The sequence below is a fragment of the Amblyomma americanum genome, chromosome 2 (genome assembly GCF_052857255.1).
Source record: "Amblyomma americanum isolate KBUSLIRL-KWMA chromosome 2, ASM5285725v1, whole genome shotgun sequence".
Taxonomy (NCBI): domain Eukaryota; kingdom Metazoa; phylum Arthropoda; class Arachnida; order Ixodida; family Ixodidae; genus Amblyomma; species Amblyomma americanum.
The window spans coordinates 149,899,975-149,972,063 of record NC_135498.1 but is presented as its reverse complement, the minus strand read 5'-3'; the positions used below and the strand labels follow the sequence as shown (position 1 = coordinate 149,972,063).

Genomic DNA, 72,089 nt, shown 5'->3' with positions numbered 1-72,089 from the left:
CAGATACTGCGCCATTTCCTTTCCCAAAACAATTATTATTATTATTATTATTATTAATATTATTATTACTACTATTATTATTATTATTATTATTATTATTATTATTATTATTATTATTATTATTATTATTATTATTATTATTATTATTATTATTATTATTATTATTATTATTATTATTATACTTGCCGGTGGTGTACACCTGCAAAAAAATTATCCCTCACAATAGCCTATTCCTAGCAACGCTAAATCACCGGCCTATCGCTAATTCGCACTTTTGAGCTAACAATATTGCGCTTTGAAAGAACTGAAATGTAAGGAGCGCTACTTACTGTCGTTGTATATTACACAGGTGAATCGAGTGGACAGGAATAGCAAACTTAGCCGGACCTCTGACACTCGTTTTTATACATCACCAGTGAGTAATACAATATATGACGGCAGTGAGTAATGCAGTGTATGACACTTTGCATTTGGCGTTACCAGAACAGCAAGCACAGTCTAGGAAACTTACCTCCCGCTATGTGTATCCTGGCGAAGTGGAGTAAAGCTACTGCCAATTTTTCTGGTGTGGAAATCTACAAGAAATCTAATGGTGTATACAGCCATCGGGGTTGATTCGTGTTCAGTCTGTGGAGCCTCTCTGCCTTTGACGACCGAAGCTACTGCCGCTCCCGTCCAGCAACCCGCCGCATCAGCATACGCTACGTCCGCTTTCTCCATATTACGGAACCTCGGCTTTAGAGCCTCTGTTTTCTTCGGCCTGCGTTCTACGTTGAACTCCGGATGCATATGTTTTGGGAAGTGGAAGACTAGCAAGGGGTTCCTTCGTTCCCTGTCGATTTCAGTATTCATTTTGATCCCTCTTTCAGGATTTACTCCAACATTTGCTATGATTACCGTGACTGTTACTGCTGGGCTGAGTCTCTAAACTAGGAAGGCGCGCACGGCTCCCACTAGTTATATCCACTTGTTATGTACCCCTTAACCCAAGCAGTCGCTCCGTCGAGGTCTCCATGGGTCGCCCTAGTGCCTTTTAAATACATTTCCGAATGAGGGCATCTATTTCCTCTCCCTCTACGGCTTTTATAGGTGCATAGAGCGTCGCGTAACAAATTCTACTTATTACGTATGCCTTTATTGGCGTCAGCAAGTTCCTCTGCTTCAATCCCCTACCTTTAACAGCGATTCTTATGAGGCCTACAGTTTGCATCGCGTATTGCTCCAACTTGGTATGGGCCTCCCCGTTGTGTCCACGGGATTGGAATATTAGAACTCGAGACCCTTATTGAAGCGAAAGCTTCACTACGCTCCCTCATAACGATTTCGTTGTGCTTCCGGTTGTGATGCAAAACCTTCACTACGTTCTCTCATAAAGATTTATAATAAACTGCACTACTATAAGACATTGACTGCACAACTGACAAGATATTGACAATATCAACCGCAGAAAAGGAAACCTGCCCTCAATATATGCCCAGGGACTTCGCTCTTCAACTCAACAGAAAAAAGTCGCGTCACCACCTCCCTGCAGTGCGCCAGCGTGACTAACAGCCTAACCCCCTCCCCCTCCTCCGCGCCTTTCACGTCACAGCTGTCGGTCCTTTGAACCCCCCCCCCTCCTTCCCTCCATACTTAAAGACGCTTAGCTACTGCCCCCTGTCACCCCTGATGAAGGAGCCGAGTCGGCTTCGAAACGTTGGGTTAAAGTTAATATTTTTGGTTGGAGTTGTGCAGTTTATTATAAGTCTTCAAACCCAACCAGACAGGCATAACTGTCAAAATGTTCAGTTTTCTCATAAAGATTTCACGGTGTTTGCGGTTTTGACCTTCAAGTGAGCCAGAGGTCAAACTTCTTATGGCGCGGTTCGGGTGTCCATCGATATATGTTAGATAGTTATTACGCCATTTCCTTTCCTCAAAACCATTTCGGGTTACCATCGATATATGTGAGACAGTTACTGCGCCATTTCCATTCTTCGAAACCAACTTGAAAAACCAATCTTCAATTTTCTTCGAAAGTAAAGGGAAGGCGTACGACTCCCCCCCCCCTCCCCCACCGTACCATGAGATGGTGGACACCTCAGTTGCGCTTTAAGCTACGTTGCGGTAGTGACAGATGTGTACTGTATGCGTTCAGCATTCACATTGTTTTGTTGTAGCGGAAACGTGGCAGTGAAGCTATAGACCATCGGCGTTCTTTGTGTTCGTTGGCATCAGCGTTGACAACGCTCTAAACTCCGACGATCTTGAGGAAAGGAAGGCGCTTAATTGGCTCCCTGGGGCAGGGGACGCCACAATCGCGATTTGAGGTACGTGACAGTGGAGAGAGAGACGTGGGCTGCATGCATTAGCGCTGACAACGTTGTGGGTGACACGCGCCACTGCAGAAATAAGCCGCAGCGTTCACTGGGTGACCAACCTCTCGCGATCAACTATTGACATAACCGCCACCTGGCAAGGTTGGCGCTTTGCCTATGCAGTGTGCGGAATGCACTCAATGTTACAGGTCAAGCCCCCTCTACTTACACGATAAACCAGAGCTTTCGCTCTCTAACTAGGTTCAGCAATAGTTGGCCGCAGCTGATTTTTTTGCACCCACCTTTGGCGCCTGATTGTCCGCAGCATTAATTTCAATATACCCGCGTTCTTTACATGGAGATATTCCGGGTTATATACAGAAAAGGTTTTTGCGGCGAGTGCGCGAGCCCCCTTTAGCTGCATATGCGACAATGATATGTACTGCAGCCATTAATCTCTCTTTCATGTGTGCATCGCTTCCTCGGTTGATTCAGAGATTGATATCGTCCGCGTACATGCTGACATTTACCCCCTCTAGCACATTTAATCTGCCCGGGAGGCCTGTCATTGCCACGTTGAAAAGAGACGGCGACAAGAATGAGTGCTGTGGCATGGCCATGCTTCCCACCTCAATCGGGGGTATTTCTAAGCTTAGGAATCTCATACTGGCTTTCGTGCTTGATAAGAAATCATTGATGTATTGGTTAATTCTCTTTCCCGCTCCCAGCTCGTTCAGCTCGTTGATGATCGCCTCAACTTTGATATTCTCAAACGCTTTGGGGAGGTCTGTGCCTAAAATTACTTTCGCGTCTTTGGAGCGCGAGTCTATGATTCGTGTTTAAGTCAGAGCATCACAAGTGTTGCCGGAAACCGAGCGCCATCCATGAAGCCCATCCGCATTGTTGGCGCGATGTGCACTATCAATTTCCGTACGCGTGACGTAAAGAAAATTGGAGTTAGATTGTTTAGCTGCGGGGATTTTCCCGGCTTCGGTATGAGTATACTGTTGGCTGTCTTCCATTGCTCGGGTAGCTTATTCCTTTGTTCCAAACTTCTCCGATATATTCAGTTAAGAGTCTAACTGTAAATGACTTATCACCTAAATTCCTTAGCATCTTATTCGTGACTCCGTCAGAGCCCGGAGCTCATTTCGTCTTTAGTCTGAGAATTTGTGCCCGTATCTCCGCCCCTGTGATGGGGCGTCTAGAGCCTCATTCGACGCTCCACCATAGTCCGGGAGGGGAAAGGTTTGGTGTCACAAAGTACGTTTTTACCAATTTGTGCACAATCTGCGCCGTCTCCATCGAACGGGAGTCGGAACTTTGCTAATCTGAATCCGGACTGAGTTTGTGAGCTCGTCGGGTCCAGTAGGTGCCGTAGCATGCTCGGCGTGTTGTAGAGATTCGTGCCTCCCTCCATTTCGTCGCATGTGTTGCAGCAACCCTGTTCGCATATTTCAAATGCGTAATCTGGAATTTCCTTGTTCTGTCTTGCGATCTTCCTTCTGAGGTTGCGATTCCACCTTTGCTTTCTTAGCTCCTTTCCATACTATCCTTAGCCTCCCACATATGGAGCAAACGACTGTCTGTTATCGCCGGGGCGTTAGCCGCATCTAGAGCCTTGGTCACCTCTAAAACTCGTCTTTTTACGGCCTCCATTTATTCTGGTAGGCTCCCGATTCTCCCCTATTTCACTGCCCCTCTCAATGCCTTGAAGTGATCCCATTCCTTCAAGGCCGGTTGTCGCCCCTTGCTCACTTTGACGCCTTCTGTGAGGGCCAAAACGATAATAAAATGATCCCTTCCAAAATTTTCCTCCGAGTTGTACCACTCTAGACCTCATAGGTTGTTTGAGGACGTGAGATCAGGGGAATTGTTTGCACAGACGCTATTTTTTACCCTCGTGGGATGTCCAGGGACCGTATGTAGGGTGAGCCGTAGCTGCTCCGCGCCCTCCGAGAGTTGTCTGCCCTCCGGGTTTTCTTTCGCCTAGCCCCAGTCCTGGTGCTGCGCGTTATAATTCGCAACAATTACCAGGGGGCTATTCATTGCTATCTCGATGGCATTTAGTATCAAGGTCCTAATCTAATTTTCTCCTCTCTAGGCTTGATGTACAAATTTAGCAGAAATAAGCTAGGGTGCATGGTTTTTCCCCTCAGTATTTCTAGAAATACTTCTTCAGTATCTCGAGAGCTTAGGCCGTGCTATATGGCTGCAAAGTGGCGTTTAACGAAGGTGGTTACGTTTGATTTCACTCCTCTATCACGATGAAACGTCTGATAACCCGTTAATTTTGCGCACTTTCCACTTTCCTGGAAAAGCAATCACCAGGGCCGTCTCATCTATTAGTGGGAGATACTCTTGCAGTAGCACCATTTTGCGTTGGGACGCGCGACAGTTTCACTGCCAAATTTAGGTTTCATTTGTGCGCCTGGTCGTTTTGAAGTTGCGCAAAAGCCTGTTCAGTATTTTGCTTCCAAGCGTTGACGGCTAGCAATTCGTTTCTTAGTCTTTTAAAACCTTCGCCTTGCTCTTGCACACCACCTAGGATTTCCAGGATTTGCATATTTATATGAATCATGAAATCATTCTTTTTTGAGTTCAATTTATTTAGATTTTCAACTTCCTGCTCTAAGCCCTGAATTAGATCGACATACGTTAATTTTGCGTTTCACCAAAGGTTGGAGACACCTCCATTACTGTTCTATATTCCCTTTGCGTCAGTGGCGGCATCTATGGCCTCAAGGGGGTTTCCGTAATTACCAACAGCTGTCGCGGATGAGGAGGCGCTTGGTTTTCCTCCTGCTGGTATTTCAAATTTTGATTCTCTGATCGTACGTTTCGACAATCGCCGTGACTTCTCTGCGGTTTTCTTTAGATTGTCCATTTCCTCGCCCCTCTTATGTCTGCTCTTAGCCTGGGAGACCCCACCCTTGAAGCTTTCCCCTTTGTGGTCTTGGCTAGCCCTGCTCTTCCACGGGTAAGGTGTGTCCCTCGAATTCGGGCGCCCTCTGTTCCGTGAAGTTGAGCTCCCGCTGGTGTGGGAAATCGAGCGCCTATTTGGCTGCGTCGTCTTCCGCCTGGCGGCGGGCACCAGCTTGGGAAAGTAGTCGTCTGGAACGTGGAAGTCCTCTAGTTTATTCGTCGGGCGCCCCCTGTGGCTTGCAGGTGGTGCTTCTTGATGCCCAGTCTGCCGCTTCTATTGCCGCTTCTTTACTTCCTATGGAGTCCGGTACATCTCTCGGAATTTTCGGTCGCCCAATATGTGGCCTTTCCCAGATAGCTGGCATTTCGCACCGCATTGGTGGTCTCGCGGTGGATTCTGCATTCGGGTGCCTTTTTTTATTTGTAGTCGCGGGGATTAGGGCAGACGTCTTCCCTGTGGCCGAGTCTGTCGCAGGCGTTGCAAACCTCGTACTTTTTACGATATAGATGCCATCTCAGGGACACCCCGTTCAGAATGATGTATACTCGACCTTCTCTCGGCACTCGGCAGCTGACCCGGAAGACGCGGGTTTAACCCCTGCCGCGGCGGTCGAATTTCGATGGAAGGGAAATTCTAGAGGTCCGTGCACTGTGCGATGTAAATGCACGTTAAAGAACCCCCGGTAGTCGACATTTCCGGAGCCATTCACTACGGCGTCCTTCATAGCGTGAGCCTCTTTGGGGCGTTAAACCCCCATAAACCAAGCTCTTCAAAGAGGATAAGCACGGTTCTTCATTATTTTCCGAGTCTGCGAACGCCCAAAATCTGCGCGCTGTCGCGCCGTAGCAGTCTGTACATAATTTCCTTGATGGAATACTCTAGCAGTATGTCGTGGAGACCACACCCTTGCAGCAGTCTTCTGGTGTCGCCACGTACGCTGTCGTTGCTATTTTCTCGCCGTTCAACATTTTGTGCGTAAGGATCGCGCAGCGCAGCTTTCTCTCCGCGCGCGTAGTGACCACGAGAGAAGTGTTGCTTCAAGTTAATGGATACCAAGCGATCCTTCTCCTCAAGTGGGTGGACTCCCGCCGCCGTATTGATTGCGTCAGTCAAATAGGCGGTACCGTACTTGACTAGCCGCGCCAAGCCGTCGCGTGGCCGCAACATGATCTTTTCGGCGCCTTTGGGATCCGCGTTATCCGCTTCTCTACCTAACTCGCCGCTATCTTCCTGCCCACTTACTTTTCAGCAGCACGCTCCTTTGCAATATGCTGTGCGCGCTTCTCGAACAGCACATATTTCCCTTTCCTGCTGGCGTACCAGTTACGAGGCACATTAAATTCCTCCGGTCCGACCGTCGTTCCCTCTACCACATCCATATTTCGAGCTTTGGCTGACTTCACGGGGCTGGGTGTGGTCCCCCGAAGAGGTCGCCGTGATGGCGGTGAAAATATTTTAATGAAATTGTTTAGGAAGTTTTAGCGGCGGTCGGTGCTCTCAGTCCGGAACCCTTTTGAAAGGCTAGACAAAGTTAGGTCCAGTTTCGCCACGTCGGCCGGTGAACAAGAAAAGTCTCAAGATGACAAAAAAAATGAGTCCCAACTCAAACTCTTTATCCCTGTGGCTCTCGATGAGATCTGTGAATTCGACACAGAATTCAAGGCCACGCTCCCCAGGCAACTTTGCCAGATGCCTCCTGACCGCCGATCTGGAAGGTTGCCGGCTAAACTCTCTCGTGTGTCTCCAGCAACCAAGCGTGAGCGCACTAATCAACATCAGCGAAAATGTGAAGCGAACAATTGTTTAGTCTTTAATCAACATATTCACCATACATCAAGGACAAAAGCAGGAACACTGCACTAAAGGCTTTCGCCTCACCCCACTTTAGGTCAAGAATGTGCCCCCCCTCCACTTCTGAATTTTTAAAGGTGTAAGCGTAGTGGCGTAGGCGTAGGCTTGTTGACTGAAGTTTGTGGATGGAAAGAAGAGAAATTATAAAATAAAGATTACAAAAGAAATTATTAAGATTCAAAAATGAAGAGTCAAGCGAGAAAAAGAATGCAGGCAAAGGCTTTCTCATTTCCGTTCTTTAGCCGTCTTAATTGCAATACTGCAATTATTTAAGGCGTAAGCCTCTCTTGGCTCATGACTGGTGTGCACGGAAGTTGCAGATGGAAGTTGTCCAGATGAACTGTCAATCACAAGTTTGGTAATTAAAACGTAATAGTTTATTCACAACAGTTAATAGAAACACATAGATAGCGGATTCGATTGGAATAACATTTTATTTCGTCAAGAACAGCTCGGTTATCGGAGGGCCGTGTTAGGTGGCTGCTAGTCCATGCTAGCTCCTTGACTCGACGGCCCGGACTTGCATCTTCGGCCCTGAACTGTCCAGCACTGCCTCCCATAGCTCAACAGAAGGGATTTATAATAGAAAGAAGAAAGAATAGAAAATAAAAACCAAATATTTAAAAATTGAAGACATCAATCAATAAATATAAACAAAAATAACAAAATAAAATTAAAAACAAAAGGGCGAATAGTAAAACATGAAAAATATAAAGAATGTAAAATAGGGTGAGAAAGAGAAGAAAGGCTTTCGCATATCCGGTCTTGAGCAGCAGGGCAAGTGCATTCCTGTACTTTAGAAGAGAAAACTTCACTATGCTGGGAGAAGCAGATTTCGCCCTGCATTGCCGGTTGACCTTCAAGCGAGCCAGAGGTTAAGTGTGGCTATAGGCCATAACATATGCGGTCCACCATAGTGCCGCACCACCTGACCTCTGACATGTTGATTCGTCGCGTTAGAGGTAGCTAGAATAGGCCGCAGCGTTCATTGGGTGACCAACCTCTTATGATCAACCATTACCAGTCACCTGCCAGGCCGGCAGTGTGGACGGGCTGCCTATCCAGTGTCCGGTCGCACTCACCATTACAGGCGCCAAGCCACGTCTAGTTGCCCGATACGCCACAGCTTTCGCTCTTTGACCAGGATCAGCAGTAGTTTAACAGCAGCTATTCTTTTGCATTTCGTTAAAAACGAACCCTTCTTGCCAGAATTTCTTTACCGTTGCAACCACCTTGTGCAAAATAATTAGCTGCAATTTAACTACGGCCGAACCTGGTTAGAGAGCGAAAGCTGCGGTGTATCGGCATGTAGACGCGGCTTTGAGTCTGTAACGTTGAATGCGTTCCGCTCACTGGACAGGAAGCGCGCCCATTCTGCCACTCTCGCAGGTGGCAGGTAAATGGTTCGTCGCGAGAGGTTCGTCGCCCAATGAACGCGGTAGCTTATTCTACCGTCCTCTACATGCGAATCGAAAGGTCAAAGCTGAGTGGTCCGACACCATGGTGGACCTCAGGTACACTTGAAGGTTAGCCGGCAGCGCACGGCGAAATCAGCTTTACCTAGTGAAGTGAAGCTTTTGCTTAAATAGTGTCGCCAAGGTGGATTGCCACCAAATCGCAGGAAAGAGGGAGTAATAATAATAATTGGTTTTTGGGGGAAAGGAAATGGCGCAGTATCTGTCTCATATATCGTTGGACACCTGAACCGCGCCGTAAGGGAATGGATAAAGGAGGGAGTGAAAGACGAAAGGAAGAAGAGGTGCCGTAGTGGAGGGCTCCGGAATAATTTCGACCACCTGGGGATCTTTAACGTGCGCTGACATCGCACAGCACACGGGCGCCTTAGCGTTTTTCCTCCATAAAAACGCAGCCGCCGTGGTCGGGTTCGAACCCGGGAACTCCGGATCAGTAGTCGAGCGCCCTAACCACTGAGCCACCGCGGCGGGTCGAAAGAGGGAGGATTTCCCTGTTTCATGAATTTGCTGGTAGAGAACGCTGAGCAGCGAACACGTGCTGGGCATTCGAGTAGCAAATCGTGCTTTCCGAGTGATTTGCGCCCGTTCTGTGGCGACGTGTGCACAAAGCCGCGTCGGCGAGCAGAGTGGCAGAGGACGAGAGTAAAGCGCAACGCTGAGCGGGCTATTCACAACGCTGAGCGGACTATAAGCGAAATATTCCCGCGTGTTTCCGATGCGGCACCATCGGTCACTGAGCGGACACTGCGGCCAAACGGTCGCAGTCCTCAAAGACGGCAACATGGCATCCCACGAGTGCACTCTTTCCTGCATCGTCTGCGGTGGCGCCCATCTTACGGCCTCGCAATACCGGAAAGCCAAATTCTGATGGCTCCAATAACCGGGCAACATGACCTGTCATAGAAAACAACCTCAGAGAGCAGTGGCCCCGGGTCCTGGCACCGCTCTGAAAGTCCCCCCGCCTAGCAATTAAAAGTGCAAGGCACAATCGGACAAGCGCCACCGGCAGGCACCTTGCCCGGGCGTGCCCCCAAGCCTCCTCGATCAACTAATCAGAAGGCGTCACATGATCCAGGCGCCTCCGCATTCCAAAACGGGGATTTTCTGCCTCTCGTAGGCCCTCCCTCTGGCGCTCGAAAGGAGACATCACAGCCAAAGCTACGCAGCTGAGATGAGCCTCTTCCGCCTCCCCATACTCTCCTACCTTCTTCTCCACCAATTATTCCTCCTCTTCCTCCTTAACTCTGACGTCGCGGACCTCCGCCGCAAGCTCGAAACTCTCCGGGCGCAAAATTCCAACTCCACGCTAAAATTCACGCGCAAGAAACGGCTCGGTCCTCCCCGCCCACTGCTCAGGTAGCTCCGGAACCAATGGGAGAAGTGCCGGCGGAATCGGTACCCTCTAGCTCTAACATGCGTTTCACCGCCTCGAAAATACCCTCGCCAAATACCCTCAACAATATTCAACTGATCCATTGATCTAACCGAACTCTCGGAGGAGCCGGAACCGCTCCCGCTGCAGGTGACGGAACCTGTTCCGGCTCTCCAAGGTAATCTCTCCAAATCAGCATGGCTGTGTCCCCCTTCCAACCGACCCTAGAGGGCGCCGCCCCCCGCAAAGACAGCAAGCTCTTTCCCTTGTACACTGGAACTGTCGGGGGCGTAAATTGACAACCTCGTTCACCCCGCCGCAGTCCTCGCGTTGCAAGAATCCGGGGATGCGGTCAAACTCTCGAGCTATAGTACTTTTCAACGAGGCCCATTCACCTGTCTCATAGTTCATAACGCCTACACAGCGCAGGACGTTAATCTCCACTTAAATCTGGGATATTCTTACGTGATGGTTTCATTCCTCCCTCTGCGGCGAACCGATAGTCCCGCACACATCCCTAATATCTACTGCCCCCTTAAAATCAAAAACATGAGTTTTCTATCATATTTAGCACAGCGCTAAGGATCGCGGGTTGGACCCCCTTATACTAGTGAGCGAATTTAACGCCCCCTGTCCAATGTGGGGCTATCACAAGGGAAAGCCGCGTGGTCGTAAGTTGGCGGAACTTATATCTACGCTAGACATCACTCTTCTAACCGACCTTGCCCACCCGACACGTGTAGGAAAATTCGTCACTCTGGACACCTGCCCCGACCTTACCCTCTCGAAACATATCCGACACGCAAATTGAATCAACACTGAGGACATCGTAGGTAGCGACCACTGCATACTGAACATTGTAATTTACACTCGGCAGTTGAATCGCCCCCTTGCACAAGCAAAACTTCCCGACTGGAATGCTTTCCGCCAGGCCCTCCTAGTAACTTCTCTCTTGGAGCAAGAATACTCAACTTGGGCTCACAGACTCATGCAAACACTCCGTTCACACGAAAAGCAGATCCAGCTTACGGAGCCGTGCATCGGACGTGGATAACCACCTGATGCACCTCTGGGAAGCTCGCCGCAGCCTCACTCAATGATGCAGCCTCAACGATGGCGGCGGCCGAAACACAATCGTAAGCTCCGCTCTCGCATCTCTGACCTCACCCATCAAGCTGCCGAGTATGCTGCCCAGCTCACTGACAATAGCAGGGTAGATAGATGCAACAAAGCAGTGAGACAGATGTCGAGCCACAACACTCGGCGGCTCTTTAGGAGTCTTATAGAACCTACACAAACACTCTCGGAAGCCCAGACACACCTCACAAGCCCGATAGACAATTTTCAAGGGAACACAGAATGGCTAGCGAACATCTTATGCTCGCAATACCTGTCAGAATCAAGATCTGCGCGGACAGGATTGTTCGTATGCAGGCAGCAATAATCCGGAACTGGATCAGTTTTTCCAGCTTCACGACCTTCGCGCGGCTCTGGCCAAAATGCGCAGGGGGACGGCCCCCGGGAGGGATAAGCTCACAGTCAAACTTTTGGAAAACCTCCCTCATCGGGAATACGAAACACTACTTGAATATATCAACACAATTGGACCGGGGAAACTTCATTGCAACACGATTGGAAGAAATCACTAGTAACATTTATCCCGAAGTCGGGGAGCAGACAACCTTCGGTCTATATCCCTTACTTCATGCGTAGGGAAACTGATGGAAACGATGGTCCATGACCGCCTCTCGGAATATCACGAAAGAAAGAACACCTTCGCCGACACCATGTTCGGCTTCCGACCTCATAAGTCCGCACACGACATAGTTTTACAGTTTTATCGCGAGGTTCTCGAACCCAACACCCACACAATGACAAGATTGTCCTAGCACTGGATCTGTAGGGTACGTTTGACAATGTTAAACACGGCGTCATATTAAAACATCATAGCGAGACCAACTGGGGTCCACGTACATTCAACTACATCAAACATTTCTTAACAGACCGCTTGGCCACATACGCATACAAGAGACCGATTACGGCCCGTTTGAGATGGGAACGCGGGGCACACCACAAGGCGCTGTGATGTCCCCGCTTCTCTTTAATATTGTCATGATGCGCCTCCCGGCACAGCTGGCGGGTGTCGCCGGTGTTCAGCATGCACTGTATGCCGATGACATCACCATCTTGGCTACTACGGGAAACATAGGAGAGATGGAGGAATGTCTGCAAGCAGCAGCGAGCACAGTAGACCATTATGCTGCGTACTGCGGCCTCCAGTGCTCCCTATCCAAGTCTGAATTTGTGCATATTCGACATTCTCGAAATGCACTTCCCTTACGGCGCGGTTCAGGTGTCCAATGATATTATATGAGACAGATACTGCGCCATTTCCTTTCCCCAAAAACCAATTATTATTATTATTAAATGCAAAGTTTCCGTTCAGCTGTCTCTCGCCAGCGGCACCATCCGTGAAGCGCTGGCGTTGCGAGTACTCGGTCTTTTCATTAATTAGCATTGCAAGGTAGACACGAGCCTTGCGAAACTCCGCAAAGTCGGCGACCAATTTGGCAGGGTGGTTCGCCGCGTTTCACACAATCGACGAGGGTTGCGAAGTAAGGATGCGGTGCGGCTCGCCCATGCCTTCGTAACTAGTCGATTACTGTACTCTAATCGTTAACTCCGCTTACGGAAACATCACGAAGATTGCTTGGAGGTTGTACTGCGCAAAATTTTCAAGAGAGCCCTCGACCTCCCGATCTCCACTTCCAACGCGCGACTGCTCGCGTTGGGGATGGTCAACACCTATCGGGAACTTCGCGAGGCGCATCTCGTTAACCAATACACGCGTCTCGCTCAGACTGTGTCTGGTCACCGCCTCTTGGACCGGTTACATATCAGACATGACCACCATACGATGAAACGGGTTCGAGTGCCCGAGCTGTGGAGACGCAACCTCTACATTCGACTCCTTAAGACTAAGATCAACAGGGAGGACCATGATGGCCGGCGCCACGCGCGGGCGGATGTTCTGCACCGCCACTATGGCTCTAAGATACACGTCTTCTAGGTCGAAATTGCAGGCCCCTAACACTGCAGGGGGGAATGGTACATGGCTGCAGTCATACACGAGGGGAAACAGGTGGACGGCCTCTCGTTCAGAGCGCCCTGCTCAACTCATGCGGAGGAGGTAGCGATCGCCCCGCAGCCATCCATCGCGACTATAAATTCATCCTCACAGACATTCGCGGAGCCTGGCGGAGCCTGTCGTAACTTTGAGTTCGGTTGGGTCACTCCACTTGCTCACCAAATTCTTCACCACACTTCTCGCGACTGCGGTCCAACTCATCGCTCAACCATGTGGGTCCACGGCCACCAATGCATGCCAGGTAATGAAGCCGCCCATCAGTCAGCCCGCGCACTGACTTACCGGGCACCAGGCGTTTCTTGGGAGGACCTTAACCCAGATCACAGCCCTCTTCTTCCTTTTAAAGGCATTACTGAGCACTATAATGCCGAACACAAGAGCTACCCGGTTCTTATGAAGGGACTGGGCAAAGCTGGTGAACGAACTCTTCTTGGGCTCTTTACAAACACCCTGCTGTGAACTGTGGTTCTCAAGCCCTTTGACTCTTCTTTTGACGGCCACTGCTCATTCTGTGGGGAGGTGGCCGACACCTTTCACATGGTTTGGGCATGCAGGCAAAACCTCTCTCTTCTCCCCATCACCCCTTCTCCTACACGAGAGGACTGAGAGGCGGCTCTGCTCGGCTGCCAGGAACTATCGGCCCAACAGGCCCTGGTTCGGCGGACCTGCGCAGCGCTCAGTACCTGCGGGGTCCCGGAATGAGGGACTCCCCCTTCTATTGTAAGGGGCAAGACCCACTAGAGGCCTCTCCCCGAGCTCCTCTCTGTACATATAGATCAATAAATGCTTTTCACCACCACCACCACCGGGTTTTATCGGTGTGCGTTTGTGGATGTGTGTGAAGCCTGAGTAACTGTGTGAAGCCCAGCGATCAAGTGTAATTTCCTCACTGGGACAGTGGACACCTCAGTCGCGCTTAGGTCTGTGCAGTTTATTTAAAAATTGAGCAGTTATGCGCCTTTTCTTTTCACAAGACCAGCAGAAGGTTTACTAATAATAATTGGTTTTTGGGGAAAGGAAATGGCGCAGTATCTGTCGCATATATTGTTGGACACCCGAACCGCAGCGTAATGGAAAGGGTATAGGAGGGAGAGAAAGAAGAAAAGGAGAAAGGGGTGCCGTAGTGGAGGGCTCCGGAATAAATTCGACCACCTAGGGATCTTGAAGGTTTAGACTCCGTTTATTCTCAGGAAAGAGAATGCGCATCACATGGCTCCTTTGGTTGACACATAATCACGCTTCGAGGTAAGTGGCGGTGGTTTACGCATGCAAAATAATTATCTCGCACAATAGCTTGCCCTTAGCAACGCTAAATCGCCAGCCTATCGCTAAATCGCAGGCTATTGAGCTAACAATATTGCATGTTTAAAGAACTGAAATGTAAGAAGCGCTACTTGTTGCCGTTGCATGCTACACAGGCGATTCGAGTGGACAGGAATTCCAAACTTAGCCGGAGCTCCGACGCTCGTTTTAATACATCATGCTCACGTGCCAATACTGTGGTATTTGGTTCGATTCGCAGCTGTAAAACTGGCTTTTTTTTTTGGTGCTTATGTCGTCTTTTTATTCTGTCATATTATTGCTGTTTCACTCTTCTGACATTCTATCAATGAGTATGCTGTCGCATTTTTCCTCGCTCACAGGCAATTCCTGTCAGTTACTCAAAGATGCTTACGACACCTCTTTAATTGGCTCGCCTTACACGCTAAGGTCATGTCTACTTGTGTATGTCAAAGTATCCAGTAAGCTTGGCATGTGTACATATGTAAATAAATTTTTTGTAACCAATAAAATTCTGTAGTTCCTCTATAGTTCTGGCTTTCTGAACTGTTTCCCGTGTTCAGGCATTTCTATATAACTACAATTGATTTTGGGGGAAAGAAAATCGTGCACTATCTGTCTTATATATCGTTGGACACTGAACTGCACCGTAAGGTAAGGGATAAAGGAGGGAGTGGAAGATGAAAGGAAGAAAGAGGTGCCGTAGTGGAGGGCTCCGGAATAATTTAGACCAACTGGGGATATTTAACTTGAACTGACATCGCAAAACACACGGGCGCCTTAGCGTTTTGGTTCCATAAAAACGCAGCCGCCGCGGTCGGGTTCGAACCGGTAACTCAGGATCAGTAGCCGAGCTGTCTAACAACTGAGCCACCGCGGCGGATACAGGCAGTTCTGCCATGTGCAATTTTTTTTGCGGGGGGTGTGGAAGTGGAAATTTCGCAGTATGTTTCTCGAATCTCGGCGGAGACCTGAACCACGCCAAAAGGGAAGTGATAAAGGAGGTTGTGAAAAAAGAAATGACGAAAGAGGTGACGAAACACGCAATATTCCTGGGCTCTTCCACTACGGCGGAGTTGATGAGGATCCGGTCGGGCTGGACCTACCGCTCACCCTCGGCCCTCCGCCGACCAGGATTGCTCTGCTGTGTGACTCCCGCGCCGCCCTCAGCCGCCTGAAATCTAACGGCCGCGGTACCCCACTAGTGCGGAAAATTCGCTCGCGCAACGAGCACCTCTTGCAGACAGGATGTAGCGTGCGTGCACAGTGGGTGTCCGGTCGCTGCGGCATCGCCGGCAACGAAGAAGCTGACGAGCTTGTGACCGCTGCACATCAACTACCTGCCTGCTGACCCTTTATTTATCTTTGATTACTGATTCTTTATCTTTGTGTTTGTCCCTCGCTGCACATGTTGACGGTCCCATTTTAACAACTTTCTTATCCCTACTTCCTCCGCATTGCATATTGTCCGGACCCCGTAGAGTATGTTACGGGTTCAATTGGACTTATTTTTGGAAATGTGGCGGAGAGTTTGAAGGATGCTTCGCTCCCGCTACCGGTTGGCCCGGTATTGCACTGCCTCCGGGATCGGTCTTGTCTTTAGGGCGTCTTTAATATCCTGTCCTTCTATCCCATTTTTCATCTCTCCTACTATCTGCACGTGGTAGCGATTGTGGCTCGGCTTGAGCCAGTGGGCAGGCCTGTGCACTTTCCTTTTCTTTCTTCCTGGCAACAACTTCTCTCTCTTCTCTTCTCCGCATTTGAGCCTTGTTCATTTAGTATGCGTTCCCGGTCAAAGCAGTGTGACAGTAAATGAGATTGCTGACAATCTCGCAAAGGCTTCCCTCAGCGGCCCCGTGTTTCCATTCATCAAGGCTACAGCCTATATTACAGCATCTAGATTTCGGTGGTGGTGGTAGTGGTTTTATTAAAAAATAATAGTAAAAAGATTTCGGCGACGTGCGTTTTTAAGCACGCGAGACACAACCTTTAACATCGGCGGATTATGAGCACCTTAAATATTATTGGAACCGGAAAATTTGTTGCTCTCGGCAGCTTGGAGTATCACTGACGAGGCTGCGCTGCCGCATCCCCCCTCTAAATTTCTATTTACACAAGTCGGGTTTGGCGCTCTCTCCCCTTTGTACATTTTGCCGTGAGTCTGAGACAGATACTGCGCCATTCCTTTCCCCAAAAAGCCAATTATTATTATTATCTCTCTCATATATTGTTGGACACCTGAACCGCGCCGTAAGGGAAGGAATAAAGGAGAGAGTGAGAGAAGAAAGGAAGAAATAGGTGCCGTAGTGGAGGGCTCCGGAATAATTTCGAGCACCTGGGGATCTTTAACGTGCACTGACATCGCATAGCACAAGGGGCGCCTTAGCGCTTTTCCTCCGTAAAAACGCATCCGCCGCGGTCGAGTTCGAACCCGGGAACTCCGGATCAGCAGTCGAGCACTTTAACCACTGAGCCCCCGCTTCGGGGGATTTTGCAGGCTCGAATACGGCAAGGACGGTCTAAAGGTGGGTGTAAACTGGTACGCCAAAATGGCGCGATGGGCATCAAGAGCGTTAGTAAACGATGTGCGCGGCCTGGTAACAGGTAGACTGGCAAGATGGTGAAAGGAAACGCGGGATATGTGTCGAAAATGTGCCGTCAGTTAGGTAGGTAGAGATTGAATGCTCCTGGGCGATGAGTACAGATGTGGCCATAGAGGCACATTTCAGCAGTCTTAGGCAAGTCCGGAGAGCTTGAACGCTTTGCAGACTTTGTATGTCTGTTTTCCAAATGTTTCCATGTGCAGAGAGGCTGTAGCGAAATCATGAAAAAATCGCTGTATAGCACCATCATCGACAGCACTGACTCTCCCCACGACTTTCCCCAAGAAAGGCGAGAAGGTTAGAAATCGCTATATGTCTCTTTTTCATCTGTTAAATATGGGGCGTCAATGATAGATTTCGGTCGATGACTACTCCCCGAAACCGATGGCTATTTGCGTAGGGTATTGCTGTGCCGTTTACGCATACGGTATAATGAGAAATGTTTTTGCGTGTAAAGGTAACAGGCGAGCACTTCTCGGTTGAAATCTGTAAGCCTTCCAGAAGGGGGTAGGCCGCAAGAATACTTGATGCCTTTTGACGTCTCTTTCGAACACGTGGGCGCGTAACTCTAGCTGCCCAGATACAAATGTCGTCCGCATGGATTGAGTATAGTGCCGACTGTGGTAGTATGTTGACAAGCCCGACAAGTGTAAGGTTAAACAGCGTTGGGCTAAGCACTCCACCCTGCAGGACTCCACGGGAAGTGAAATGAGTAATAAGGGAGTATTTACTCATTGACGTCCACCCGAGCGCAGTCATACGGCTACAAAGGAAAGATAAAAAGCTTTCTCAGACAACGTTTTTGAAAAAAACTGGATAGCTTTCCTTTGTAGCCGTATGGTTGCACTCGGGTGGATGTCAATGAGTAACTACTCCGTTATTACTAACCTACTTGGCGGATTCCTCTAAATCATTTGAAGTGAAATGACAAGTTGTTGGGCCGTCCTCAATCTGCACAAAGAGAGATCTGTTGGATAAATAACTGCGTATCCAGCAGAATACGCGACCACCAAGCTTGGCAGCTTCCAGAGCGTCCAGAATAGCCTGGTGAGTTATTGTCGTATGCGCCTTTCATATCCAGGAACAATGCCATGCTCAAGCGCTTCAGATGATTTTGGCGCTTGTCGATTGACACCAGGTCAACCACGTTGTTAGTGGAAGAGCGTCCACGCCAAAACCCGGACATTATAGCCGTATATATGGGGTAGTGCTCCAGGTACCACCCAATAGGTGCAAGTACAATCCTTTCCAGTACTTTGCCAGCGCAGATAGCCAGCGCAATTGCACGGTATGAAGCTATGTCAAGTGCCGATTTCCCAGGTTTCAGGAGCGAAACTAGACGATTTGACTTTCACTCGTCTGGAACTGTGCCCTCATTCTATGATTTTTTGTGATAATCCAAAAGGACACGCCTAGCTTTATGTCCAAGGTGTGGAAGTGTAGTATGGCACACCGTCGGGTCTCGGCGATGATGACCGTCTGCAACAGCCAGCGCGGCACCAAGTTCCTCCACGGAGAAGGGAAGGTCCATCCGAGAATTGCGAGAAGCGCGAACATTGCTGCAAAGCAGCGTTGCGGATGGGGTGGATGGTCCTGCTAGCCTAGCGCAAATATCCTCAGCTACTTCGACCTCGCCTGTCGTTGGTAGAGTGCGGAGACTTGAAAAGGTGAAGCTGGTGTGGGGATGTTGGAGGCCACGAACAACATTCCGAATGCGTGACAAAGGTTTCTGGGGATCAAGCATTTCACAGAATGACCTCCAGGGTTGTGCCTTGAGGGCTTGAATTCTGCGCTGAATTTTCTTCTGCGTGCGCCTCACATCTCTGAGGTCAAGGCTTGACTTTGTGCGTCGGTATCTACGCTCTGCCCTCCGTCGCGGTGATCGCAGGCGCTGCTATTCTATAACAAATTCCGTGTGTTTGTACTTCGGCTAAATAACTGTTTCCATGGCCTCCTTAATTTTCCCTTCCAAACCAGCGGAGGAACCATCTCTGCAAGTATCTTCCATGAGTGCTCAAAATACTGACCAATCGGTGCGTCGCATCCGTGTGGCCGAAGTGCATGTGGGAAGGCCAATAATGATCAGATATGTAGGTATATAGTAACTCCCGCGGGTTTCAATATCCGAAAATCACCGAACGTTGCTGATAAGCCAGCGTGAAATGAAAGCCAAGGCGAGGCAGCTGCTGTAAATTGTCCCTCGAATATATATGTTGGGGAGCCGCGATTTAGACACTGAAAGGCATAGTCAGAGGCGAAGGACACAAGCTTTCGTCCCCTAATATTCACTCTAACGCCTTCCCACATGGTGTGGTGAGCGTTAACGTCACCCATGACGATCCAAGGGCCGGGTGTAACCGCCTTCAAGTCACTCAAATCGTGCGCCGTCAAATCGTCTTGATGGCGACAGACACGCACCCACAAGCGTAAACGCTAGATTGTGCCCTTTCACAGTTAGGCAAACGTACTGGTTCTTGGTGTTGGGGGAACTGGATGAAGCACATAAGCAAGTTCACGCGGAATGTAAACGATGACTTTACTGTTCCCTCGGCGCCTGGGTGATGCAAACGCCTCGTAGCCTGACAGTCGCAATATCTTTGGTACATTCAGCTCACAAATGACAAGGATGGCGAAATTATTTACGTAAACATATTGCTAATATCTGAAATTCGGGACTGATGTCCGCAGACATTCCACTGAAATATAAAAGCTTGCTTCAGCTGCATTTCAAATGTTAGTGCTGGGGGAGCCATTGTTTCTGGTACTGTAGAGCCACTAGAACTGGAGTTAACCCGTCCAGTACTTGCAGGTCATTCTGTGCTGCTGGCGAGCGCAGCCCTGCCAGCACAGCGAGGATAGCACTCAGGACGGACTTGAGCACTTCTATAATCTGCAGTTCTTTGCCATGGTCTAGGTCTTGGTTTTTTCCAGATCAACAGTAGGCGCAGAACTTGGAGATGCCATTGACTTTCCTGGGCCAGTGGACGTGCTAGCCAGTCACTGGTCCAGCACTGGGTAACGGGAGTGTTGGCCAGGTAAAGTCCGCAACAGTAAGTCTAGCTTCACCAACCGTCGAGCTTCCTTGATTTAGTGCGCCAGCTGGAGGAAGAGGACGAGATGTAGCAGTTCTAGAGGCCTTTCTACCAACAGTTACGGCTTTCTTTAAAGTCCCCCGAAGACGCGAACGACGTCGTCGCACCTTACCAGCCGCCTCTCTGTGGGTGGAATGGTCACGCACCATTTGCTTCAGCACTACTTGTTCGGTCTTTAGGCGGGGCAGTGTTTCGAGGAGGAATCGTGAGGGCCACGGCAGTTGGCACACTTCAGGGTAGCGTCGCGGCAACCGTCGCCGCTATGTGACTGAGAGCAACTAGGGCGCACGATGGTGTCCTTGCAGACGCCACTCCCTTGTCCGATCCTCATGGACTTTCTGCATTGAAGTGGCTTGGACACGAAAGGCCGAACAGGTCGAACTATCGCTGACATTGATTTGCCTACCTTAATCGAGCCAGCGTTCAACAGCATCTCAGTAACGGAAGTTCAGGGCCTTGGAACTTCTCAGTGCGTCAAGCTAACATTCGTGGGCAACTCCCTACCGTCGTATGTGAAGGATGGGCATTTTAGCGCCTGATTGGAATTTGCAATTATGTAGCCAAGGTAACTCTCTTCCTTGTTAATGTTGTGATCGACAAGTATAGCCGCAAATACGGTATGTTATGGATGTGAAAATCACGATATTTTTGCTTGGCGGGATGCCGATGGAGAGCAGGAGGAGAAGAAAAGGCAGGGAGGTTAACCAGAAAAATAAACGGTTTGCTACCCTGCACGGGTGTAAATCGGTCAGGGAATAAAAAGATAGCAAAGAGAGTAGCAGGAAATTGAAGTCCCAATTCAAATTCACAGCGTTCTGTAAAGTCGCTGCTTATCGTGCAGGCCAGAAGTTCTCAAGAAGCAGAGCAGTCCTTGGAGGCCTTCACCAGCGACGATCGCCGTAGCCAGTGGCCGAGAATCTTCATTTCCTTCAGTGGACGTTGATCTAGACGCTCCAGCGGCTTTCAGGGCTTTCATCCATACCGATTAAGAAAAAGTAATGGTTGGCAAAAGCTACACCAAGCCACAGGCGACACAGAAAAGTTTATTCATGTCGTCGTAGGCCGGATGGAACCCGGAGCTTCAGATCTGTGTCGAAAAATTTTAAACGCGAATTCGACAGTTGGCCTAGATTCCACGCGGCAAGCATGATGTCCCGCGCCAGTGGTTGAAGCCTACCCGCTGTGTCGGCTCCAGACATTGCAATGGACACAAAATCACCGTCGTGGTGAACAGTTCGCATGGCCTCGTCCGCGCGGTGGATGCTTGCGATGCCGCTGTGCCCTGGCAGTAATTGGTAAACAATACCGTGCCCTTTATTGCTGGTGCTGTGGTGCCATTCAATATTTCTGCGACCAGTTGTACATGAGACCCATGACGAAGAGCAGATTGTGAGGCTTGGAGGGCTGCCTTTGAAACAGTGAAAAACATACCATTGCTGGGGTTTTTCTTCATTGATGCGCTCAATGGTGACGCGAATAGCAGTAAGTTCTCCACCAGTCGATTAAGTAAGGTGGGATGTTTTCACTTTCTTAACTTTGTTCCTTACGGGAATGAGTACGGAGCGTGAGAAATTGGAAGGGATCACTGAGCCATCAGTGTATACGTGCAGTCGGTGTTCGTGTTTCCCATGCAAATATTCTAAAGGGGTCGGTTCTAATGCTGTCGACGATAAATCAGCCATCTTCTTGATGCCTGATAGGGACAGGAGCCCACGAGGTTGGTACAGACTGCTTAAAGAGCCACAGAAAGGGGTGTTCGAGCTTGCCTTTAAAATGCTTGCACTGTGTAGCCTACAGGCCGCCGAGCGTTCATGCCGCGTAAAAGACCTCAAAAGCGAACGGGAAATTTACAACGCATTTTAAAATTTTCCCGCTTTTGCAACTCGCGGCGACACGCGGTGCCGGCCTTTTGCACGAAAACCTGGCAGACGACATCAGGTCTTGCAAATTACGTGAGCAGCCAGGGGTTATCATTGGTTCACAACGCAAATTCTTTCAGACGTCACGCGCTACCGCGGCCGTGGGCACCCCGCGCGCGCCGCAGCCAGCGGAAGTAGGGGAGGGCCCCAATGAGAGGGGCCGGCGGAGGAGCGCCGCCGTTTTGGCGTGAAGGAAAGGCGCGAAGACGCGGAAGTTCAAATTTTGTCTGTACATAACTCAGCTTCCACAAAGCGCATTAAAATAATTCTTGCTGGAGAGTAATTATGAACGGTCGTATTTTGACATCCCAAACATATCGCACCTTTATTGAGACCCCTTTTCTGGGTTCCTTTAATTGAAAAGGCGGTCTAGAGTCTGGTGTAGATTTGGCTGGTAGAAAGTCGCGATCAGCATCAATAATTTTCGCAAACGATGTACGCGGCCGGTTAGCAGGAATACTGACAAGATGGTGTGCGGAAATGCGAGAGAGGTGACGAATACGCGCTTTTGAGAATTCGATTGTTACGTAGCCGCTGAACCTTGATTATTTCGATGCTGTTCGTCGCTGGTTTCATGAGTATCGGCAGGTCGGAACCACAGATGTCGCGTCGGCGTCGTAAATGATGCCAGCGGTTGTGCAATTGATTTCACGAACAAAAGAGAGGATGGGGATGTGTTCGATCTACACTCTCCAAGGCGCTCCGCTCCGTTACATCGATGGCAAGGAGATTACTTCGGTTGTTGATCCTGACGTCTTTTACCACTCCCGGGACACGAGCCCCAAGGAACACCGACGTAGCTTGCCTGTTCTGCAGGTTGAAGTTCTCGGTGGGCATTTCAGGCGCAAACAGCACTATATGTGCAAATGCAGCACGCGTCGTGTTGACGGTAGATGTACCTGATAAGTACAAGTATTCACTCTTACGCATTCTCCTATTGACTTTCCTGCTCATCACCGAGAAGAACCCGTCGTCCGCCGAGGAGTCTTCGCTTGTAGTTGAGTACAGCATGGTGGCCTGGCTGCTTGCCTCGTTTGATTGGTAGAAGCGCTTCCTCTGGGCTGCTGCCGACCCACCGGGTTCCAGAGAAGGCCTAACGTCCCCCCCTTTCAGTGCCGTCACGAACAAGGAGCGGCTTCCTGATTGTGCGAAAAAACGAAAAAATTCAGAGGCAAAGACTTGACATGACAATGACACCACGGATGGTGATGGCATGATTTAATGGCGGCGGGCCTAAGGCGAGTTGTTGTTGCCTCAGAAGCGATGGCACATGCCCACTGTGATGGATTGGCCAGGGTTTGGTGCAGATCCAAAGAGGAGAAAAAACTCATCCACGTTTATCTCAAGCAGCTCATAAATATAAATATAGGAATCTGTGCCCCTACCCACGCCACTGCCCGCTTTGTCTTCTAGATATTGTAATGACCCTGGGCCACCGAGCGATCATACTGATCGAGAACATGAAGAAGGGCGCTGATGATATATGTGTAGCAAATGACAATGGGTACCAAGGAACGGTGGAAAGAAAAGAAAGAGAAGGTGAAGACCTTTCTGCGGTGGTGGATGATAGGATGATGCAATGAGCGCTACGCCACGAGGCTTCCGGGCCAGAGGTCACCAGAAGCCGACGCCCGAGGCCCATGAACGCACCGAAAGGACATTAGCAGGAGGGCTGTGTTCTAACGTGTAGGCGGCTTCTCAGGTCGGTTAGGTCACAGGGGCTAGTTGACAGCGTCTTCATTTCGCCGTGCCTATTGGTCGGGGCGGGGAACGGAGCTGGGATGATCAGCGAGGTTGATTCTGCTCCTGCGAAAAATCCAGAACAACCGGATACGTCACTCACCGTGCCTGTGCAATGGTTCCTCAGGAGCCCGCGAAAGGTACACGGAATGCCCGTGGCACTCCGCCGCATTTAAGCTGTTAGTGGACGGACTTCTACAGGGACGACGGGGACGCAACTTACCATGAAGACACAAGATGCAAGCGGCGTCTCCGACGATGGAATAGCTGTCAGGCGTGAGAGGCTGCTCCGCAAGCAGTCTGGCTTCTTGCACCGCTTCATGACCCCTTTATCTGTGCCGCTTCGTCTCATTCGCGCATCAGTGTGCTTTCTGGGTTCATTCTGGCTTCTTGCACCGCTTCATGACCCCTTTATCTGTGCCGCTTCGTCTCATTCGCGCATCAGTGTGCTTGCTGGGTTGCACTAAGGTTTTAGCGCCCATTTTGTGGTACAAGAACATTATACTCTCGAGAGCTTAGACCGCATGCTCTGCTGAATAAATCGCAGTCTTTTATGCTGATTGCTGGTGTGTCATTCGCCTTGCGAGACTATGGATCGCAGACCCTGTTCTCTAGAAGGCGCTTGGTGTGGTCTTAATTCTGTCGATATTTACTTGAACACCGTTTCAATCTTTCGTTTGCGAGCACTGATGCACATATAAACCGAAATAACTTGATCGCGCAAGCGTACCTTCGTCGTGACAAGGCCCAAGAAAGAGAAGTGCTTCGCACGACAGGACCTATGGAGCTACAAAATACACGAAAGAAATGTATCGGGGAGAAGAACTTATGGTAGCAACTTCTTAAGTGGGGAGTAGTGTAACAAGTGCATCGAGATAGCACCATAAACAAACACCTCTGTTGCACAAAAATGAATGTGTGTGTACAGCCTTTCGCTCGACAGAACCCGCTACAGCAACCTTGGTCGAGCCACATCCCACAACAGAAGGCTGTCGCACGGGAGAATACAGGACGGGAATCTGCGTGGCACCACAGAACAATCCACCGAGCGAAAGAGACTTTCGTCATGTTTTTTTTTTGTCTTTGATCGCGGAGTATTCGGCGGTAAAAGCTGCATATAAATAGTAGCACAAAGACTAAGTAAAGTGATGGGTACATGAGGCCCTCTCAGCATTTTGATCTATAGTAGAGCAGCAGACAACCTCCGTCCGGAGCAGCTGTAAACAAAGACAATATTGAGATAGGCGTGTACATAAGCATTTTTTTTTAAATTGGTTTTTTGGGGGAAAGGAAATGGCGCAGTATCTGTCTCATATATCGTTGGACACCTGAACTGCGCCGTATGGGAAGGGATAAGGAAGGGAGTGAAAGAAGAAAGGAAGAAATAGGTGCCGTAGTGGAGGGCTCCGGATTAATTTCGACCACCTGGGGATCTTTAACGTGCACTGACATCGCACAGCACACGGGCGCCTTAGCGTTTTTCCTCCATAAAAACGCAGCCGCCGAGGCCGGGTTCGAACCCGGGAACTCCGAACCCGACCTCGGCGGCTGCGTTTTTATGGAGGAAAAACGCTAAGGCGTCCGTGTGCTGTGCGATGTCAGTGCACGTTAAAGATCCCCAGGTGGTCGAAATTAATCCATTGCGCTACGCTTTTGGTGATTTTTAAAGGTTGTTGAGCAATACCATTAGGAGCAGTTAGATAGCAACGCCACTGCAATGCTCCTTGTGGCAATAAAAGAGTGACACCATCCAGTTGAGTGTACTGGTGCTAAAATATTAAAAGATTTCATTACATTCACCATCAATCATGTTACCGTTGTGAAGGCAATAGCGTCTGCTACACAACGATAATGACCGGATGTCAAGATAAGCAGGTACATATCAAATTCAAAACTTAAACCAGGGGGTCTATATTGGCGATGTTATTTGTAGAGCTTATTATATACTCTACGCTGCAATAGAGAGCCACCACTTTCAAACTCAGCAGCAGCACAATGTGTTAGAACGTCGGACAGAGTAGCTTCATTACGACATCTGACATGCAGGAGAAAACACGTCTTAAAGCTTTTAGATGTGGCGAGCTACTGCAAGATAGACAAAATGAATTAATTCATGTGATGATCATATCAAGCTTAGTAATGAACAACCGATGCGTTTAGATTAAAAATGTAAATTTCACTTTTCAGGACTGCTTTGCATTGAAGAAAAATGTGCCATATTCTTGAATTGATTTTTAAAGCTGCGAGCGCGAGGCGACGTCTCCCGGATTTCTATGGCTGGCCGAGGAGCGCTGAGAAGGGGTACTAGCGGTAACCGTCCCCTGCTCTAGTATCGTGTTATCACTGTAAACAAAATTTTAGAGAAACTATGAATACGTTTGTAGCACTTCTCCACCGATTAGGTTCTATATTTCCACACATTTGTGCAGTCCACCAGTGAAAGCCATCACATGCGCAAAAACCAGGGCTGCGCTGAATGAGCCATTTCTGTAAGCTTTTTAACATGAAGCCCCGATGAATGAACTAAAAAAAGGTAAGTGAGATATATGTTCCTGGTCGGCGCACTATCCTCGTTGTCTTCACTTGAGCCCCTTGTGACACTGAGACAGATGGCAAAGAGGAAGAAAGACACGGTTCAGTGTAGACCAGCCTCGTGTGGTTCTCGTCTGGTGCCATTATGGAATTTCCGAAGGATCATGTGATCAAGTCTTATGTGCACAGAGGCCACGCTCAGCAGCCCGGCAAGCGGTGAGTGCCAGGTATAATCCGCGTAGAGTAAGCAGATTGACTGTAAGAAATCCGTGGAGACAGCTCGGGCGCTATGCTTTTTCAGGGTGCTAGGACTAGTCCAACGGTGCTGCAAAAGCGTTGAAATCTTGGTTAAAATGAACACCTGGATGATAAGTTGGTTTGGTTTAAGGTGATTTAACGACCCAAAGCGACTCAGGCTATTAGAAACGCCGGATCGAAGGGCTATGAAAATTTCGACCACCTGGGGTTCTTTAGCGTGCACTGTACATCGCACTGTACACGGGCTTCTAGAATATCGCCTGCATCGAAATTCGACCGCCGCTGCTGCTGCCTCTTTCGTGTGAGCAGCCGAGCACCATACCCAGGCAGCACAAACCACCAGCTCAATATTGTGAGAGGACAGGTTATGTTCGGTCCTATATGGGACCACTGCGAAGTTCATTGCTCTCATATCAGCAACGCCGTACCTAACAATGGCCCTACTTCATAGTTTGCCCTATATTGGCAATGCCGCGTTATAGCAACTTCCACAATGTCCCTAAATGTCCGTTGTTGTCCCCATATTGGCTATGCCGCTTCATTGCGCCTGCAACTATGCCAATAATTGTGCGCTACAGCCCCTATATTGGCAATGCCAATTCATTACGCCTGCAAGGATGGTTCTAAGTGTGCGCTGTAGCCCGCATATTGGCAAAACCGATATATTGCACCTGTAACAATGGCCCTGAGCGTAGGCCCAGCACGATGGTGGACCATGGGCCACTGCCGATAGTTAGACTGGTTGATCATAGGCGCCCTTTTGGCATGATTTATGGGCCATTGTTGGAGAAATTCGGATTCCCAAAGCCGATGTAGGACCGATATTCGTGCGAATTTATGCCACCGTTATGCCACTTTCAGGCCATTCGTGCTGCTTGCAGCTGTGCCACCGTGGCAGCAAACAACGCCTGGATGAAGTTGTTGCAGCGATGAATAAAGCAAGGGTGTGATTGTTTTACCTGATTACAGGAAACGAAACATAGTAATGTCATGACACAATGGGCAAGTTGAGAACGGGTATGCTTTTCAGGTGTTCAGTTGATCCCGTCTTAATTTTGTACGCAGTAGCTGAGTTACAAGTAGCTCTGCTAGAAAACTTGGAAGCTAATCCGCCACAGTTAAACTGCTGAACACGGTTGCGTAATATGATGGCAGTTTTCAACTGTCATAAAGGCTTGCATCAGTTTTGGTCGTAAAATATTTGTCCACGAAGGATTACTTAAAAAGAAATAGCTCAAAAAAGACAGGACGAACGAGAAGACTCGGACTAGAAGGCACGGACTGTTGTTATTTCTTAGCAGTACCATGTCTTTTTAGGTATGAACTGCCAACATGTCCAAACTTATTCTCTTCTAGGATGAGGTAGGTGCTGACCAAATATTTTGTGCAAGCCTCGATTTTCGTTCACAAGTGACATGCACATGTGAGCGGGTAGTGACGCAGGCTTGATTGTCGCTGTTCTGATAGCAGCTCCTGAAACCAATTACTGAACGGAAAAACATGTCAGCCACATTTTCTTTTCGCTGCGCTGGGTGTGACAAAAAATCAAGGAAAAGATCTCCTCACTATCTGATTAAAAAAAAAACAGGGGGTCCTGAGGGGTCCTGCATTTATTCCTCTAATCAGACGAGCTTACTTCCAAAGGATGTGAACAAATTGAAACGCAGAACAGCGACTAAAATTACTTTCCCGAATCAAAGCGTCTAACAGCTGATAAAGTGATAGAAAATTTCCGTGCGTTTACTTTGGTTTTTTCCTACCCTACATACGTCTATAGCTCAGACAGTGAATAGAACGCCTAGTAATGGAGAGTATTCAAAAACGTGTCTTAGCAACACTGAAGCGCGGCCCCAACCTGTGTTTGTCAAAGAAATCCCGACAGAAAGCGGATTTATTTATAGGGTAATTCTTCGCACGGACACATCATTTTTATGCATACTGCCTCGTACGGTGTTTTCAGCCTATGTCCTTTACAAGGGGGGGGGGGGGAGGTAGTTGGAAACCTGAAACTGGTATACATAACGTCAGGTTGCATTCCACAGTGCTGCTAAATTTTTAAAAATACTCTATGTGGGAACCAATCAAATGGTGCGATAGAATTTCCCTTCTATTCCATGATACATGACGGAGGACACCAAAAAAGCCTGCGTACGTATGTAGGAAAAGGTGACAAATGATCTGCACAGAAGTTCAAGCGCGTACTCCGCACAAAGTGCAACGCAACGTGGGCGTGAGAGAAGGGCGTCTACAGTCTCTCTGTTCCGTGACAAGACGACGATGTCAGTAGGATTCTATTACGGTTTGGAGCAATGGTGGTGCTCGGGCGCTGCTTTGACAAGGCTTAAGAAAATGCGGTTTCGTCCGCAGGTGCGCCATTATACCGATGGTGCGGTCCTCATATGCCGCTCCTGTAGCGATCCAAAGATAGCTTCTTGGAGAGGCCAAGTCCTCGGTCAGCGGACTGCCTTCCCGATTCCTTGCCAAGGTGGTCGAGTCATTGTGGTGTCTGGCCGCTTCACGCGGAGCGCCACAAAAGGGAGTATCCCAGTGGGGCAGCAGTTGGGTTCGGCTTTGACCTCATAAAACCGCCAAGGTGCCAGGGTTTCGGCAGAAGTTAAGAAGGAAGCCCGGTAGCCCGGGTTTGCGATCCGTAAACTTATTTTAGTGACAAGTTGCAGTACAGCGTTCCCCTGCGATCTTAATTGCAGTGAATAGCGGAGACAATGGCGACGTCCAATAGGAGCTGGTCGAAAAGTGTAGCGTGCTTGTCTACTCTGGGGAGCACTAGTAGAGATAGACCCTAGTGTAATAAGAGAAAATAATGCGTGAGGAGCGTGTTTTCCGAGACACTACCGTGTCTACATTATGACTCATTATGTTAAACGTCAAAATCAATTTCACAATTTTTTTTTCAGTGAAACATATTGCCTTAAGACTTTCTTGGCCGCGAGCCTACCACCGCTGTCTTAAGCAATCTTTGTTATTTATTCAAGCAGAATACTTCAGCTCTTTTTTGCAAGTTCATTTTAATTCGAAACAATTAGTGCGTCTGTTGAAGAGAAAAGCCTCTTTTCCTTCCTTCATGTCAGAAAATAGCAGGCCGCCAGCCTACCATGGTGCCGAGGACGCAACCTCCCCACCACGGCGGGTGCGAATATAATAAATTAAAATAAATAAATACCATTCAATTGCCAGCTATTTAACCTGCCACTGTGCATCAGCTCGTTGTTCGAGAGATAGAGAGCATCCCGAAGAAAAATCAGCGCACGAAGGCTTGGGAAGAGCTACCGAGGTCTCGCAAGCCCCACTGTTGGCTGTGCTTGAAACACCCACCTGCCGACCCAGAGGCGCATCGCTTAACCGCTGCACCACTGCGCCAGTACCACTGTATGGACTCCAAGGCGGTCTATTAATTCAAGAAAAAAAATAAGTTCTTAAGCGGGAAGGACCTCTATTAATATTGCATTGCACTACTAGAGGTAGTTTCAGCATTTTCCGATTTCGGTGTCCTCCTGGATTCATTTGCTTCGAATAACTGAGGAAGGAAGTTGTTACAGCGCATGCGTTTAAGAATGTGTATTTTAACTTAGTATATCTCCTATCTCTTCCACAGCATTCCTTTTACGCTTACGGCTAATGTAGATAAATAATACATAACATAACAATAAATTCATTTATCAGTAAACTACTTTGCGCAGCCATCAGTTGCGGTTACAAAAGTAGCGAACATCCAACCTAGGCTTGGCTCAGCATCTCTATGCGTATGCAGCAAGAATTGTGGCAACCGTACCAGCACAAGTGCGCAGCGCGCACCCATCTCTCTAGAGTCGTTCAGCTCGAAAATTTTCGCTCACAGATCGCCACCGAAGGAACGCAGTGCGGGACTTCGTGTTCACGAGAGGGACGAGAGCAAGCCGTCGTCGAGTGAAGCGGAGGACAGCGAAGACATCAGCGGCGACAGCTTTCCCTTCACCTTCTGCCTGGTCGTCGTCACTCTGGCCCTGTTGATAGCCACAGTGATCCTGTACCTCGACTACGGACCGAAGCTGGTGCGCATGCCTAAACGTTGATGAAAAAAGTGTCGATAGTGAGCACTATAAGCATACAAAACAAAACCAAATCTTATGCCTACGGAACGTCTAGTGATTTTCTGTTTTTATTAATTCGTATTACTGAGAAGCGATTGATTGTCACACAATGATTTCGTCCACTGTACTAAGATTGCCTGTTAATAGTAGAGTACTTCACTACTCGACTACTCACTGTGAGAACCGGCGCTTGTCTCCTTTCTCTACTTGTTGCGTCGGTATGCGTTGTATAGAGTCCAAGAGTAACACGGACTCCGTTGCCTGTATTATACCCTTAGTGTGAGGAAGTAGGCCTAATAGACGTGAAGGTTTTTCGTCTTTATGTAGTACCAGTCGGCTTTATCTCTAGTCCGTGAAGTAAACGCATATTTAAGTCAAACATATTCAAACATGTCAAACATGTTTCAGGCTTGAGTTCCACGGCTTATGGCCCACCGTAACGTATGCATTCCTTCCTAAAAGTTTCTACTCGTGCTTGGCAGCATAACAAATGCGCTTCCTCAAAAGTAAATAAAGTAGTGCTCAAAATAGCTCCTTGAATCGGTGTTCATTTTAGCAACTTTTCTTTAGTGCGCTACGTGGGGCGTATGGTTAGCGTGCTATGGAGTTCATGAGATGGCGTTTCTCATTACATGCTTGCAAGGAGTCATTCACTCGACCAACCTTTAGACAAGCTTGCTCGCGTCAACGATCTTCGCTGTATTTAAGAAGGTATAGTTTTCGAAAATGCATCAGAGCAGTATAATAATAATATTTCTTCATTATACAGTGAATGTAACGAGGCATTAGTTGAAGAAATCAAAATAATAGAATCCTATAAGCACTTTTTGCGCTCTTTGTTTCAGGCGCAGACAAGCACCCCGGTGCTTCCGAAATTTCGTGACTTCGAGATTCCCGACAGTTTGAGGAACAGAACCTCGGTAAGGCATTTAAGGTGCAGAGAAAATTGTCGCCGTTCACTATGTATAGTCGCTGCTAGACTTCAAACCAAAGCATAAATCTGCTCTTCGATATATATCAAAGGAATAGATGACAACGGTACTGTCACGTAATATTAGGACCGTGTGATTACGACTTACCGTCGCAACCATGTTTATAAGAGACAGCATTGGCAGGCACTCTCTGGTTACTGCGCACTGACGGCATTAATGAAGCAGCCATAGAAAACTTCTCTAAAGAAAGCGTTCTGTCATAAGTTCTCGGCATACTACTTTTAAACCTCGCTTCTCTGCTGACTGAGGAGTAAGCTTTGTTGCCGAACAGTTCTAACGACACGCTAGTGGCGTTCAACCAAGCACATCTCAAAAGCTTCACGTTCAGCACGTTCTTAAGCAAGTCTCGTATCTTCCATTGCACCGCAATGCTTCCTACGCCCCTAAATGGATTGCCCATAAGACTCTCTTCAAAAAGTGCATAGAAGCAGCATATAAAACAATGTCTTCGCCACGTATGCTTTAGGAGCGCAAAAAGAGCAAAAATGCTGAAACAGTTAAAAAGGCTGTTCTATAACCCACTATTATCTGAACCCATTCAACCTCGAAAATAAACCTCGAAAATGTTTACTACACGCGGTAAGACCCTAAAGATTCCGTTAGAAAAATATCTGGCGACATCCAAGAGAGCTGCAATGAATTTGACACCACGCAGCTCAGTTGCGTGAAGCCTTTAGGCAACGATGAGAGCTTACTTAACTATGAGTTCACACACATGAAGAAACCTCGTCGTGTGAGGTCGAAGATGCCACCTGTGGCCCCTGGAGAAACCAAGAGCCTTATGAAATTATCTCGCTCGGAATAACACACAGACTGACCTGCAGCCGTTTCTTAGAATATCATGATTATCTGGCTTTCTGTAGCAATGGAGGCAGTCAACCATGCACCGTTCTGATCCGCAAGCAGGAGCGTACAAGGTCATAATTAGGCAAGTCACATAAAAATCCGAGCACGCAATCTCGAGCCTTAGTATCGTGTTCCCAAAATTTTCGACAAAGGCCTGACCAGTAAGGAGGCAAAAATTTAAATTAATATCTTTATGTACTGTACCTACGCAGACGTAATCTCCTTGTCCACTCCGTTTCAATCCAAGGTGAGCCAATAGTAAGAGAGGCCGTGAAGATTGTAATGCTACATCGCTGCCATTCGCGGTAAACTGATGCACTCTGTCTCTCACCTTGTACTTTTTTGCGCTCGATTTAATGTTTTTTTCCGCGCCCTTGCCTGGTGCATAAAAGGGCATAACGCATGAGGAAGCGCTTTCCGTCTTCTTGGCTTTTTCCTGTGTTTGTCTCTTTTGAATGCGCAACGTGGTTCTTCAAAGCAATGCACCAACTAGCTCAAAAAGAAGTTCTTCTAAAGCTGAATAACAATGCGTATATGTTTGATCCAGCTTGCAGCAGCGCTCTTCTCATCACTAAATCACTAAGTAAAACCAGTCGTCACAGTTAGTAGCCGTGTGTGCACTAGAAATGCGCAGTTAACCTGCCTGGCTGTTCCAAAAATTTGTTTCAACTGAATTTTCATCGGTATTTCGCGGGGATCATCTATTTTGTGTCGGGCCTTACGCTGCCTGCAGCGGCCTATCCTGTCCCCGGAAAACGAAGATGGCGTCACGACCAAACGTCCAGGGGACACGTATCGAGTGCTGTTCGAGCAGCGCCCAAGTGCAGTCCACTTCCCGTGGATGGAAGGCTGCACCACTCCACCATGCCTCGCCATTCGCCAGAGGCTCCTCACTACCATCAGAAAGCAGGTGAACCCGTGCAGCGACCGGAACGTCTTCTCCTGCAACGCTCGACCATCGCCAGTTCTCGTCGCCAGGCAGGCATCGATAATGAGGAAGACGATGTAAGTGTGTCTCATCACGAATAGGTGCCAGTTTAACGCCTGCTCTAATATTCGCGCACTAAAATTTCTCCCATACTTCACTTTATGAGGTGGAGGCTTGTCTTAATTCAAGAACCCTTCAGCAAACTTGCACGTAGTTCACGAAAATTACTCGGACAGTCGTGGCGCACGCCGCGGTAGGCATGCGAACGCATGTACAAGTGAGAAGAATGGAACTGAACGTACTTATTTTTCATAACTTAGGTATCTTGCACTTCTTTACATGCAAATAGGCTTTAAACCCCCGGTGAAAGTGTACCGACTGAGATCTGAGCGTACTCTGGATTGAAACCACAGTAGCCTTTAGGTTGCGGATGTTGGCATTTACATTCATTTTTGGTTTTGTGGACCCCTGCGTTTAGACTGCATGTAAACGTACGCTGCTACTTTAAATTTCTAGGTATTTAATATATATTGTTTTAAGGCTGATGGTTTTACGGCTTTCCTAGTGGCCGGAAATGGCAGCTGATAAGGACTCGGCTTGTAAGATTTTAACTGGGCCGCCGTTGTAGGTACTGAAGCGGTGAAGTTGCGAAAACGAATTCGATTATTTAGCCCAGCACCGGCTAAATGCAGCTGGCAAAGAGCCCCTTGGGGAAAATGCGTCAGTGTCGTTCTCATAATAGGACTACTTCACCTGTTATCCTGTTTCAAAAATGGTTAGTAGTCACTCGTTTAAGATCCGGCGTATGTTTCAAAAGCTACACACTTGGTACCAATTGCATGAATACTGAAAATGTTACGATACAGAGGAGGCTACTCAGTTGACCAATTATAGCGGAGTTATGGAAGAGTTCTGCAGGCAACCTACGAAGGATCCCACTTATTTTTTACGTCTGTTACTAAACCTGTGCAGGCTGGTCGAAGGCGGCAACCTCGTACGTTTCAAACAATCTATTTTGTCTCAAGTACGTGCAAAGAAATAAACGGGAGAGAATGGAAAATTGTTTTCTGGCGTTCAAATATTATTGGCGTGAAAGCAGAATCGTAGGCGGCCGACGCTCGCTTTCGGAGGCTATTGAACAACAAATAAATGACAAAAATAAAAAACTGGAAGCCAGAAAAGTTTTGTCAGGCCGTGTCACTTGGGTGAGTTTTAATTCATAACTTATTATGGTAGTTCCTCTCCGCTTTTCTGTGCTGATAAGATGTATTACCGGTGTGCTACTTTAAATATAAACAAATTTACAATTCTCTGTGCAGTAAAAAACTCAAGAAAAATGAGATCGCCTTTTTGTCGGCACCGTCTTGTCGCAGAAATGTACAACATTTTGCGGTCCCACTCTCTTCCTAAGCTTGAATGGAAAGGATATAATAAAGATAAGGCCAGTGTTTGAAAATTCTTATCCTTCTAACTTCGCGATTCTTTCCATCGGCCATACGCCTTACTGGTTCCTGCGACAGCAAGGAGTAGGGCACATAAAGGGCAAAACAAAGATAAGAATGCAGCAGAACTCGATGCTTATGACTGCATCGCCCTTCGTGATTCCTCCGCGGAGAAGAAAACACCATATCACAATGCACGCATGCCGTTACAAGTCCATCACTTAATGATAGAGGCGTGCAACTATTCGCGCTTGAACTGGGCCCGTTATTCACGTATTTTGAGCGATGTTTCGTGGAAAACTATAGTGGAGCCTCCCATAGGACCCTATAGTGCAGGAAACATTTTTTGGATATATATTCTGGTTGTATAGTAAAACGTATCTCGTGAAGGTCGGGCAATTGTTCGATTTCAGCGGAGAAACATCCTTTCGCTGTGTATTGCTGGCAGCAGAATACTCTCGCAGCGACATGTAACTGCTCCTCTCTCACGTTAGCATTCAATCAACCGTCTATACAAGCTCTGTAAAGGCAGCTTTACAAAGAAACTCAGACGACAGAATGCTAACAAGCCGGCGAACCACTCAAGCAAAGGAGAAAGCGAAGTTATTCTGTGCGCCGATCCTCCTTCGGCGAGCTGGCGGTGTCGCCGCAGCATGACATCGATTTTGTGACAGTTCCCATTGGGAGAAAGAAAACGTCTCAACGAGGAACGTGACACTAATGGTGTATTTCAACTGCCCATACAATAGAGCTATCCGAATCCGCGAAGAAGCAATGCAGATGCCGAGCTCAGAAAGAAAAATAAGAATCTGCCCACTGAAACGCTCTCTACAATTTCTTTGAGCATGGAAGCTTGCCTCAGATCTCCGACTGGCATATGCTATAAGCTTCTTAGCACGAAGGTAAGTGACCATAAACAGTGAAAGCTTGTTCATAAGAAGCCTGATTTTGAGCTTTCTGGCCTTCGTCGTTAGGCCTCTGCACTTCCACCGAAGATCTCCAATAGACACCATTGCCAGATACGATAGAAACTTTGCAAAATAACTGCCGAGAATCTGCAGAACTGGTTCGCTATAAGCGTCAGAAGCGATGATGTGGACTTACCTGGTAAGAGGGTAAGACATGTAGAAGACTGGTTCTGCTTTTTAAATGCGTGTATTCATGCCCCATTCTAAAGGTACAAACTGCATCAGATGTTGGCCTCCACCGGTGTCCATTGTGGTTGACTGGCTTTTCGTATCTTTAGGGAGGGAACAGTTGCGTACGTACTCGCCCTGTTTCGCTGTTCACCGCAGACTGTTTCAGTAAATGTTAACTTAATCCTTCACGCTCGTGGTCTCAACACAGGACGAGGAACAGGCCCCATACCACCATGCCCCGTACGCCATGGCGCACAACCTTGCCCGGGCTCACCCGCAGGAGACCCCGCTGAAATCAGTGATGAACTTCTTGTGCGTCCGGTACGGATTTAAGCTCAATTCCAGCCTAGCGGATGTGAAGGCATTCACGGGGTACTTCAAGCTCAACCTGTGGCAGCTGCGGGAGGAACCGACGGAAGACGTTCTGGCTAGGATGCTGCAGCTGTCGCTCGAGTACGGGCTGCACCCCGTCGTGTCCTTCGTCCGCCACTTCCGCTACGCCAGGGACCCGTCCGAACCCTTCGAGCTGCAGGTGAGGCAGGCTCTTGATCTCACTGCAGTTATGTGAAAAAATAACGGGTTCTGCGTTCTCCTGGAATAGTTCTGCTTTCATAGTGGCTTGTAGGTTAATATTTTTATTGTTTGTGGTGTTTTGTGCAAGGAAATTTTTTTTATATCACAGCCAGGTTAGATCTGAGTTCTTTGATCTTTCCTGTTGAAAAACTTGCTATATGAAGAAAACAGCGGGCTCAGTGGGCCCAAATTCGGGCTTTTTACGGAAAGTCGCGGCGCCCGTGGTGAGAAATGTCAACTCTGTTCCGATTGCTAACCTAGAGATTCTCGATAAACTCAGTAACACCCGACAACAAAAACAGTGATGCAGATGAGTAAAACAAGTACATAGATAAAACAGTCTAAGAGGTAAAGAAAATTAGTAAAAGACGCCAAAAAAACAACACTTTTCAGAACATAGGACGACATGTGGCGACAGTCAATAGTGGACGCTTCCAGATGGCGGCGACGTTTGTAAACACCACAAAATCGGCCCATCAGACCTAGTCACTGTTTGAAGCGGAGTTTCCGAATTGGTACGATCTGAGTGCTCTGGTTGATAGAAAATCATACTCCTACAAGGGGGGGGGGGGGGGGGGGGGGGGAGAGCGTACACAAACTTGCGGGGCTGCAATCGCTCGCGAGTTTATGCACTGTTTCCTTTGCGTCTTGCATTTTGCCGTCCATTTATCCGGAGAGAAAGCAAATAGTCAAACAAAAATGCTTAACTGCGTCCGTCTAAAAGGGTCAATTATCAGCCCTGCAATTCAGTTAATACACTGCGGATGTAAAGTTGAAATTTGTTTCAACTAAGGCCAACAGTTGCGCCAGAACCGGCGCAGAATCGAGTATTTTGTAAAACTGAAAGGAGCGTCAGAAATCTAATCATCTGATGATTACGCTGCTACACTAAGTTTCATGCCGAACCTTGACTGTAAAATCATAACCATAATCAGTACGATACAAATTCGCTCACTGCTTACATTGACTCAACAATCCGGAAAGGAGCTGGTGGAGATGGTTAGCATATTTCACAATTTTTTAATGAGAGATGACTTCGAAGGCCATGCCAGCGAGAACTGTGCGGAGTCTGCGACTTGTGCCGGCGCCTGTGTGATGCCTCCGCGTCCTATAACACAAGCTACGACGAAGCGCCGGCTATAATGACACACGAGAATTAATGAAACGCTGGCTCTAATCAAACACCAGCGATTACAACTTGGTAAGGACACTTGAGTGACTGGCGGTGATAGTGACTGGGGTATAAGTCATGGAAGCGGCTTAGTGAAGTTACGAGTTGCAGTAAGGGTCGCAGTGGCATTTTGTCCTGCAGGGTTCTGAACAATAGCACTAGGGGAGCCACTAGAAGACTGCTCTCGCATTGATCCGCGTCAATCTAATAGATCGCTCGTGAACTTTTTTTGTCCGTAGTGATTTTCACGATGGCTTCACTTTGGTAGTTTACGTCCAAGAAGTTTTTTTGGCATTCATCCACATGCTGGCTGCACGTGATCCCTGTGTGGACTGAACTTGCACACAAAGCTGTTTTCGCGAATTCGTTATATACGGGCTGTTTCTGTTTTAGACATTTCGAATGTGTTTAGAATTTGTTGGATTCTGTGCCTGCCTTTTGCGCTGAATTCGTCATTGTGCTGTCTTCGTGCGATATCTTTATTGTTTTTTTTTAAATCTCATTCAGAGCATTCAGTCTCTAAAGACAACAAATAAGGTAAGATCAATTTCTCAAGCATGCCGTATATTGAAGTTAGACCCGCGGAATCGAAAGCGTTTTGAAGAAATTGTTTGTCAGGTAAAAGAGAATTTGAGAGGTACATCTCTATTTCTGAATGTGGCGCAAACCTGTTTATTAGCCTCATTGCCCCTGCCCCGCAGCTGAAATCAGTACGCCAATTTTTGAGTGTCGCAGAAAATGCCATTATTGATACCATACTTCACGGGTGCATCAAATTTGTTCCACAACCCATCTGAGAAACTTTACCACAATGGCTGTAGCAGCCGCAGTGGCACAGTGGTTTTGGTGCTCGGTTGCAGACCTGCAAGATGCGGCTTCAATTCCGGCCGCGGCGGTCGATTTCTATAGAGGAGGTGTAGTAAAGGCTAAAGCGTTCCTCAAATCTGAGTCGCTTCGGGATGTTAAACCTCATGAACCAAACCAAATAAAAATGAGCACTTGGAACAGCGAATGCCTGCAATTTATTTCAGTCAAGTGAATACTTGAATGATATGTGGACACCATTGCGGTCGTCTGCTAGACTAGGTGACATCTTAAGCGGGTGCATTTGCGGGCTTGAAATCGAAACAAAGCCGCTAAGTTGGCTGTTACGTGCTTTGGACGAAATGATATAATTGCGGTCAACATTGCTTGCAGATTGACATCTCTGAGCGAGCAAGAGAGTTCTTCCAGCAGTGGGATTCCCTGCGACGGAGGCGATTTTATTCAAATTCTGATGACTTTGATGTACGTGACGCAAGGCCTATGTATTACGGCGATAAAGAAAGTAAGGATATTTTTCAAACCATCGCTGACATAAAGCATAGTGTCCTGCTGTGCGCTACTTTTTATTGATGTTCGCTCGAAAGTAAGCGCACTATTTTTATTGCGGCCCTACGTCTTCGCGGGCAGTAACCCAGAGTATTTACTGAAAGGGACGTTGAGTTGGTGAAAAAAGGAACGCTGACATCTTCGAATGTCTCAACCGGTGTGTGGCATATCTCCCAACGGCATACGCATATTAAAACACCTCCCTCGCATTCAATTACCTACGTTGCCGGCATGGTCAAACATTAGTGTTTTCAACCTAATGCGAAAGCTTTGTTAGGCCCATTTCTAGAATAGTCGTTGGCGTGTATTAGTGTACACGCAGACGGCACACACAGATGGCACACCCTACTATGCTCGAACAGATACGTTCAAATTTTCTTCTCGCAAAATATCGAACTGGAACGATACCTTACACACAGCTACGCCATGTGGTAAAAATTGCCCAATTTGCTTGCTTGTTCAAGATTTGTTCATTCTTGTTTTTATATAAGCTAATGCCCCTCTGCTCGGACATAAATGTACTAAATAATAAACAAAAATCCCAGCGATGGCAAGAAAATGGGGTGACGTCATCATGCATCCATATGAGGCACACAGCAAGCCGAACACCGCCAGTTCAGATGAATCATGTACATGTAGTTCGTCTACATGTACTTCGAACTGGCCGACCTCAATGTGACGCAAGTTTTCTCGACAAAATTGGCAGATAAATTGATGCAATCGTTTGTTGTGCAGCATTCCCAGTGGTGCCAAATGCTTTCTCCTTTCATATAGCTTACATTTGCAATTCAAGGTGGTGGCTAGCTTGCAACAAGGATTCGAACCGACGTCACATGAATCGTCAATTGTATGCCTGCCCAGATTCTTTATCTCTTCCCTTAAAGCGCGGTTTATGTGTCCACCGACCATTACTGCGCCATATATTTGCCTATAAAGCAATTTCCGTATCAAAATTGTGACGCAACCGTTCGGCGTAAAACATTGCAGGTGTTGCCATACGCGCGTATGTGTGCGCGGACGCTGTGTGCCTGAGTGAGTGTGAATGCATCCAGAGACAGTAATGCTGTCGCATTTCCACACGCCAGCAGTCTTCAGTTTCTGTGCTGAATTTCGTTTCTATTTAGTCTTTATACAAAAAAAAAACAGTTGATATTGTCTCGCTACATTTACGATGGCAAAGTTCAAGTAGCGTCATTTCTATCAAAAATTGTTTGCTGGCTCGCTACGCGATTAGCGATGGCAGGGACCACGTTTGCCCTATCTATATGCGGTCAAGTAAGTGAGGTTGGTGCTGTCGCATACCTGCATTTGTTTGTGCGTGCGATCGGGTGTGTTGCTTAGTGGAGCATAGAAAGTGCCTTAAAAAAAGCCTGAGACACTTTGAGCGGCTCTGGCCTACTCTTACTGAAGTTGGATACCCCCGAAATGGTTTTGTTATGAACGCGTGCACACACGCGCAGTAGATATACGCAGCGAGATAAAAACAAACACGCTTGTGATGTCGCATGTGGCCAGTGCTGGTGAGGGAACAAACGCGTCTTAATGGCATCCTAGTCGAAATCAAGAGGAAGACATGGGTTTTGGCAGGACAGTGCGAAAGCAAGATAACCGCTGGTCCTTAACGGTAACGGAGTGGATTCCAATATAAGGAAAGCATAGCAGGGGGCGGCAGAAGGTTAGGTTGGCGGATGGGGTTAAGTTTGCGGGGATACGGTGGCTGCAGCTCCATTATCCCTCTAGGAAAACCTATAAAAAAGCTGTATCTTACCAGTACTCACCTGCGGGGCATGCAAAACGTGGAGGCTAACGAAAAGGTCTCAGCGTATGTTAAGGACAACGCAGCGAGCTATGGAAAAAAATGGATAGTTTAGGAGACCGGAAACGGGCAGAGTGGGTGAGAGAACAAACGCTGGTTAGTGACATCCTAGTCGAAATCAAGAGGAAGAAATTGGCTTGGGCACGGCTTGTAATACGACGGTGAGATAGCCGCTGGCGTTTAAAGGTAACGGAGTGGATTCCACGAGAAGCCAAGCGTAGCAGGGGGCGGCAGAAATTTAGGTCGGCGGATGAGATTAAGAAGTTTGCGGACATACGGTGGGCAGGGCTGGCAAAGGACAGGGTTATTTGGAGAGACGTGGGAGAGGCCTTCGCCCTACACTGAACATAGTCAGGCTGGTGATGATGATGATGGCGGTGGCCGCAGCTGGCAAAGAACAGGGTTAATTGGAGATATATGGGAGCGGCCTTTGCCCTGCATTTGGCGTAGTCAGGCTAATGATGATGATGATGACATAAAAGCAGGCTGACTGTAATGCAAACATTTGAAATCCTAAATATTGCCTACTGCAGAAGAGGAGCAGGTTAGGTCAATTAGCTCTGCCACGCGGATGTATTGGCAAAATCAGCGAAAACCAAAGTCTATTATTCTCTTTTTCCCATCAACAACCTACGGGATTTAGTCCTTGCAATTATAGATTGTTATGACTCTACTTGCGTTGTGCTTGAATATATTCGTCTTCATGAACTTTCATTTGTTCGTTTTATACCGCGTGTGCTTTGATATCCAACATTTTCGCAAAAAAATTGAAAATTAGATAATTATGAGATATTGCTATTGAAACATTGAATGTAATGATCCATTTTTATGATATGTAGCTAATTCTTTCTTTTAAAGTGTTTCCATCGATCACATCATACAGTTAAGACGCATAGAAATCCAATCGGGTACGTTTTTGACGTTAGTAAAAACATAAATGGAGAAAAAAAATGCAAGACAGCGGTCGGGTAATCTGCTGACATATTGATTGTTATATTGAAATCTCACATTATATGAGAAAATTGCGTTCATAAAACGTTTCTCAATCTAAAATGCTTTTGTCCAGAGTTGGTGGGTATCTGTAAGGCCGATAAGAGAAAAATTGGTTTCAGGAAAACAAACCGTGCACAAAATGCCTGAGTCGGCATTGACCTGAAAAGCGCTCTAGACCTAAACTACGGTGGAGCACCCGACGTGGTCGTTTAACAGCGAAATGGCAAATTAGACGCCAACGCTAATTATGTGATGCAAAATAAAAAAAAATGTTAGGGCGAAAACGCAGAAGCGAAAGACAAAAGCGAACATGCAAACGCAGATTTGGCGCACGGCATTACATGACCACCGCTCATTGTTTTTATCCCTGACACTTTTATTTAGCGGCTGCAATGTGCAAGCCGTTGTTACCGAAATATTTACCCGCACAAATTTCTTTATTTTTTGACAGAGTGTAGCGCATCCGAAAACTAGAAAAAGAACCAGACATGAGCAGAAATTGAGCTCTTTTCTAACAACTTTAGTGAGAAAACCTATATCATTTTATACAGGTACCACCGGCAAGGAATATAAAAGTCGTTATTTCTGTAGATACTCACAGTACGAATGTTTTTTCCAAGAGCTATGGGGCTGACCTAAACACAACTCTGTCGGGATGTTCTCGCCGCTTCGATTATTTTACTTCTGCGCCTAGCCTTGTTTATGGGGATTATGCTGATTTGGCTTGCAGGCTTTAGAGTTCATATAACTGTGGCAGCGTCATTAAAAAAATGGAAGCTTAGGAGAAAACTCCTCCCTTGCGCCTTTCCTAATGCGCTTGGAGTGCTAGCAAACTGATACATTAATAACATTCCAAAGTGACCCAAGACTAGAGGTGATGCCGTACAACCTACCGCTCCTCCCTATATGAAAATATAACTTTTTTCAGCCCCTGAAAACATAGCCAGGCTGAGCAATGCGTAGATGAACTGCAGTTGCCTAGCAGGCGCTACGAAAAACTGGTCAAATCCTTTTTCTTTAATTAAAAACAACGTTCAATTTTTACCAACATCAGCGCCGAAAGGCAGAGGAAGTAGCATTAATACCGCGTAGTCAATCCACCTCCCGCAATTTAAAGCGGGTACGGAAACAAAAGGATGTGGATTGAACAAGATTCAGCACCGAGGCCAACGACGACGAAACGCTAGCGCCATCCGTCGGATGCTCGTGCAAGAGACTTCTGTTTAGATCTTCAGCAATCCCTGGCCAATCCCCCACCGTGGGTATGTGCCATCGTTTTTGAGCAACAACAACAGCCGCTTGTGTCCTGGCTTCTCGCCTCGCTCGCTCTTAGACTACTTGCGCTAGGGTCTTCGTCGCCGGCACTTTCAACGTGCCAATAAACCGCCCCACATTCGGTGGAGGTTGCTGCGTCCGCCTTTCCACCATCACCGTGGACTTTCGCAGCCGCACCATCCCGATGCCAACGACTGGAGGATTAGGTTCTATGCTGGCGATGAAATTGGTAGCCGCCCCTCAAGGCCAGTCAACAACCCGCCGCCCCGTCACAGCCAGTCACCTGCCTTGGTCCAATCCGGCAGCGGGACCCCGCTGTTTTCAGCGGCCACAGCGACCAGGATGTGGAAGATTGGCTTCAATCGTATGAAAGGGTGAGCCGCCATAACAACTCGAACGGCCGCGTCAAGCTCAACAATGTTAACTTCTACCTGAGCGATATGGCGAACCTGTGGTTCCGAAACCACGAGGCCGACATTCCCAACAGGCCCGTTCTAAACAGCACACTTGCGGAGGTTTTCGGCCGTACCGCCGTGCGGAAACTGCGCGCTGAGCAAAGCCCGCGCGTCCGATCTCAGCACAAAGATGAGACTTTCACCAGCTACATTGAAGATGTAGTTGACCGCTGGAAGTGTGTATATCTGGCTATGTCGGAGGCTGACGAGATCAAGCACATCACGAAACTTAACGACGACGATGCTTTTCAAATGCTGGTGAAGAGTCCTACCACCGTTGCTTCGGTGGTGGGAACATCAAAGACTCGCTACTATCAAAGTCTTCGAGCAGGACGAGGTAGCCGCTCTCGCTCCTATCTAGCCAACACGCCTCAGCGCCCGCCCTCTGTCCTGAGATCCACTCGCCATCACGCAGGAGGTCACCGATGCAATTCCTAGTCTTTGGCAAGAGGCTCCCCTGGTTCCCCAGGTTTGTCTACTCCCCATCCAGCCCACCCCTGTTGTCACCCCGTTGAGCTATGGTCCTCCAGTTACCGCGCCGCTTGCACCCGCACCCGTGCCTCTCACGTCTGCCGAAGCTGTGGCACAACCACCGCGGCCGCAGGCCTATGCATACGTTCTTCCAGCAGTGCGTATACGCTTGTTGCTTCTCGACACTACTTCACGCCCGCTACCTACAACCTTTGGTACACGGCTGACAACAGACCGATTTGCTACGCCTGCGTTCTTGCAGGCCATGTCGCGCGCCTGTGTCGACGTACTCTGCATGCGTCTGTGCACCCTCTGCCAGACTTCCTCGATACGGACCGCACCTTTCGCCCGCCTTTCGGACCACCACCTCAGGGGACCTCTCCTGACCACGCGCTCGGTCGCCAGCCCAACGTTTCTCACCGCTCGCCTTCCTCCCGCCACCGCTCTTTGAGGGCCATGAGGCACCGCAACGTCCCCACTGACTCTGAAATCTAGTAGCCACAGTTTCTGGAGTACGAACTGCGCACGCATCTCCCTCCTTAAGTACTCGCCTTTCTCCGCCGAATCTTCTTGATGTGTTTGTAGACGGCGTCCTGACACTTGCTCTTGTGGACACAGGGGCCACCGTTTCTGTAATTAACGAAAACTTCTGCCGTTCGCTTCGTAAAGTCACCACCCCATTTACTGGACTCTTTCTCCGTACAGCTAGCGCCGAGCCCGTTCACCCTTGTGCCACTTGCACAGCACGCGTCGTCATCGCCGATATTTTATATGTTGTCGAATTTTTTGTCCTCCGTGCAAGCTTCCTTGGCTTTATCCCTGGCTGGGATTTTCTATCCTGCCACAGTGATGTCATTGACTGCGCTCGTGCGCGCGTCGTCACTTTCCGCTCTGCGATGCGCCCTTCGACGAGCCTCCAATTCGCTGTGCTGCTAAGCTTGTTGTCGCAGAGAACACTGACATTCCCCCTGACAGTGCCATGCTCGTTCCTCTTTGCGCCGGCTCTGTTTCTGACGCCACCATTGCCTTTTCGCCTTCCCCCGTCTTTTCCTTTCGCTGACACCTCTCTCTTCTCTTCGCCATCATCGACATTCACCACGGTGCTGCCGGAATCCTCGTCTCTAACACCTCATTCTCCGCGCCCTCCCTGCTCCTTGGCGAGTGCCTCGGCCATTTTGAAACCGCTGACTTCATCTCTTCTTTGGACACGGAAGTGATCTCCTCCAGTACTAACGTCACTGCGCTCGCCCCACGTGGCGCTGCTTCTGATCACCCGCTGTCTTCGGACATTTTCGACCACTCCATTGACCTCGCCCTCGACACGGCTTGCCGCGCGCAGCTCTTTGCCCTGCTCAACCAGTTTCGCTCATCGTTTGACAACCAGTCCACTTAGTTGGGCTGTGCGACCACTGTCGAGCACCACATTGACACCCGCACCCATGTCTCCCTGTCAGCGCCCCTACCATGTGTCGCCTCCTGAGCGCCGCGTCATCACTGAACAAGTTAACGACATGCTACAACACGGCATTATTCAACAATCTACCAGTCCTTCGTCATCCCCAGTCCTCCTGGCAAAAAAAAAAAGATTCCTCGATACGATTTTTCGTGCACTATCGCCGGCTTAAGAAAATTACGCGCAAAGACGTCCACCCGCTACCCCGTATTGACGACGCCTTCGACTGCTTGCAAGGCGCCGAGTTCTCCCTGGATCTCCGTTCCGGCTATTGGCAAGTCCCGATGGCTCAGTCCGACCGTCTTAAAACGGCGTTCGTCACCCCTGACGGACTCTGAGTTCAACGTGATGCCATTCGGCCTCTGTAACGCTCCCGCAACGTTTGAACGAATGATGCACAACATCTTGCGCGGCCTGAAGTGGACTGTTCGTCTCTGCTATTTAGATGATGTCGTGTTTTCGCCCGATTTTCCGACGCATCGCGAGTGCTTGCGCCAGATATTGAGCTGCCTCACTAGTGCTGGCCTTTAACTAGATCTCAGGAAATGTCACTTTGGCGCCCGGCAGCTGACAACACTAGGCAGCCTCGTCTCCAAAAACGGCGTCTTGCCAGATCTTGAAAAACTCCGTGCTGTGGCTGACTTCCCTAAACAGACTTCTACAAAATAGGTGCGCCGATTTTTGGGCCTCTGCTCCTAATTTCGGCGCTCTGTCCCCCGTTTCGCGTCTATCGTCGGGCCCCTTACGAAACTCCTGAATGGTCCCGCCGACCTGTCACTTAATACTCGGTCTGCGATGAAGCTTTTGTTGCGCTCCGTGGTCTTCTAACTTCACCACTTACCCTTCGGCACTAAGGCCCCAGTGCCCCTACTGAGGGGCGCACCAACACAAGCGGAATGGGCCTCGGTGCAGTCCTTGCCCAGCGCAAGCCAGAATTTGCTGAATACGTCATTGCGTACGCCAGCCGTGCTCTCACCAAAGCTGAGTAGAACTGCGCCGTGACATGGTCTTTGTATTAATGATTGCCTTAGAGAGCATGAACACTACGCAGCAAATTAAATGGTCTGAACAAGACGGACTGCTTGAACTGCAGTGCAACACGTGAGAACATTCTGCACTGCTATCTCATATGTGTTCTTGAATAGATATTTGGTAGGACAGGCGCACAGGCGAAATAATCGAACCTGAAAAAAATAGCAAGAATTAGAAGTGCTATCTCGGACAAAAAAACTTGACTACGTGCGTTTCAAATAGAAATCAAGCAGGTCATTTGGCGTTACTGCAATGATGCAGGTATTGGCGCATGTTTCCCCTTTATGTTTGTTGAAGGTAGCGCTGTTTTTTGTCCTCTCCTGCCTCTGTCGCGTGTGCCGTGATGTGCAACACCCTCGCTAAGTATGAGCTTATTAGCCCAGGGTTTGACTGCCCTGAATTTATTTTGCAATCCCTTCTATCCAGGCATATCGCATTGCGAGCTCGTACCTTGAAGACGCTCGGTGCTGGAGCTTTTTTTGCGTCGCTATGCGCTTAGTGCAATAAATATTTGAATTTAAGAACATCCGCGTATTAAACTACCCGACTTCGCAGAAACAGCAAAAGTAAGGATGCGCTGACCACGCGCATTAGAATTTTACTTTATTTTGGTGAGCCTAATTCAATGCAGCCCACCTTACTTTGTGAACGATGAAGTGAGCAAAGCACAAGTGACCGGCCGTAAAGCAGTGCATTGTGCATTGAGTATGCGTACATTTCCGGTCATCCGCGCGAAGCGGTAGCTCAGTGGCTGTGGCATGCAGCCGCTGAGCCCCACGTCATGGGTTCTGTATCTTGTACAAGCAGCCGAATGTTGACAGGAGTGAAAAGGAGACACGCCCCGAGTCTGAGCGATGTCAGTGCACAATAAGAAAAACCAGACTTTGAAACTAGTACGCAGACTTTAACTATGTCCTCTTTTCAAGCCTATCGGCATGTTAGGAACTTCAAATTTGTTGTAATGTTTAAGGAACTCACTTTTCCCGCCCGTCTGTAAAAGAACATTTCATCAGTTTAATGCATCCTATTTTGTGAATAACACGATGCATCTTTTCTTCGTTTAACGAAGTTTCTGATAAGATCGCGGTGAACGTTAGGCTGATAAAGCCATGTGGTCTTGGCTGATATTATACCTGGGTTTCAGTGAAGTCGTCCAATCTACCATTCTGTTCTTTCGCGTTAGTAACATTATGAATTAATAAACTTAGCTGTGCTTGAAAAATATGCTCGCTGTTTGATGGCAACACTACTTTTAATTTTTGTCTTGCCTTGCAGTGGCCGAAATCATTCAGCAAGATGTTGATCCTGTTTCGAACGAGACTTTCCCAGATACCTTGGAACCGGTAAAGATTTCTGAGTTAGAGAATTATACAGACGGCAACATAACAGCAGGTGAGTGGCAGACTAAAGGGACATGTTTCTGAAGTTTGGGGTTAAGATAAAATTAAGGAACACAAAATTATTTTGCTGTAATACTACGTTTCGTTTCCTATCTTTGCAGCTTTTCTGAGAGCAATATTATAATGCGGCAGAATATTCATCTATCGTGTAATGTTTAGGCGGCAGGGAGCACTCGGGGGAATCTAGGAATCGGACTTTAACATCGTGATCTTGCCTTAGAGCGACAGCTTTCAGCGTCATATTTAAAGTTTACGCGGCTACAGAGTCGTGACACTTGACCTAGTCAAAAGACGTCGCTCGCATTGAACAGTACACATTGCCATCATGTATGACGTTACTGCCGCATCCCAGGCTGATCGGCGAGAGTACCAACCATCGATTTGTCCGAAGAGTTATTTTACTGGAGACGTCACCTTTTTCCCTCCTTTCACGCCTATTCCTGCTGCGTCTAACACGCACTTCGCTTGGCTTTTATGAATGGATACGGATGGGTGAATAAGCGACCGTGTGGGACGTGCGGTCGATCTTCGACCGCCTAGCCTACACCAAACATATATACACTTCCTATCCACACCTCCACATACCATGCCTTGCTACTGCTCCCGGCTTCTCAACAATCGGGCATCGCCGCCGCGGTTGCTTAGTGGTTAAGGCACTCGGATGCTCACCCGAAACACGCGGGTTCGATCCCGAACCCGGCGGTCAACTTTCGATGGAAGAGAAATACTAGAGGGCAGTGTATTGTGCGACATCAGTGCACGTTAAACAATCCTAGGTTGTAAAATTGCCCAAAGCCCTCCAGTGCCATGGCCCTCATAGCCTGAGCAGCTTTGGGACGTTAAATCCCCATAAAACGATAATCGTCAATTCTCTGCCAGAGGCATCCCAATCAAGAGCTTCTACTGCCTAAGATTGGTATCGACATTACCCGCCACTTCAGCTGAAGCATAAATATGCATTGTTAAGAGAAAAATGACTGGTTACTGTTTGGAAGGAAACTTTCCCATCTGGCAAGGATTAGCTCAAGCGGCCATGTGTGTACCGCGGGAGGTAGAATTATGGAACGAGAACCCAAGACATTCTAGCGTTCAGGAACGCACGAAAAATTTTTATGTTACCGTGAGGAACCAACTCTGGGCTGGTGACCAACTCTCGGCCGTCCAGCAGGCCCGAGTGGCGACGGCGAGGCAACACCTTGACGTCCCCACGTGGGAGACCTAAGGCCCCTTCGGCGAAAGCTCTGCAGGACTTTTAAAAAGTTGTTGTTACCAACCAAACTGTGAGGAAGATAATAAGACGACATTAAGGAAAGGAAGAATGGAAAGGCAATGCGTAGCGGAGAAAAATACTTAAGAAGTACTATTCAAAAATAGCGAATAAGAATCCTTCAAAATATCAAACTTTCTAGCACTTCTATTCAGTGCAGTATGTTCTGGTACAGAAGATGAATTCCCACTGGAGGAATTTCGCTACACAATTCTGTGCTCATCTGCCTTCCTGGAGGAATGAAAGTGCTATTCCATTTTCTTTGTGTGCTCTAGCCAGAGGCTTCAAAAGGTTTTTTTCTCTTTGCGGTGAAGCTTCCTAACATTCCGCGAAACACACATTGTTACGCCCCAATGTCTTGTTGTTTTCTGCAAATATCAACCTAACATGCTAGCGCCCTGCACGTTTTATTTAGTACCGAGTGAATGCTCGCTCTATGCATTTTTAACTTTGAACAAGCTCTCTTCTGAGCTCCTCGCAAGAATAGGAAGCGTGCGCCTATGTTTCAGTAGGCCAGCTTAAGAAAGTACTGCCGGCAAGCGGCTGATTTCATGTAGATTGCATAATATAAAAACGCAAGGACACATAGAGGACTGCGAAGAGAAACAGATGGGGAAAACGAAGTCAGAACTTTCTGCAAAATTGTGTTACCTATTTTAGGCGACAAAACTTGGATAAAATTGAACCACTTTCAAGCGCTTTGGCACTAAATGTAGCAATGGCAAAGGCACAGACCGCAGTAATGCGGTGATATGTATTCCTTCTTGATAAGAGCATGTCAACACAGGATACTTGCTTTGTAGACCACCCTCTTCCGAAGCTGCAGGCACACGCAGGCGTCCTCAGAAATGTTGCCATTGCTCCCATGCTCGCAGAGAAAGATCTTGTGCCTCGAAGTATAAACACCGCGAGTTAAAATGAGGACGGCCCAGGATGATAGTGTGCGTGATTTAGGGCGAATGTGTAGGCGACGTTGTGCACGTAGTCATCGCTAAACTAAAATTACTTATTTTATACTATCTCCTGGATCCGGAACTTTTTGAAATTCTACAAGCATTTCTCTCTTTTTTGTATCTCTTCACCACACTAAATTGTTTTATATTTGGCTAAACTCAGGGAACTTGCTCGTGCCTTTATTATTTTTAGAATACTTAATGACTTCTGATTTCAGATAACTTCAATCTGACTGTTCCGCTGAATGCATAATTTATTATGGAATCGATTGAGCCACGCAAAAATGGCGCCCGTAATGGAACATCACTTTTATTACTGCTCGTTATTGTCTTGAACACCGACACTTAAAGAAACTAGTGGTATAAAAAAAACGCTACACGCGCAGTAAAGCTTCGCTCACGCAATCACAGTAGAGATAAGAGAAGGGTTAAACTGGCAGGTTTCCTTCCAAAGCAGGCTTTCCGTGGCTTAATTCTCAGCATCTGAACAAAGTAAGGAGCGCCTGCGAACGCAGCACCGTTACACAGCAAAATACGCAACGACAGCGGCCGCTCAATATCAGCATGAGACAGACCCAATCAGACCACATTGTCCCACCTATCATATTCTACAGATCGTCTATTACCGAATACATCTAGAGAATAATGCGAATGACGAAGCGGTGAACAAATCAATTTTTGCCAGTGCGATGGCAGCGGTGATGTTGCTTATTGCGGAGAAACTCAGCTGTCCGGTTGTTTTAGAACGATAAAGTGTAGAACCAGCATCAGCTTCACACTTTACACCTTTAACGATGAGGCAAATCGTCATGCTAATTAGAGACTTTAATGACGAAAAGGTTTATTATAATGTGAAGACAGCCAGCAAGGGAGGAAAGCTCAACTGTCCTTCCGTCTGTGCGTTGTATTCGTTCCGCTCTACTTTTCACAACTCGAGGCGATGTGCTGCCCACACCATCTCATTTCACTTCCCTCTTTCCCGCAGATCGCTGGAAGGAGCTGTTGGTGGAATATGGCCGGTCGCCCTTTCACCTATATGACGAGGTGCAGGCCAACCGACGCGCCCTGGCGTTGATTAGACACTTTTCCAGCGGCAATCCCTTAGTGATGAGACGCCAGCTGTCGTGGCACCTTACTCTCCTCCTGCTTGCTCCTAAAAGGGCTGTGATTAATTTGATGAACCGCGTACTGAATGGAACAAAAGACTTTCGTGAGGTGAGTCAAGTGTAAGAAAGGCCACTACTAACAACTTTTTTCGAAAGCATGGCAGCAGGACCAGTTTCTATGCATTTCTGAGGCACCCTGTTTGCCCCTCTGGGTGTGAGATTCGCGAACCATCCGCTACGAGCGCCCTCCAGTACCACAAAAAATAGAGGTTCGTGTAGCCGCCACATGATACGCCTGTCGCGCTTCCACACCATAATGACTTCATAGATGGTTACTCATAGAGGGGCTGCCGCAAGGTTTGCGTCATTGTTCTTACATAGAAGGAGGAAATGCTATTCTGATGCATAAAGCTGCTGGGCTTCCCGCGTGCGATCCAGAAAGCGAATGTATAGGCCACACTGTATCCGGAACAACGTGCGGCAAGTTAAGCGCACCAGTGACGCGCTGCGCAATTGCGTTCACTCACGTGCGGAAAGGCCGGCACTGATTACGCGCAAACCCGCCGCGGTGGCTCAGCGGTTAGGGCGCTCAGCTGCTGATCCGGATTTCCGAACGCGGCTGCGTTTTTATGGAGTAAAAACGCTAAGGCGCCTGTGTCCTCTGCGAAGTCAGTGCACGTTAAAGAACCCAGGTGGTCGAAATGATTCCGGAGCCCTCCACTACGGCACCTCTCACTTCCTTTCTTCTTTCACTCCCGCCTTTATCCCTTCCCTTACGGCGCGCTTCAGGTGTCCGCCGAGATGCGAGACAGATACTGCGCCATTTCCTTTCCCCAAAAAACCAATTATTATTAATATTACGCGCAACACGCGAAAAGCGTAAACGTTTCAATTTTTGTGTTAACGCCTTGTGAAAAGTACTTTCCGCCAAGAAATCGTCATTAAATTTTCGTTTTCCACGATGGGCACATTTTTTGCGTCGTTGTAATAACAAAAATCAGTCTATTAATTCGATCGTCGTTTTCCACTTCCCATATTGCGTGTCGTAGCAGGAATGTTGCCTTTATGAACATGCCAAACGTTGTTTGCCTTGGTCAGTGGTAAACTGCTGCTTACAAAGTTTAGCTTATTCGTCTTCATACCCACTTCAGGTATGCTTCTGACTGCAGTGTGATGGCTTGTGAATATTTACCACCGGCATTAAAGCCTCCAAATTGCGGAGTTTTCGACCACGTAACTAGTAGGCTATCAAAGGTTCCTTGCTGAAGGCAAACTTCGGAAACATTTTTGATTACGAAATTAAACATTAAATGGGCGCTGCAGCGCGTTTTCTTCTGGTCTAAAGGCGAGTTCTACGTGGTGTCCCAAAACAAGTAGACGCCGCTTTTAACTACTGTGTTTGCGCACAAGGAACTTTTTTGTTTCAGAAATTTCGAGTTGAGTCATCTTTATAAAGAATATAGATCGAAAGCTAGCTATTCTTTTAATAACCCGAAACAGCACGCTCATGTCTACGTTGCGAGTAGTTTTAATCAATTGTTATTAACACGTCTGCTTAATTATCCGCACACTTCGATCATTACCTTATGTGCCCGGCGTGAGCGAGTCATTGGCACGCGTTTTTCGCACCTACGATGTGCATATAGCTGATGTTCCTGCATGCAAGCTTCGTCAAGAGGTGGTGGCCGTAAAGGACAAGCTGAAAAATAGAAAGGTTTCTCGGCGTAATTTTAGAAAATCCTCTGCTCAGACAGCGATCACTCCTACATGGGTTAAAGCGGAAACATTGAAAGATGGCTGAAAGAGCCCAAGAATGATGTCAGAAAGAAGAAGACAGGTTCCAACGCACTTGCTGAAGACGTTGAAAATTCGAATCACCATATTGCCAGGGAAGAAGCGGCAATTATCGGCCGTGAGGAAAATTAGATGTCACGCCAATATCTGGAGTCCTTGGTTATCCAGACAACAGATCACACGCTCAACCATAACATGGGCAATCTACCGCCCTCGTACGCTAGATGCCTGCGACTGTTAGTACAACAACGTACTAAGCTTTGTGTGAGAATTTTTTTCCTTCACTCAACAAGGCTTCCGTGTGAAAGTAGAAACGTCTCTATCGTCTTGACGACACCTTTTTGATCAGCGCTTCTTTATTTTCACACTTCGATCATTCGAGTTAAAATTCAATGGAGACGCCAGGAAGTGGGTTAAAAAGGCGCGAAAGTTGCTCTTTCATTTTTGTCGATAGCCCAAAACACACAGGGTCAAGAAAGAGAACTGCAATAGCGCCGTGTCTATGGAATTCTTGCTTTGCGTCCCGTTCGCGCCGCATAGCCTAGATTACCAAGCACGCCTTTCTCTTTCCCTGTAGGTCGAATGCTTGCTTGATGCGGTTATCACCCTCAAATTTCCTGCGTTTGAGCTGATGCATTTTCGACGAAACTTATTTCACTTCTTATGTGTCAGAGACTGCGGACGCTAAGAGGGGCAGTTGTACCAAACACGAGCCAAAGTGCTTAGAGTTTCAATTCTCCTCCATGTATTCCGGTGCAATGCATCCGCACATAAGCCACAAACGGCCTCTTGAATGCCTGCCGTCCGCTTTGAGATTTATTTGGTGCGACGATCTGGTAGCAGTGGCGCTTCTCTGAAGGCATGGGAAATCAGTCATTTCTACCATGCCATTAGTTTATGAGGATGAGCGTTATGAATGGGAGATAAACTTTCGCTCACGAAGGACGTCACAGGTATCCTCCTTTCTTGGACGATTTCCATAAGTGGTGCAAGCTCACAATCTTTGTACGTTTCAGATTACCAGAGAGGGAGTGTGTCAGAAAATGGCTGACCGGGCTCTACTTTTTCCTGGCGGCGTGATGAACATCGATCATCGTGAGCATCCACGTTGGCATCTGAATTGAAAAGTTTTGCGCCCTTGTGCAAGAGGAAATATTTTATTTACCACGGCCGCACGGTCAGACAATGCATGCCGGTATTAGGAAAATACTATACTTTGCGCATTTAACGAACCTTTACGGTGCTTCATATTAAGAAATTTCAACAGGCCTTAGGTCTACTTTACTAGGCTTCATTGCTGAGGTTTCAGTGCCGTTGCTGAGTACACTCTGTTCAACTATTTACTTGCAGCGGTAAAAGAGACAGTTTCAAGGAAGATGCGCATAAGTTTTTTTTATCACATGATTAAACATTTTTCTTTATAGCCGCACATCATAGCGTAGCTAGAGTTGTCTTTCTAACTTCATCAAGGCAAAATGTAATATATGTTGCTTACAAAAGAAAAAATCATTGTAAATCTTTGATTATGAACAAGCGAGCCGTAGCGCTCCCGAAACGTCATTATTTTTCTTTTACCTTGGTCAGTGAATCTCATCAAGCCATGATTCCTGACCATACGCTATGCCGTCGAACCCTCGACTACATAACTTTGTAAAAATTTTTAGACGCACAAAAATCTCAAGAACAAACATTTTCTGCGTACTACAGCAAAATTAGTATTCAGAGTAACGGATGTCCTCATGCTTATGTTTCCGGTCAGCCAAAAAAAAATATCAATTGCTCCCGCATGGTGTTCCGGCTATACCCAGCAGTGCAGAGCCGAGGTGGACCTCGGGCTGCCTTGCAGACAGCTGTGTGCGCTACACTGCTCGTGGCACGGAATAGTTGAGAACATGTCCCCAACTACCTTCAGAGAGGAACTGAATGGAGTGATTCTCCGCGGCAATGGCGGGAACGAACGCAACAGACGCACACCTGACGATAGTCCGGGCTGAGAGGAGGAATCACCTCCGTCGGAACTAAAATAAGACGAACGGACGTCATCTTTTCGCGCGAAGCTGTCGCTAGTACCTACAGGGTTATATGCCGATCGTTGCTACGAGATTGCGAGAACCCTCGCAGTTGAGGAAGGTCACTTCGAGAAGAGGAGTCCATATTTGCGCGATTGCTCAATGTTGAGAGGCTTCGCGCGAAGTTTAAACATATTACCTCATGCGAGTGAAGAAAACAACTTACTCCAAAACTAGAAGAGTTTTTTAAACATATTGAATGGCGTTTCTTCTCCAGAAGCGTCCCGGATCGGTCAGAAGGGGCAGTTTGCGGCATCGTTCTAATTCAATGATTTCAAGAGGCGCTGTAAGAAAAACCTTAACACAGAAGCGTTGACAAGGCTCCTATGCCGCCCTTTGGCCGTCAACAGGATATAAATTTTGCTTCTGCTTTCTGCAACTGTCCAGGAATTTCCGTGATATGATGAAGCTTTTGCTCATATCGCCTTCTATATGTAATCCATAATGCTGCCATCAGTTCCTACTTTTGAAGCTGAAATCTGACCTGTGCAGAAATACAATAGAAAAAACTTGAGCAAGCACGAAGGCGCACAGTGGCTGATGGTCAGGGTAAACGCGACTTGCACATACTTCCGCGAACCAGCAACAGTAAAAAACAAATCAAAAAGAAGCATCAAGCGCGGCCCATGAAAAAGCTTTTCGACTTAATAACAGCAGAGAAAAAATATGATGTCCTTCGTGCGCAACTCGTTTTACATTTTTAATTAAGCCTAGCATTAAGGTCTCTAAAGCAAGGCCTAATACCAACGGTCAAACTAAGAACGAACAAGACGCCTTTTAAGCTCCATCTCAAGAGCTCGGCTGAGTCGCCGTGAACTTCGCCTTTGAGTCGCAGTGATTTTCTGCTCAGAGGGAAGCGACGGTAAAGAGAAAGGCTCATCCTGGCTCTCCATGCAACTCTCCCGCCGCAGCGGAGCACAGGGTTCCGGTCGAGCGACTTCTCAAGGTGGCCGCCATGGTAGCCGCTATCATGGAAACTCTGTCGTCCATCACAAATCCAGCACCATCTAAAGAACAGAACAGGACGACCATGGGCCTAGCCCTACAATATCCTGCATCGGCCCGGTCGGGAGAATCGATCTACTACTACGCCGGTGCCGACATCGTGAAACAGGACTTCCTTTACGTTTGGCTCACTGAGCTCCGGATGCGTCACGTGCAGCCTCCGCTGGTGCAGGCCGCATTTGAAGCCTTGAGGCGTGCGGGAGACATGCCGACCAGGCTGTTCCGTCGCTTCAGGCCTCCTTATTTCTACGACGGTGGCACCGAGGCGTACAACTACGCCACGCTCGGGCAGGTGAGCAATAATGCGAGACGCTCAACGAAAGAGCCAGAGGTGATCGCATGAAAGATCTCACGCAGGTTTTACACCACTGTACTGTACACCCTTGAGGGCGTTGCGGCCGTGAGAGGTTAGTACAAATTTAGGAATTTGATTGCAGCGTGCCGCTAGGGCTACGCCAAAGCGCGTAGAATGTTGAGATCAAGTCGCTGTCGTGGTCGTGTGCCTCAGCAGTGTGCGTTTTTCTCCTGCATGGAGGTCTTGAACCGTAAACTTCTTGATTACATTAACTTCGGTATGTGCGAGGAACTGGTTGGCGTCGCTACATTTGTAACTAAAACTTACCCTCATTCCCCGTGCCGTAGTGGGACTGTCGGTTATGACAGGCACGTTCGCTTAAGCACGAAGCGAAGTTAAACGAAAATTTCAAAAGTCTTATCTATAGTCTTAGAGAAGACTTTCCGTATGGAAAGTGTGTAATTCATTTTCGTATTCTTGTCGCATTGAAGCATTTATTCAATATTGCTTAGTTTACCTGGACAAAAACATCGCGACGTGCTGCAAGAAACGATCTCAGTCGTTCTTGTCTTTCTATAGCCGCTTAAGAACTAGCTATGACACGCCATGACGTGAACCGAAAAGAAGCGTTCCGCCTTGCACATGTGTTTCTTTACTAGAGGCGTTTGCCAACAAGCTTAAGTGAATTGCAGGAAAGTATATAGACGCGTCAATCCCACAAAATGCCAACACAATAGACGCACCTCTTGCTGGGAAAACAGTTAGTGCAGAATGTTGCGCTGCGATTCAAAGGTGCGATGAAAATCCACCAGAGGCAAAATTATACGAGATCTTCGGCTCCATCGGAGAGCAATTAAACTGCAAAACAGAATAGGGGAAGAGAGGTGCAGACAGCAGAGCAGCACAACAGTATGGCACGCAAAGTTCAGGTGGTGCGTGCTCTGCTCTTGTACATAACGATGAAGAAGCTCCCCGGATTGTCGAAAGAGTACATAATATGGGCAAGAGCGAATACTAGCTCAGCGCCTGTTGAGGCCCGTTAATGGTTAAGCTAATTTCCACTTGAACTTCAACTCATTTCGAGCTCGTTTGCATGGATACTTACAGAGATAAAAGGAGTATAGACAAAAAGCCAAACGAATTTGGTTTGACTGGGTTTCTGCCTCCTGCAGAAATGGCGCTATATTCAATAAATTGAACTAAGTGGTACAACGACGGATAGATAGAAGAAAAAGCTTTCTTAAACACTGTAATAAAAAATTGCATACTGGTAAAAAATCGCATTGTAGAATACTGCAGTAAATTAAGTGACCGAAAGATTATTTATGGTAAAAATAATACATACGAAACAATATTCTCTTACATAAAGAATTTACAAATATAGCAACGAAAACTAGTTAAACAATACGACAGTAGCACAAAATAATATATGCAAAACGGGTGTACAGTGAGCCCATGAAAAACAATACCTAGGTTTCTGTCAAATTTATGAAAAGTTCAGACAAGATGGCTTTCTGTGGCGCAACATTTGATAACCGCAATTAGTGCGTGCTTTAGGAAAGTACCACGTTTCCCTATAACTTGTTTTGGAACTGTTAGAACTGGTGTAAATAGCGGTAAATGCTAAAAAAGTTTGGTGTGCTTTTTTTCGCTCTAATAAGCACTTGATTAAATTTCAGTGATTGATGGCGGTGACCGGTTGCAAGCTAAAGGCGCGAAAAAGAGGCAGTGTATGTGCGGCATATGAAGAATTAGTAAGAGCGCGCACTGCTTTTTTTTCTACATTAAAAAAAGTTTAGCGAGGTTTAACATTGTGGTGTTGCCCCAGGCTAAATCGCAGTAATTCAGATGAGAAAGGAAGAGGGAATTATACACTAGTTTTTTTTTTTACACTAAACGGGAAAGAGAACCAAAAGTTCATGACTAATTTCGCAACAGGAGCGAGTTTTTGAGCGACAGACTTTATATCAAGATCTCGGCGAAAGTTCTCTTAAATTACAACTTCGAGGTATTGAATAGACGGCACGAATTTCATAATATCGGGGACCGTTTGTGGATGGCTATGAATGTTAACTTTTTTGTGTTTAGGTTGAAAAAGTAGAGGTTTTGTCTTGATATTACTTATGTACAGTGAATTCAGTGAGCACCATCTATTAAGTTCACCTGAAGCAGCGTTCCCAAGAGTCGGCAGGTTATTTGCACAAGCGGATGTGAAAAACAACCTGGTGTCGTCAGCGTATATTATGAATTAGGTAGTAGTGTCAATAATTGTTATGTCATTAATGTAAATATCCCTGTCTGAATGTTTCGAGACGAGGCATGTCCTGGTAAGTCAAACAAAAGACGCCGTGAGAAGCAGGCTGTCTGGTATGGCCCCTTTGCGGTAGTGCCGCGCAGTCACTCGCTAGTCGTCCGCCCTTAACTGTCGACAGCTGCTGGTGTCTCGAGCAATGCATTGTGCACTGAATTGGTGGATGTATGTTTTCAACCAACAAAACTTGCCGCCAACTAAACCAAGCTACTCGGGAGGGCCGGTTCTGAGTATTTTCAGCACCAGTGGTTGTCTGGCACCGCAGCGATGCGGCTGGCATCTAATGACTCCATCACTTTCCCGGGCTCGTAGGTCTTGTGAAACTTGCTATACACTGGATTTATAGCTCAAGCAGTCAACACCTCTGCTGACAAGACTTTTTTTTTTGGGTCAAGGGCTTCGGACATAGCGATGTATCGGCATTGCTCGTTCGGCGTCTCCTACACGGCCACTGGCTACTGTCGTTTGCAAATTATATATGAGTTCGTAAACGTTTGTCTGTTTTTCACCGTTTTAACAGGAAGGTAAGCGACTAGAGCCTTCAACTCGCGCTCAGGGGAGCTCTTTTTAATGCGGGTTTGCGGACTTTTTATTGTGCATATTAGGCGTACATTTTGTGATCCTGAATTTTGCGTATGGCTCGAGGGATAGGAGTGCTGCGTGCCTGTTTCAAGGGCACCAAGCACGCAAGAGGCCAAGTTCTGAACGCTGTTATAAATTACATGTAATGCCAGCAGGAAAAGGCGACGCCAACACATTGTGCTAGAAAAAATTCTGCACAGATTTGAAGCGGTGAGAGCGACAAGTCACTGGTTGAGGGATGGTTGAAAACGATGAATACTCCCAGTTAACAAGTGTTTGCTTTGTCTTGATTTTGAAGACAAAAGCAATTGATACTTGGAAAGACCTACTGCATTAACGTGCTTCTTAAAGTTACGCCCTGAGCAGTGATTTGTTTTAAGAAAATTTAGAAGCAGGTGTGTCTCTTTGTTTTCACTACAAACTTTGTGGTTCAGAATTTGTTTTTCTGCTGAATAAACGTCCAAATATCTAAACACTACTGTTAAGTTGAACAACACTAATGACTGCCACTATTCCCCTCCCTTCGTAGTTATTGGCTGAAGGCGCCGTGCAAGAACTGGCATCGGGAGGAAGCAGCGACGCAGAGAATCAGCGGCGCAGGTGGTTCGCCTTCTGGAAGACGCGTGTCTCCGCCGACTTCAGCGCCGCCTACTGCGTCCAGGCATCCGTACAAAAGGTAGCAGAAAGGGCTGTCCGCCCACAACAGTGAGTCATAGCAATGAAAGGCACACGCACAAAAGTGTACAAGAGTTAGTATGACAACAGGTATGCGGGATACCTTTTTTTAAAAAAAAGAGCTGACCCGTCGCCGGTACCGGTCCTTCAAAGTGGTATGCAGCAATGAAGTTTAGGAAACAAGAAAAAAACGAGTGCCCCGAAAGGCGGAAATATATTGCACCGACGTGATTTCTTGAGGGGCTTTTCTTGGGGTCTGAAAGATGATCTAGTTCACCTCTTCGCTGTGAGGCCAATGTGCCCTTACGGCGAGCAGATCTATTTTTGGATGTTATCCTCCGGTCTGTACAAAATGTTTTTGCTCGTGCTGCTTGCTCAGAAGAATGCAATATTACTGACAAAAATAATTATGGAAGCGTCCTTTTTGAGGGTTTCGATTAGTGACGTTCTCACGGAGAAAGTTAAATAGCAGTTCTTCACTTTTCTTGCGCTTACTCTGGTTTCGGGACTAATTTTTTCCTTAGGGGAGGGAGTGCGATTGTATCTCACATGCTCTTTTTAGGGATGCATAACCTACGTGCGCCAAATTGGTGGCGAGATCCCCTCGTAATCTACATAAGGTTAACGCTCCTTTCACAGTGATTCTCGAAACTTTGACACTTACCCTCTGCGTTCCGCTCGCATCTTTCAGTTCTCCCATGAACACCCAGTGGCACCACTGAATGAGTCAACGATGACGGGCATGCCGCTCATGCGCTCAATGGCAACCCGGCTTGCCTACCTCACCTGGCAGCGGCTACCGGGCAGCAGCAAAGAGCGCCTTCCAGGGCTCTTCCTTGTACCCAAGGTGCTCTTCTTCCTCCAGCACTGCGCCTTGGGCTGCGCACGCGGAGGACCCATGGGCACCGCCAATCCTGATGACCGCTGTGCAGTACTCATGCGTGGCTGGGGAGCCATCGGAGACCATATTCCGTGCCGGCACAAAGTACCGCATGAGGACCTGAGTAGATGTCGCCACCTGTGACGACCGTTATCATTGTGCTCTCAATAACGCCGCCGGAGCCTTGCGGAGGCGCTTTCTCGGCCTCCATTATAGAAACCCATAATATGTGTTCATGAGCGCGACACATAATTTATGTTAAAATTTCAATGCCAACATGAGTGACGCGATTTGTATTATCTATTCTATGCTTTCTCCTTGTTTAGTATTCTTTTCTTGCAGCGAATCAACTTGAAAAGCAATCTACAAGCTGCCTGCACTGAAATGAATGTGACAGCAAAATATTTCTTTGTAGACCCCTATTACAAATTAGTATTTTTTTGCTGCGTTTTCTTGTGGAAGAATTTAACAGATATTCTTACGGTTGCCTCTAATTGTTGTTATGATGGTCATCATTCGCTTCTGTACGTTTATTCAATTCTTTTCTTTTTTACAGCTGTGTTCGGATTCAATACGCATTTACTGTTTTTCTTGAACCCTCGCCGCACAAAACTACGTTAACCTATTCTCTTTATATATTTCACCCTTGACCATATTCCATATCTTATTGCTACATCTTCCTGGGTCGTCATTACTTTCAGTGGTGCGCATATTGAGCAACTTCGTATTAGCCCGTATTATTAAAGTGCGCAGTTTAAAAAATTCAGAGAAGCGAACAGAAATAGATTGCTCATTCAAGATAAACACATTTTAATATGCAGCGCGATGTGGCCACCTTGACTTCTTAGGTGAAGGTAGCCACTTCTAAAGAAGGAAGCCATTTATGGTTTTACGTGAGCGGAACCAACACTGAGCTTCACCGATTAAGTTGCTGCTTCCAGGATCACGCTTGTCTCCATTTGTTAATGAATCGGGATACTCAATTCAGTGTTTTATAAATTTTGAACGTCCTGCCAGAATAGCACGAACTCTCAGAGTTGAAGAGATGAACAAATCCTACAAAAGGAAACGGGAATTAAAAGGATCTGAGTTATAAATACGCAGAAATTTGTAATAGTGAAGCGAAAAAGGAGGAAGAACGAAAATAAGTAATCAAGCGCAGAATTGCTGGTAACAATGTTCCTAGTGTAAGACGATAAAAAAGTTGGTTATAAAAAAGCGAGCCGTGAAAAAATCTGCGGGAGGCACCAGAGTTCCGCCTAAATCGATGACGCGATGGAGTTAATGGCTTATTGGCCATATATGCGCAATTCGTCATTCTCTAGTTTACATTCACATATTCCTCGCAGTCCTCATAACACTCATGGCGCCGTATTTCAGCGGCAAGCGAGACGCCACTGCCTTGCGAAGTTTTTAGACACAGTAAATTTAATAAAACTGCAAATGAAGTGAAAAACTGTCACATATAGGAAAAGAGAGCGAAAGATGAACGAAAAGGCAGGGAGGCTAACTAGGCAACGCCCGGTATGCTACCCCAGACGTGGGAAGAGGAACGGAGGGAGAGAAAGGGAGAGAGCAAAGGGAGATCACTTCTCCACATGTCCATTGGCCATTACTTGCTGGGTACACAGGGCACGCACTTATAGATCACAACCTTGCACTCAGTCCTGAGTCCTTTAAGAACTTGAAGAGTGCTTTCAAAGCTGTCCTCTGCGATGAAGGCTTACTGCAACGACCTAGTGGTATTAGCGGCGGAGTGTTGCAGCCAGGAGGGCACGCTCACGTTGAAGCCAAGGGCAGTTACCCAGAAGGTGTTCTATTGTCTCGTCACACATTCAGGAAAAGCTTGATAAAAAGTTACCTGACCCGAAATTAGGTTCAGCACATTATGGAGAATTTTTAGATAACAGAGCAAGAAGGAATGCAGGGATGTTAACCAGAATGGTGTAGCGATTGGCTACCCTTGGACTGGGGAGGAGGAATGAGAGGGCTGAAAATAGAAAGAATGGTTGAAGAGCACATTAAAATTTTGTTATTCAAGCCAGTCACTCTAACGAATTGTGTAGGCGGTCTTGGGAGCAGTCCACTGCTGGAACTACGCTCCGAGGATCCTATACACTGTTAATAGGAGATGTTCCAGGTGGTCAAGAACACAACATAGCGGGTCTCATGATCGCAACAGGCTGTCAGCAATCACAGTCGTCAGCAATCACAGCTGAACTCACACGCAGCCCTTCGGGCTGCAGTTCAGCTGAGCCGCAAGAACTGGATGCAGCGTGTCCGGTACTTGCAATGCGCTGTTTTCTGCTGGCGTACGCAGGATGGAAAGTAGAGCACGCATGAGACTCATGAAGGACTTCTAAATCTTGGCCACAGCCCACATCGAAGCTTTTGTCTGGAGTCGTCATAGGCTTTGGACATTGCGGTTTCGGTGTCGCCGCTGCCGTAGGTGTACAAGGCTTCGGTAGTGGTGGCCAGATATCAGAAGCAGAAGGGCCGGCATCACCACACTCCAGGCTCCCTTGATTTAGTGTGGTTGCTGGAGGAGGCGGACGAGCTGCAGTAGAGCTTAAGAGAGAGAGAGAGAAGTGGTAGAGGAAAAGCAGGGAGGTTAACCAGTAAAATGCTCCGGTTGGCTACCCTGCACTGGGGGAGAGGGATGAGGGAGGCGTAAAAGATTAAGAAGTAGAGAAATGCCGCCCGTAGCAAGCACGACACGCAGTGACACTAGCACAAGTCACAGGCCACCGCAGCTGCAGCCTGCACACCGTGAGGGCTGCCGACTGCTGCGACCTGAGTGGAACAGATCGAGGGCCCTCCATAACAAGGCAGCGCAGACGTTTCAGTGTCAAGAACGGCTGCTTGCCGTTGAGGCTGATGGTTGTTTTTTCTTCTGCTTTATAATATTCTTTAAGCGGTAGATTAATTGAATATCCCACTGATCAGCACTACACATAAAAAAAAATAAAAACATTCCCCTGTGCACCTTGGTTTCGTTGACTGTTGGCTCCCTTCATAAGTATATATATATATATATATATATATATATATATATATATATATATATATATATATATATATATATATATATATATATATATATATATATATATATATATAAACAGTCACCGAATCCAAGGTGCATAGGGGAATATTTAATTTTTTTAATGTGTGGTGCTAATCAGTGGGATAATCATACTGAGAATAATCTATCGCTTAAAGAAAACGACTTATAAAGCAGCAGGAAAAACAACCATGCCGCCGGTGGGATCCGAACCCACGACCTCCGAATATCGCGTATGGTGTTCTTACCAACTGAGCTACGGCGACGGCTGTCCAATCTGCTCCTTTCGTGGGTATTTATATTTTTGCTTGTAAGCTAACCTTGAGAGTGTTCACCAGCGCCACCCTCGTCCATTGCGGTGGACGTAGTACGTCCTGTAATACCGCGAGTGTGACGTAGAACGTCATCTAACGGCGAGGGCGGAAACTGTGCGAGAGCCCTCTTATGCTACCTATGGCATTAAGACTGCCAGAACCGAGACCCTCGGTAAGCAATTAGCAGATAAGGTAAGGGAAATGAGGGACTCGTTTTGACAAACTTATGAAGGGAGCTAACAGTCACCGGAACCAAGGTGCATAGGGGAATGTTTAATTTTTTTTTAATGTGTGGTGCTAATCAGTGGGATAATGATACTAATATTAATTTATCGCTTAAAGAAAATTACTTATAAAGCAGCAGAATAAACAACCATGCCGCCGGTGGGATCCGAACCCACGACTTCCGAATATCGCGTCCGGTGCTCTTACCAACTGAGCTACGGCGACGGCTGTCCAATCTGCTGCTTTCGTGGGTATTTATATTTTTGCTTGTAAGCTAACCTTCAGAGTGTTCACCAGCGCCACCCTCGTCCATAGTGGTGGACGTAGCACGTCCTGTGATACGGCGAGTGGGACGTAGAACGTCATCTAACGGCGAGGGCGGAAACTGTGCGAGAGCCCTCTTATGCTACCTATGGCATCAAGACTGCCAGAACCGAGACCCTCGTTAAGCATTTAGCAGATAAAGTAAGGGAAATGAGGGACTCGTCTTGACAAACTTATGTAGGGAGCCAACAGTCACCGAAACCAAGGTGCATATGGGAATGTTTAATTTCTTTAATGTGTGGTGCTAATCAGTGGGATAATGATACTAAGATTAATCTATCGCTTAAAAATTACTGCTGCTTTATAAGTATTTTCTGCTGCTTTATAAGAAATTTTCTATATAAGTAATATTCTATATAAGTAATTTTCTATATATTGCAGACAAATTGAAGTAAATGAGGGGCTCGTTTGATAAACTTATGAAGGGAACCAATAGTCACCGAAACCAAGGTGCATAGGGGAATATTTTAATTTTTTAATGTGTAGTGCTATCAGTGGGATAATAATTTTGCGATTAATCTATCGCCTAAAGAAATATACTTATAAAGCAGCAGAAAAAACAACCATTGCAGAGGAATATTGGCTTTATGCCTGCATATGTTTGGTCTTTGCAGTTTCGTCACACTCAGAAGACGTGATAAAGGGTGAAGAGATTTCTTTTGGTGAATCCGGTCCGATATCCCCCAAGGCATCGGACCACTCTCGGGGGAGAATTTAAAACATCCACGATTGTCAGATTTATAATCCAGTTCGGCTCCCAGCTTTCGAATCTGAAGGAATTCCGGTTTTCTAAGGTGGATTTTCCTGCTGATATAGCGAGCTATGGTGGCCGATATTGATATTCCGAGAGTACCCCTTCTTAGATGTGCAACGAGTCCGTTCGTATGTTTTCAACATAAATCCCTCAGCCATTAAAGCTCTTCTCTCTTTGACCAAAATATTCTTAGAGCATGAGCTCTTACTACTCGCATTCGAAGGTTCCTTGACCGTCCGAGATTTCAAGACGGCGGCCGGTCATGTGATGAAGTTGTTGCAGCTGCGCCAACATCGTGCAAAATGTGACCCGCCATCATGTGACCGCGCGTTAGCAGTTGTCGGGCCTGCACGTCGGCTGGTTTATCCTTTATGCTGATGTTTCCGCTATACATATACCATCTGGGCGGTTGCCGAGACTGGTGTCACTTGGGGTCGCCTTTGGCGACAAAATTAGGCCCACTCGTTTTACGGAGATGGTTCGCAGTGGTGTAAAAGAAATCGGTGCAAATATGGCGCACTAATTTGTCAGTCGAATTGAAGCCTGGTGCGTGTGAGGGATTCGTACTGACGACCCTTGGCACACGAAAGGGTAATGGAGGGCGACCTTCGGAGGCCCGTGGCAGGCGAACCAATGGTTGCAGAGGGATCCGGGTGGTACCAAACGAATCGCGGTTTTGTGATGTGCACGTTGATATCCAAATTCACGACCTGGGAGCGAAATTCAGATATTACAGATTTGAGCTTTTGATAATAACAAAAGGTGCACATTAGTAATTATAGTAAATAACAATGCAAAGCATAGTCGTAAGTTTAGTTGAAAACAACTTAACTAACGCTGATCATTTCATTTTGCATTCGCGAATCATTCTTTTGTGAAGAAAAAGGGCATTAGCCTACCGCACTGCCATCGCTCAGAGCGGGAGCCTGCTGACCTGGACAGACCAGAGACTGTATCGCCGCCTTGGTTTCGCCGCCACCTGAGCGCTGACTTAAGCACCGTTTACATTTAGTCGAGGTTCGGTTTCCCATACTCGAACCGCCCTGGACCTCCGCAGCCACACGCTGTGGCCTCTATGCCCGAAGCTACCAACCACCAAGCCGTGCTGGTGGGCTCCCCAGTCCTCTGTTGGGGCTCCCTCCGGCAGCGGGACCCCGCCCTCTTCAGCGCTACTGACGATCATGACGCTGAAGGCTGCCTCACATCATACGAGCAGACTAGCGCATATAACAAGTCGGATGATACCACCAAGTTGAACAAAGTCATCATTTATTTGACCGGCGTTGCCAACCTGAGGTTTCGAAACCACGAAGCAGACTCATCCACGTGTACTGCATACAAGGCGAACCTCACCGAAGTATTCGGACGTCCTGCTGTGCGCAAGCTGCGTGCTGAACACCGCTTTCGTGAGCGCTCTCAACATTCGGGTGAGGCGTTCACAAGCTACACTGAAAATGTGGTAAACCTGTGCTCGCGCGTCAACGCCCAGATGTCCGAGGCTGACAAGATCAAGGATATTATGAAAGCCATCGAGGATGACGCCTTTCAGATGCTGCTTTCGCGAGATCTCCGTACCGTTGCCGAAGTCGTCCATCTCTGTCATAGCTGCGACGGGCTGCGCAAGCAGACGGTAATCACTCGCCAGCACGCAGCGCCTGTCGGTTCGCTTGCAGACCTGTCGGCCGCACCCGACCATTTGCAACTATTGGCCCACATCAAAGATTTCGTGCGTGAGGGATTTTTACGCCAACTCTCGCTTCTGCCATCCCACTCCGTGCAATTTCCGCACCTGGCGCCCGACCTTCGCAATGTCATCAACGAAGAAGTGGCTGAGGCCCTTCCATCGATCCCTCCACCCGCACCAGCACAGCCGCCCGCACCTGTCGCTGCACCTCTGACCAACGCTGCAGTCGTCGCGGAGCCGCGGCCGCCTAACTACAGCCCAACCTACGCTCCACCTGAAGCGTCTGTGCCTCAATTCCCTCACGCTGGGACGTCTTTTTTCCGACCGCTTCGATGATTCGGCAATCCCTGGCGCACTAGTGCCAATCAGCCTATTTCCTACTCTTGCGGATTGCTTGGTCATGTGGCCCGGCATTGTCGTCTTCGTGTGCCAATCTCCCTAGTTGCTGGTTACTGGCCTCTTCCCAGTGAATACTCCCCGCCAACTGAGCCGCCAGAGTGTCGCCCTCTTCCACCTGATCGCACTACGTTCTCCACCCGGCGCTCACCTTCTCGTCGCCGCTCCCTTTCTCCCAATAGTCGGCGCCCGGATCTTTCGCAAGAGAAAAAGTCGATGCCGCAATTCCTGAGGCGAGAACTGCGCAACAAGCGAAATGTCCAAGGCCGCAATTATCACCCGCAAATCTGATAGCCGTTTCCGTAGAAGGCGTTTCTGTTCTGGCACTTGTCGACACTGGTGCTGCTGTTTTTGCCATGGCCGCCACCTTTTGCCGCTCCTTGAGACAATGACGGCCCGACTTTCTGGATTCTCATTGCGCACCGCAAGCGCGCAGGCTATAGCGCCGTTAGCGATGTGCACAGTTCGCGTCGTTTTTCAGGAGATCCTCTACGTGACTTATTTCATCATTTTACCAACCTGTTCTCATGAAATCATCTTGGGTTGGGACTTCCTGTCGCTCCAAAATGAAGTCATCGATTGTGCTCGTGCTGAACTCGAGTTCTTCGCGCTTTGCGTATCCTCGTCGCCCGATGCCCCTTCTGCTGCTCCTGCCAAAGCCGTCGTTCCCGAAGGCACTGACCTGCCTACCCGGTCTTCTGTTCTTGCGCCCATCGCTTCTGACCTTGTTCGCGACGCCAATGTAATTTTACCCCATCGCCCCACTTCCTGTGCCGCAAGTCCCTGCCCGTACATTACGCCGTCCATAGCGCGTTGTTTGTGGGCAATCCGTTTACATAGGCATCCGATCTGCGTCGCGGCGAGTGCCTAGGTACCATCCAGATCACTTATTTCATTCTCTGTCGCGATGAGACTGATGATTCGCCGTCCCTCGACGTAGATGCCCTCAGCTCGCCGGTTCCTGCACTCGACACTTCGCCTCCAGACTTTTTCCTTCCCTCCATCGACGCCTCTCTCCCTGCACCTCAACGCACTTAACTTCTCGCGCTGCTCCAACAATTTCGTGCCTCCTTCGATTCACACCCCACCGCTTTGAACCGCACGTCGACTGTCGCCCACCACATCGACAGCGGTGACCACTCCGCTCTGCGTCAGCGCCCATATTGTGTCTCCGCCACTGAGTGCCAAGTTATTAAAGACCAGGTTTACATGCTTCATAGCGGAGGTATTGAGGCCTCACACAGTCCCTGGGCCTCACCCGTGGTACTCGTGAAGAAAAAAGATGGTTATATTCGTTTCTGAGTTGATCACTGCCGCCTGAATAAGGTCACACGAAAGGATGTTTACCCTCTTCCGCGCATTGATGATGCTCTGGACTGCCTTCAAGGAGCGGAACTCTTCTCTTCTCTCGACTTACGCTCTGGGTACTGGCAGGTCGAAATGACAGCCAACGACCACCCTAAAACCAGATTCGTAACCCCTGATGGCCTGTACAAATTCAACGTTTGCCTTTTGGCCTCTGTAATGCTCCGGGGGGAAATGGCGATGGACGCGGCACTGCTCGGACGTGTGTCCGTTCGCTCCGTAGAAATCCGCTGCGTATGAAAACTAGGAGCACCATCGATAGAAAATATCACTGGATTTGGCTCCGGATGTAAAAGCCCTGCCTACGGATACCATTATTTCGAAGGTAGGCCGAAGTTTTGAGGTTTTACGACCATTTTAAGTTCGACCACATGTTGAGGCAGAAGGGCAGCCTTTGCTGCCTAGCCATGCACGACAGGTCTTCGCCGGCCCCGGCAGCGGAAGTGGTCGCTACGAGCTTCAACATGGTTACCGTAGATAGACGAACAGCTACGGAAGAAGAATTACGGGAAGGAAATTGGTTCGAGAGGAAGAAAAAGCGGGATGTGCCAGTGCTGGCCAGCGTCGGCGGTGGAGAGGAGCCCGCGAGAATGAAGGGATACCAGCCGCTACGCGGCAGAAGACTAGCGGAGAGGTCGGTTGAAAACTACCGATCAGACTGCCAAGCGAAGCTTTGAAGATAGTGCTGAGACCAAGCGGAGGAGTGGGAAGCATCCTCCATAAGATTGGAAGCCTGAACATAGCCTGCGTAATCGCCCAGGCAGCTGCAGTCGACCTGATGGAAGCGGCGAAGGACACGGTTATCCCGAACTTAAAGCAGCAGTCCATCTTGATCGCTACCACGAATGAAGATAGGGCACGTAAATACTTGAGGATCAAGGGCCTGGCCACGAGCATGGATTCCGTCGTAGACGTCACGGCCTACGAGGTCGCCCCGGAAAACTGCGGGAAAGGTGTTATCCATGGGATAGACACCGCACGCACCAGTGAACAGCTGAAAGAAATCATCAGAATAGATGAACGCAACCCGCCCATCCTGGGGGTGAGAAGATTCGGCAAGGGACAGACCATCATGGTCCTTTTTGAGGACTGGCGAGTTCCCATGGGGATTTTTATGTTGGGAATGAGTATGAGGTGCTACTTGTACAGAAAGAAATATGAGGTCTGTTACGAGTGTGGCAAACTGGGATACAGGGCAGACGTATGCCCAAACCCAAATGAGAGGACGTGCCGTGGATGCGGCCAAGAAAACCCAGAGAAAGAGCACGATTGTCATCCTGAGTGCCAACTTTTCGGAAAACCACATCTGTTGGGAGACAACAGATGCAAGAACATCTATAGGATCCCTCACCTAACGAAGAAAAGGATATGGGAGAAAACAGAAATACAACAACAACAGCACCAAAAAGAAGAGGAATCAACTGGCAGCTTCGACAGGAGCCGCCCCAAGTCTAGAACAAAACCAGGCCACAAAGAGAGATCCAACTCGGAGTCCAGGTCGAGTTCGAGGCCAGGATCCAGGACCGCATCGAGATCCCGGTCCAAATCTGCAACTAGTGACAACGCTGCGGCGGATGCAGAGGTGACCATCACAGGAAGTGGGCAGAGCCTGGCGGCGACACGGAAAGGTCCTGGGCTGCCGTCCAGGGACCCGACAAACCCCTGGGGCCAGCAGAATGGAGCAGAAGCCAAACCGGTGAGCTTTGCTAGCAGCGCCTCCCAGGCTATAAATCAAGAACTAGAGGAGCTAAAGAAAGCAAATGCAACACAGAGGGAGCTCATAACATCCTTAACTCAGGAAATTAAGGTGCTTAAAGCTCAGATCTCAAAAGGCCAGGCTCTCCAGGATGCCGCGGCGACAGCTAAGAGACCAGCAGTGGAGGAAAACACTACGACAGGCCTGGTACAAACAGAGTCAGCTGATTGCATGGAACAAGACGAGGCCAGACCCCCACCGCCAAAAAGGAAAAGTGGAGACTTGGACCCATTAGAAAAACAAGTCAGAGATCAGGCAAACAAAAATAAAGAATACGAGGGATATTTTAAGATTTTTAAGGAACAGATAAAAGACATAACCGAAAAAATGCAAGCATTCTCGTCTGCGCTCAACAGTATCGGGACAAGCCTCGGGGCCAAAATTGTCCGAATAGAGGAATTTTTAAACGAACAAAATGGAAGGGAAGCCCGGAGCTTAAAGCTCTGTGGCAGTGGAACTGCAGAGGCTTTGCCAGAAAACGAGCGCTACTGCAGCAGTACATAACGATGTGCGGTGTCGAACCCACAGCCGTGGCCCTGCAGGAAACATCGAAAACAGGGGCGACAATAGTCGGCTATAAGTTTTGCGGGAACGGGAAGACGGACTCCAGGGTGGCAACTTTGGTTAAAAAGAATCTGGCCGTCATAAAACATGACATAGAGTCCGAAGGACCAGACTCCGTCTTTGTTGAAATAATCACCGGAAGGAGGGAATCTAACAGCATTTTTCTTATTAACGTTTACAGCAACCCAAGGCAGAAATTCAACTTAGAAGCCACCTTTAAGGAGGCAATCAAAATCACAGGCAGATGTCCCTTAGTTATTATGGGTGATTTCAACGCGGCCCATCCGGAGTGGGGCTACGAGCAGGCAAATTCCAAGGGTCGGCAATTGCTAGAATTCATTCGACCTAGGAATCACACTGCATAACGATCCCTGCACGCCAACGAGAGAAGGATCAGGAGGAAAGGTGGATACTTCTCCGGACCTCACCCTCAGCAGAAACTTTACTAAGGCAACCTGGGCCACCACAGGGCAGAACCTAGGTAGCGACCACATCATCATATCCCTCACTTTAGGAAAGGGCATCGCGGTGAGAAAATATAAGAAGCCAACCATCACGGAGTGGGATAAATTTAGGGCCATAAGAGAAGCAGAACACATGGGCAGCATAACCGACATATGCGAGTGGACCACCCTGCTGAAAAATCACGTAGAGGATACTACAGTTGAGGTAGAGGACAAGGACGCCCCACAAAACGTGGACAGCAGGCTTCTCAGTCTTCTTCGGCAGAAAACGACCCTCGAGGAAAGGAAAAAGAAAAATAAGAA

At 47.8% G+C, this 72,089-nt stretch overlaps 1 protein-coding gene across 1 annotated transcript; it reads left to right on the top strand.

The window, feature by feature from the left end:
- Positions 1–33,198: 33,198 nt before the first annotated feature.
- On the top strand, positions 33,199–61,278 carry LOC144119166 (uncharacterized). The gene is made up of 9 exons (XM_077651863.1): positions 33,199–33,425; positions 36,138–36,461; positions 38,871–39,000; positions 47,815–47,931; positions 51,145–51,374; positions 54,076–54,154; positions 56,040–56,425; positions 59,851–59,997; positions 60,688–61,278. Exons 1-9 carry the CDS (start codon positions 33,285–33,287, stop codon positions 61,018–61,020), a joined length of 1,887 nt encoding a protein of 628 aa, XP_077507989.1. The 5' UTR covers positions 33,199–33,284; the 3' UTR covers positions 61,021–61,278.
- Positions 61,279–72,089: the final 10,811 nt, after the last annotated feature.

Bases quoted from the DNA above. Each gene is read 5' to 3' on its own strand.
- LOC144119166 (XM_077651863.1), top strand. From the start codon at position 33,285: ATGCCTCGCCATTCGCCAGAGGCTCCTCACTACCATCAGAAAGCAGGT. The intron at 36,462-38,870 runs GTGAGGCAGGCT...CATTGCTTGCAG, and splicing joins CCGAACCCTTCGAGCTGCAG to ATTGACATCTCTGAGCGAGC. The intron at 47,932-51,144 runs GTGAGTGGCAGA...TCTTTCCCGCAG, and splicing joins AGACGGCAACATAACAGCAG to ATCGCTGGAAGGAGCTGTTG.